We start from the raw sequence: 72,089 nt of genomic DNA on the forward strand, positions 1-72,089 counted from the left end.
GAGGAAACTATGAGTAAGTTTCTGGAAAAAAAAAGATACAGCCCTGCAAAGAAACGTTAGAAATAATGATTAATCTAAAACTAATAATGCAAAGGCGTTTCAAAATAATTAAAAGAATAAAGCAGAGGCAATGAGAATACTTAAATGATTATAGCCTGAAATGATTCCAACTCGCTATATTTAGGATTCCTAATAATTTGAAATGATTAAAAAACAACTTATAAGTGTCAAGATTTGAAGTTATAAATTAATTTTATAACTTCATTATAGAAGCACTTAATAAATTATAATTAATGAAAGATAAACTAACAAATTCGTTAATGAAGGAATTATAATGAAAGCTTATGATTTAAGTAACCAAACTTTGGACAAAACTTATAATCCTTATAAACAATCAATAATATATATAAATGTTTAATGAAAAATGTTTATTGATAAACCAAAAGAAATGATAAAATAATGTGAAAAGGCTATATAAAAACTTGATAAATAAGAGGCTATTCAAAAGCGATTAAAAAGGCATGTCAAAAGTTATTAAATAAAGGCTATTAAAAAAAAATGATTATAAAACTAAATTAGATAAAAGCTATACAAAGCTATTAAAAGTTATGAAAAGAATGCGAATCTCACACGAATATTCGCCAATACAAAGAGGAAATGATAAAAAAAAGAAATGAGAAAAATGTTATTAAAAAAAAAATGTACTCACAAGTTTTAATTAATGCGACCGCTGCAAAATGAAGGGTTTGAGCGTTAAACAAAAGGAAATAGAGGAAAAAAATCCTCGGCACGCATCACGATTGAGCGTTTAAAAAATCCCACAACTACCAAAGCAATCAAACATGATGTGGGAGGTCGCGGATTTGAATAAGAGACAAGCCAAAACAATAATGGATCTGCCAACGAAAGGAATAAAATCTACTAAATAACCATCCAGGGCAGCAAAAAAAATGTGAACAAGGGAGGAGCAGAGGAGAAAATTATGGCTCACGCTACAGATTAAGACTCATGCACAGAAACAGATGTAGCAAGAGACAGACTCAACAAACCAATGTGGAACGGCAGAAGAAAAATGTTATAAACAAAACACTCAAGCCATAGCAGGAGGAAATCGGAGCTGACCACCAAAAAAGAAACAATTATACCATGAGAGAAACGATAGAGAGTAGGTGAGCTAGGTCAAGAACGGCAGACGAAATGAAAAATAGCTGCAAGAAAACAAGCCTCCAAAGACAAAAAAACTCCCAATATCACTTGGTATAATGGTAACCCAAAAAGAACTTCGATATACAAAACCCTTAATTAAAAAAATGCAGGCAAAGGAAACCCTAGGTAAGATTCCCCGTGGCACTGTAGATCGTCACCTCTGTATGAGAAGAATATAAAGGCTGCTGAAGACAAAAGGTACCCGCAGAAAAACAAGGAAAGATGCAAAAAGGAGAGGGAATACAAAAAAGAAAGAGAATCGAAAAAGGGAAGATAGAATTGGAAATGAGATGCAAAAAAAATTATTTAAGATCTCATAAATTTAAAATATATAATTTCAAAAAATATATATATAAAAAATAGATTAAAATCTATTTTAAAGTTAAAACAAATTAGGAAGAATTTTAGATTAAAAAAATGGGGGAAAATTTAAAATTTCAAAAAGATAAATAGATTTGAAATTATTGTATGAATGATAAAAAAAAGAAAAAAACACTCTTAAGATTATTTAGGTATACCCTACAAATTTTTTAATTAAATGATGATAATTAATCTACAAGATTACACAATTAAATGCTACTCTTCCACATACACTAGAATAAATATAGAGAATATTTTAAAATTAAAAAATTGCACAATTATAATAAATGAGTGCTATGTATTTGTTTTGGCGACACGCCTTCCAAAACAAGAGCAAAAAAAAATTAAAAATTTTGATAGGAAAACTCTTTGGTAGCAAGCCTTCCAAAGAGGGTTAGAAAAAAAATGATAAAAGATGATAAAATAAAACCTACACACACAAGATGTTAGGATGAGCAAAAACAACACAAACTTCTTCTCTCAATAGCATCTCCAAATAAGGTGTGCTCCAATGAATGGCAACCTTCAACACAAAACTTAAAACAAGGATTTGTAACCAAGCTCTAATACCATGTAAGAAACGAAAAGATAGAGCAAGGAACGAAAACAATTCAAGTAAGTTAAGTGTGAAACAATGTTACCATGAGATAAGCAAAATCCAAGAGCATACACCAAGATGGTTCAACAATGGAGACAAGAATTTATAAGGGAAAAGCAAAGAAAACCCCTTGTGAGTATTATGAATGAAGGCAAATGCCTAGAGAAGAGAGAGTGTGTGTGTTGAGGCAAAATAGCTCAATACAATAACATCAAAGTGATGTGTAGAGAAGAAAGAAAGAGGAGCATCTCTTCTAAAGAGATGAGAAAGGAGTTGCATGTGTTCGCATGTGTAACTCCCATTTCTATGAATGTCACATTCATAATAGGTGTGTGCAAAGTGTCAAGATTCTCTTAAGGAGGATAAACTAAATTCTTTAATAAAGGAATTATAAAAATGAGTTGTCCTCACATGTGGAATAAAGGACAAATAATGACATGTCCTCCACATGTGTACAATAGGACAAACTACATTTAGGGATCCTTGGAATATCCCAATTAAATACATCCAAGGAAAGATTAACCTTTCTAACAGTCCACAAGTGGTGTATTCAAAGATGGAAGCTAAAAGGGAGTGTCCTATTTATATTCAAGTGGCATCTTGCTATTTAAGTTTACTACGGCTAAAGATTTGGTGATGGTCCTCTGAAGCACGTGTTCTTATGGGAAGCACAATCTATCTTTGGCTAACTGGAGGTTTGGCTTTGATCTTACCACATAATTATGTTAGTAAGATTGCTTGGTCTCCCAAGTGAATTTTGGGATGAAAAAGCTTATAAATGGATTGGTAACTCCTTTGGTCATTATGTGTCAACTAACACAATTACTCTACAAAAATCAAGACTTATATTTGCTAGATTTTGTGTTAATGTTGTTGTGAACAAGCTCCTCCCTAACTTGTTTATCCTCTACATGAAATTGGGGAAAAAGTCCTAGGTCGTTGTGTATGAAAATGCAAGTTTGCACTGCTAGAGATGCTTTAAATTTGGGCTAAAATAGATAGATTTCTTCCAATAATGAGGCAGCTATGGATAGGATTTGACATATAGTTGTTGTTAAAAATAGGGCTATATAGAAAGCAATCCTAAAGAGTCTAGGGGATCCATTCAAAAATTGTAAGGACCAGTTCATGCTAATCCTAACATTCTTGTGATGTCTATAGCCATCACCATGCATGCTTAATAACAAAGATAATATAGCAAGGCTTTGCAAGGAGCTCTAAATTGAGGAAATTTTGATAGATCCATATAGGGTCATCGTTAACATAAGGAATAACATAACTATCCCATGACCATGAAGTTATGGAGTCTTAATGATTTGAAATCACCTAGTTACTACCTATCTAATCCTTTTCTCGAAAGATATGGAGTGTTTTTGGGCGCAACGACCAGTCATTAAAAGAAACATGAAGTTCCTAATGACTTTCTTTGAGGTAATAACTCTCAATGATAAGAATTGGTTGGAGGAGTATTTTGAAGCTAAGGTTGTGGCTCAAGATGCAACCAATACTAGTGGCATTAAGGATCTTAGGGAGGTTGTTCACATACATGGCTAATGAGAGTTGGGTATCCTTTAGAAAAAATATTTTTGCAATTAAAACTGGTGGTATAATTTCTATAAGACAATGGCATTATAAATTTTAAACTTAGTTATATTTCATAGTTGTCTTGAAACTAGAACTAATGTAATATAACTTTGGTTAAGGAATTTATAAGGTAAAGGCTTACCTCTTAAAACATACAATCATTTTGCTCACTCTTCCTCTGACAAGTTTTAGGCTCCTCTTCGATGAGGCTTTAAATACTCTTAGCAGCTTAGGGTTTTTCAATTTTGTTAGCTCAAAACGACTTAGCATGGCATAGTTATATTAATTTAGACAAGTTATCGCTTTGTTTTTACCTTGTATTTTTCTCAACTAGACTTCATATTAATACATTAGCATACTTTAACATATCATGTATGGATTTGCTTCCTTTCACAAAAGTGATTAATTTGAAATCTTGCGATATCAATTCTAACAAGGGTGGGTAAATCTTTTTATGTTCTCAATAAGTGTTTATTTCAACTTCATAGCCACCTAGATCCCTCTGGAAAGGATAACTAGGGTATTGTCAATTATTAAGTTAGGATAACTAGCTAGTATAAACTCATTTTGCAAGAAAATTACTTCTATGGCTATGAAAGTTGGGTAATTTTGCATTCTATTATTTAAATATCCATCACTAAAGCTATGTTCTCATTTTACATAAGAAGTATTTGAATTTGCCAAATGTGTATATGGACACAAATGGTGTATATATAAATAGTTATATTCTAGATATTTTAATCTACCCTAGTCAATGACTTCATTTAATAAAAGGAATGGATTAATTAGAGTTTTTTTTCATCAATACATTTTGATCTTACTAATGATATTAATTAATAACAATTATTTATATATGAATTAATATGATATTTCAAGACTTTAATTCAAGAATCAAAGGTAGTAAGGTAAAAGTATATTTCTTTTTGTAATCATACCAGATTAACTTCAACATTAATCTATGGGTCAAGTGTTGTAGAGAAATTTGGATGCAAATATCTAGATAAATAAAGCTTCATTGGGAAGCAAGAGATGGATTATTTTGGTTCTAACATTGATGAAGAAATGACCTGAGAAAGGAGGCAGTGTAGCTTATCATGTTTTTAATGTTGTGTTATCAAATGGTAAACCTATAAGATGTTCCTTTGTTGTAAACATCTAGCCAAATGAAAATGGACAGCCAAGTGAGATAATTCTTCAAAATGACATGTAATTTGTAGTTGTATTACGGACTACATGAGTCCTAGACTAGACCAAAGGTTTTCTTTATTTTATTTCCCTGCCAATGCCTGCATTGAACAAAGTTTGAATTTGTATTTTCTCATTACATATTAATAAAATAATATTTGGGCATCAACCTTTTATCCTTCTTAACCTTTTGGCACAACAAATTATAATATATCTCTAGATGCAAAGAAAATGATTGTAGTTATGGAACATGACGGTTATGGATGGGTAGGTTAATATCACTTCATCTTAAAAATCCACAAGGTTTTCCATGAGATTTATTAAATTAAATATCCTAAAAAGTATCATACCAAGGTGCAATCCAAAATCAATGTCTACTATCGAAATGAAACAATAGCTTACTGCAATTCACAAATTTACAAATTTACAATATTGTTAAATCAAATTAGTGATTTAATATAAATTAATTCAAAAGAAACCATTTACACTACTCAAAATATTAATTCAAAAAAAGACATTCAAAACCATAAAGTAACATTGATCATTTTTTAAAATACCTGTCATTAAACACCACCATATTATTGGACATTTTTCATGCATCATCAAACAATTAATGGCATTGTATACTACTGTCCATCCATGTCCTTCGATTCAAGTATAACCAAGTATGGTCTGTTAAATGTCATTTTTCGATACTTTCATATCCATCCTAAATAGCTTGCCACACACCCTAAAATACAGAAGCACTTATAAAAAGTTAACAATTGAACAATTCTGCTAATCACTGCAAAGAAAAATTAAGCATTGTGTGTCAAGTGTTTTATGCATATGGTAAGAACTTAAAGACTACCATTTTGTAACTGCTATAAGAGAAAACAATAATTGAACCACGTCTGCTAATAACTTCAAAGGAAAATTGCTCATTTGTTCTCAATGTTCTAATGGTACACACTCGAGTATCATAATTGTGTCTGCAAAAGGAAATAATACAAAACCACAATAGAACAAGTCATCTAATCATTTCAAAGAGAAATTGCTCATTGGGTGTCAATGGTATTATGAATATGGTATGATGTAAAATATTCCATTTTGTGTCTGCAAAAGAAAACTCAACAAAAATTTAGCGAATCACATCACGAAAAATTGCTCCTTTATGAATATGGTACGAACTAAATTATTAACATTTTGTGTCTACAACAGAAAACATTGGCAAAACCACCGGTCACTTCAGAATGAAGTGTGCTTTGCACAATGTTTTATGGATGGAGAAATTGTCGCTATCTATCCCCAATTTTGTGTCCCTGGTCTTTGAACGTAATAGTGTTTGTTTTCCACTCCCAGTCATGATGTATTAATTTTATTATGTGCACTAGTAATGGATATGTAAACTCGTAGCAGTCAAATGACTGGATGGTAGTTGAGTAAAAGCCGTAAAATTCTGATTCAATGAAAAACACCTCACATTTTTACAATTAATTTGGAATTCAATTTTAAGTATTGAAGATGACAGTATGATGAGAGGAAAAAAAAATCTAACCTTACAAAAACAAGGTATAAATGCTCCAAAATATAATAGATTCGATCAACCTTAATCTAGAGAGACGACACTGCGAATACATATCATATTACAGAAGAGGTCTCTTCGAGAGGGAAAAGCAGAGGAAAATTAACCCAAAAATATATATTTCAATGTATGCTGCCTATATCTGAATCATGCCTATTCTACAAAAAAATTATCCGCCATAATTGCCTCAGAATTTCACTTGGCATTCACCAACCCTACATCAAAAATTGGCCATGCATAACCTCAGAATTTCACCTGACATTCACCAACTCTACATCAAAAACTAGCCAGGCATTTCCTGGTATTTCACCTGCTCCTGCTGCTCCATACCTGCATGATGCAGAAAATACTCAGACCAAGTTTCTTTACATTTCCCTATCCCAGCAAAAGTTATGCAGTATAAAATACAACAGAAAATATCCAAAGTAAATGGAGTCTTCCATACCCCATTGCTGGAGGTATAGTGAGTCTTCTTTTGTCGCCAACACGCATTCCTGCCAATGGACACAAAAATAATTTGCTTGACTGTGACAAAGTAATTTGCTAACTAGAATGAAGAAGATAAATGCAGTACTGAACTTACCCTTAACACCAACATCCCATCCACTTATCACATCTCCCACTCCTGAAAAAATATCAAAAGCAATAGTGTTACAAGAATGTAAATCCTTGAGTGCATGCACCTAAACAAGTGGATGTAAATTTTACCTTTGGCAACTGCAAAGAAAAGCCAAATTGAGGTCTCTACAAATTATCCAAGCAGGACCCACGGATTGCAAATGGGCTCCTAAAGACTTAACTCATTGGGCCAGCATATTCAGTACAGATTCCAGAAGTTACAAACACAAACATATCAAACATTCACAGGGTCACTTAATAATTGCCTTGCAATCCCGCATATTGAACCATAAATTGGATCAGCTATGCTGCTCCCCAGTGCATCAGCAAATGGATTTAAATGAGATGCTCTCAAACTGCTTCTGTGTGGCAGTTTGATCACCATAACATGTGCAATAAACAACCTATGAATCTTTCAAATTGTAAAGCTATTTTTTTTTGTTCTTATTCCTAGAATGTTGAGAAATGCAAAGTCAATCATAATTTTTTTTGTGGGGGGGTGGTGGGAGGGGGGAAATTCTAGTCAATCCCTTCATAAACATTATTTCCATTGAGCTGTGCTATCTCAAAAGCAACAAAATCCTATAAATGACTCCATAAAACTTAGCAAATGTAAGAACCATAAGTTTAGGAGAATAGATAATTGCATACTTGTTCGTATCATTTCATTAACTATCCTAAAAGAACCCCATGCAGTTAGAAGCAATGTCATATGGTTCATGAAGCGAATTTGTAGAAAACCAGAAAATTATTTTGTATTCGTCTTAAAACTTGTACAAAAATGAAAAAAGGCGTTAGGATTTTTTATTTTACTATATTTTCAGTTAGACTTTTTCAGAGTAAAAATGTATTGGAAGCTTTCTTGTTCATTCTGAAGATCTGAAGTGCAGCATGCAGGAGTGTTGGTTTAGTGTTAAGCCTTGATGTTTAATGTCCACCCTTACCAAAATTGCTTGTCCCCAAGCAATGCCAAATTTACTGAAATCGTTGAATATGAATAGCTTATGTTGTACAACTCTAATATTAACCAAAGCATTGAAAATTGAGAAGCTATGATGTCAATTCATAATTTTGGGCTCACTATACTTCGTCTCATTCTAGCTCTACCAAAATATAGAACCAAACATGGAGCATACACTTGAAAGCACCAATATGAATAGCTTATGTTGTACAACTCTAATATTAACCAAAGTATTGAAAATTGAGAAGCTATGACCTAACGCATATTTTTGGGCTCACTATACTTCGTCTTATTCTAGCTCAACCAAAATATAGAACCAAACATGGAGTATACACTTGAAAGCACGAGGTATACACATGAACATATGAAGACATAAAGCATACACAAAGTATACACATGAAAATATGTAAACACAAAGCATACACACCAATATATGCATCATTAGACTCTTCTTGATGATTAGAACGCATTTATTGATTTATCTTTACCCTACAGGTTGGCAGGATCAACACTTTGAAGTTTGAAACAACTCACAATGTCCCTTTCTGGGATCACCTTCCTTTTCACCCTAAATTCACAAATCTAAAAACAAAAAAACAGCCAAATATAGTTAAAGATATAATACCCACCAGAGAATAAGATGAGATAAGCTTCTTTTGGGGAACCAAATTAGATAATAATATGATTATAATACATGTAATACATCTATTTCTACAATTAAGAGAGAAATACACTTCTAGCACATAAATCTCGTGGGCTTAACCATAATGAGAATTGAAATAGGAGGGACTTGAGATGTCCTAAATTTCTCCAGCCCTGGGCCTAAAAGTGGAAACATTATCCCCTGTTGGCCTCATGCGGACAGCCGTGCTCATTAGGCAGCATACCTAGTGGAGCTTGTACAATCTTCCCCTTCATCATGTTGTTCTCCTCTTCTCTTTTATGGTTGAGGATCCCTTTCTTGGTCACCTCAATAACCAACCCATATAGGTTGAGAGGGAAGATTGCAATAGGGTGCCCTTAACACAACCCTAGGCCAAGAGCGGAATCCTTGTCCCCCATTGGCCTCATGCAGTCCTTAACCGATCTCATGAGGTGGTTTACCTAGTGAGGCCTCAAAAGTTACCCTCCTTGCACTTTCTTTCCTTTCCCTAATATGGTTGATTGTTGTAGGTCTATGATATTGCCAATTGTATATATATAAACATGCATTTAATTGCTTATGTTTATATAAGCATTGCTTAATATGGCTGATTATTATAAGCATAAGAAGTCGAGTTTGGATCCTAGAGCTCAGGTCCGGATTCGAACCAAGTCCACTTCAGGTCCAAGCAGGGTCCATGTAGGGGACTACCAAGCACGGACCCGGGTGGAACCACATTCCCCAACAAGGACCCTGCCCAAACCCACCGTGAACCTGAGCGAATCTGGACAGACCCAAGGGAATCCACACATACCCGCGGCCTGTGGGGCCAAAAAAGTGACTTTAAAAACATTAAAAAAAACCGTTTGACCCTTGAAGGGCATTAAACATTTGTCATATCTCATTATGTTTAAAACTTTATTTATCTATCAATCTATGAACTAGTTTATGTTTTGAAATTTCATTTTGCTATTTAGTAATTCAATGATTGATTTTCTTTACAATCATGAACATAGATTAATGAGTGAGTATTTAATGTTTATCTTTGACATTTGGCATTGATCAGTGATCAAGTACCATTGATATATTTGTACAATGAAATGAATTAGTAAGTTATTTTTACAATTATGCATGTTTCTCCTTTTTTCTTTTTTTTGCATATATATATATATATATATGGAGAGAGAGAGAGAGAGAGAGAGAGAGAGAGTCACAAACCCACCCACGAACCCAAATGGGGAAAAATATTTTGCCCGAACCTAGGAACCCAAACCCGAAACCCAAATCCGTCCCCAAATCGGCAACTTAGTTATAAGCAGTGTTACACCAGTACAGGGGTACTTCGGGATGGCAAGACGCCGGGGCGAGTTTTCGAGACGCGGGGAAAATGGGTCTCATTTTCAAGATGGTGGGGGGATGGTCAGGGGACAGCGGCAAGGGGACGACAGGCTAGAGAGGAGTGTTGTATAGTATACATATAGAACTTGAAATGCTAGTTATGAAATGAAGCTTCAGTAGTTCACTTGAACATATCAAACTAAAATACTTGAACATAGCAAAATGTCAACATGAAGTAGAACCATTGACATTCAACATAGTAACATATTACATATCCAATAATAACATTCAAAAATCAAAATTCAAATAGAAATTCAAGTACACATCCCAGCAGCAGCCTGGTTGTGGAATGGCGGAGGTGGGGGTGCTTGGGTACTCAAGTGCCCGGTGCAAGGACATCTCGAGGACGGGTACTTCAAGGTTTGGGAGGGGGGTGCGAGTCTCCGGGTTACACTGGTTATAAGCATATGATATTGTCAATTGTATAGATATAAATATGCATTTACTAGCATATAGATATATTAAAGATGATGTCTGTGAAATATATTGGCATTCACATCCCATTCAATTATGCACAAGGACTACAATTATTCCTTCATACCACTATGACTGAAGGTGTTATTACAACTTGTTCTACTGTAAATGCAATACTGTGATTTCATTATTATCTCTGCTGCTTATTTTATGTATTTCTGCTGCCTTTTCCGCTCATTGAATGAATGATTGATTGATTGAATGAATTCCTTTGATTTGATGATTCAAGGGGTTGGTGAGTTATGATTAAGTAATCACGAATAGATGACTGAGGAGTGCTGACATAATGTTCACTAGCTTGATATATTGGTGGATGATTGAAATAATGTTGATTTGATAGATAATGTCTGATAGTTGAATAGTATGTCTTCTTACTCTCAACATAGAGTAAAGATAGATGTGGATTTATGATTGTTTGTTTGACCTTGCTGTTTGATTTCCTGGGAATTTAATGATTGATGGATGAAGGATGATGATTGAAAAATCATTCAATGCTTGGAATGAAATCTCCTTTATAGTTTATCAGTGAAAGGGTCACCACGTCATAAGAAATGAGTCATCATTTTTCATTGTTGCTTTTGAGAAAAATGTATTATTCGCCAAAATTGATTGCCTTTGGTTGTGCTCAATGGAACCCTAACCTTTTTAATATCTTCCAATGTGAGGAAGAGCCACACCTCTACATTATGGCTGCACTTTGCAATGGTCACAACCTTTCCCAATTACTACTCATTGGAACAATCACAACCCTTCCTCATTTTTTAACCTTTGAAAGAGTCACAGCCCTTAATAATTGTCCCTCTCTGAACAGTCACAACCCTTCATAATTACCACCCTTTCTAAGAGTGGCAACCCTTCATAACTACAACGCTTTGCAAGACTTGCAACCTTTCATCATTGATGCACTTTGAAAGAGTCCCTTTGTTATTTTCATCCCATTCCTTTCTTCTATTTCCAATCGTTCTTTAATTTCCACACATCCCTTTTTCTTTCTCCTACATATCCAAATTCAAACAAACTATTCTCTCTTTTATATTTTATTTTGGAGGAGACACAACTCCTCATTACTAATCTCTTGATCTTTGATTAAAATTTAATTGTGATTATATTATATTATATTTTATTGAAAGCAGGAAATATTTTCCACATAAATGTGATATTAGTAATAAGATTTAACTGTGTAATTTCTGAGTCAGCTCATTGACCCACATTTCATGATAGTAATATCACAAATATTAATTATTTATGTATTTGCTTTTTAGTTTAATTTAATTTTTACTTGTTATTAAATCTTATTTCAGAAAGGGGACATTATATCTCTGCCAAACACTAACATGAATATGGTGACATAAGTTGGAAGAATAGGAAGCACGCATAGGGGATTGGCAGCAATGCAAATACAAGTTTCTGAAGTCCCCTTAACAGTGTAGTAATTTACTAATTACTAAATTTACCTAGGCCTATTCAACATATTCAAATGCACAAACTTTTCTCTATGAGTTTTCTCTAATGGTAAAACATTCACAGTAGACTAGACACCAATTAACAGCATATTAACCAAATCAAGTAAGACTTAAAAGAAAACAAATAATAGTCTTGCAACAATCAAATCTTTGATACCAATATCTACTATCAAAATTATTAATTCAGGAAAAAAAGATTACTCACCTAAGCGAAATTTAAATGGTTTCCTGCCAATATTGGAGTCAAATATTTTCCCGTTCTTCTTCAACTTCCCTGTATAATACACTGACACCTAAACATGAAAAAAAAGGCCAGTTATTGTAGTACTTTCTACAAGTTGGAACATATTGACAATGACATATTTCACAAAACTTGGATTTTATACCTTATTTCCTGGAACGGCCTTCTTGCCATCTGGCTTCCCCATTGACAGTTCCTCAATAACAAGGCCATTGGGGAAGGTCCTCACATTGTTACCACGTTCCATCTCTTCTTCCATTTTGTCTGATGGTACCGACATTTTCTCAATCTCTTCCAATAAACCATTGTTGGCATTTTCACTGATACCTTCCAGTTCACTTTTGATAGCCTTCATTTTTAACTTCTTCTTTTTCTTTTTGGACAATTTACCTTCTTCTGGAACATCTGGAGCCGTTAATTCAGAAGGATCAGTTGCGTCTACAAAATTCCTGAAATGATATCAATTCACCTATCAGGCAACTTAAATTGATTTGAAACCAACAAAAAAATCAAACTTATTATTAGCATTTGTATACCCTTCTATCACTTGAGCTTTTGGCACTGGTTCTGCCTGGCTATTTTCATTTCTCTTCCTTTTCATTCGAATGGGAAAACCGTCTCCATCTTCACTTTCAGATATGTGATTTATCTCCTCAATCAGTTTCTGATTCGATTCATTCTTGTTGACATTGCTGATGGATTTAGAGTCACCTATAGCCCCATTTACTGCATATATTGCTTTCTGCTGCTCCTCGTCTTTCTTTTTCTTTTTCATGGTATCTTTAGTGTGCTCTTTTGAAATTTCTTCATCCTCTATCTCCTCAATTCTAACTGAGACAAAATAAAATAAGGAGGTCAATAGTATGCCTGAGGGAATCGCTTTCCAGGGTAAAGGCTTATCACTCATTCTGGAAAAAGAATAGAATATTTTAAATGTATACAATATCTCATCTTTGTAGGATTGATTAAGAAAGATATGTAATATTGATAAAAGTAAAGGACCACAAAAGCAATACTGAGGTATACACAATAATGTTGATAAAAGCACCTCAGCAATAAGAAATTGCATTTCTAGCATTGCAAAACAAAAGTGAACCCACAACTGTCTTAGATGCCAATAACATTTCTCACTAAGTTTTATGATTTATCAACTTCCTAACACAAGCTTTCCATCTACCACATTTAGATCATATACACAAGCTTTTCGTCTATCACAGTTAGATCATATACACAAGCTTTTCAATTAACACAAGCTTTTGATCTTCTGTAAGGGTATAGTTAGACCGTCTTCCTCACACAACCTTTTCATCTATAACAGTTAGATCTAATACAGGCCAATTCATGCTCACATTTGGGTTGATGGTCAAATTTGATATAGGACAAAAAATATGCGTGAAATCAAGGTTGAATCAAGCACAACAAGCATGAAAATTTTGGGCACTGAAATGAGGTCTAACTAAGGTCAACAGTTGTATAGGTATACAATTTAGGACACTACAAATAGAAATCTCCAATTTAACATTTTCATTTGTCAAATTTTGTTTATTATTCAAGTACTTACAACTATAGTATTTAGCCTTGAAAATTTACTATTTTACTAATTTGCCAAAGTTTAATTTGAAATGTAATCAACATACATCTTTTTATAACTAGTTTTTCAAATACATACAAGGGTTGTCCTAAATCACTCGATACAATGGGCAATCATCAAGAGTAAGCGGCAGGAGGTAATCCAAAGGGGAGTGATAAGACATGTCTAAGTCTTGAAGGGAGGACCAAGATAAGTAGAAGGTTCCTTGCCCTCCCAAATCATCTTGTCAAGCCCTTCGACGAATGAAACTGCCTCTTTTGTAGATTTGAACCTAACAAAGGAATAATCTTGGAGGTACATGTTTTCTAAATATTTGGGTATATAGAATTTAATAATCTCACCAAATTTCCTGCAGAAATTAAAAATCTTCTTCATTTTGCTAGGTAAGAGAGGTTTTACTTTTACTTTTACATAAACATTGAATAACTTCCATTTGCAATAGCTATCTATAGGAGCTTGGAAGACAATGGGAAAGCAATCCTATAAAATATGGATGATGATTACTGCAAATTTTAGCTTCCTTCCCAAAATAGTCTGATAATGTTTTTTTGTTAACATAAGGAACAGATAAAGACTCAAGCCCTAAAATATGTTCCAAAAACCAAATCAAGAAGGCAATTTGAAATGAAGAACTGAAAGATGATTTTCTGAAGGAACATATGCAATTCTTGAAGGAGAAACCCTCCATGACTTGCCCTAAACCAAGTAATAGAACCTTGGTGTCTTTTTGGTAGCTTTTCTGTTGGTTGCTTTCAGCTTTCCCTGTGCTTTGTTTGCTAATCTACTTTGTAGCCAAATTCTACGGCATTTTTGGGATAGGAACAGAGGGATAGCCCAGGACCAGTGCACCCGAGTCAAAAACCTAAAGCACCCGGTGCGCACACGCACCCAGTGTGGGTGTGGCACACACTCGAGTACCCCCGCTGGCCGAAAATGCGCCGCCTCACTTCGGCCGCACCCGTCGAGCACCCAGGTGGTTGGTAGGTGCTCGGGTGCATCACGGGTGCTCGGGTGTGGGGATGCTCCCAGGGTGCTCGCTGGGTGCGGCTGGCTGAATGGCCCAAATAGTTTTTTAAAAAATATTCTTTTCTTTTCTTTTTTAATTTGTTTTTTATGCATGCTTAAAGAGCACTTGGGATGATTCCATTCTCATTATTGACATTTTGTCATTTTGTTGATTGTACTCACTTTGATATGGCTACGATACATTATTTCATTTCACTGTTTCATGCTACTCAGCTCATTGTCAACATGAGCATCCTTATGATATATCATATATGATGTTCATATTTGAACAATGAATTTTGAATCTTGCATCTTGAACTAAGTTAATTTGTTAAATGGTCATTGGTAATGGTTATGAAGTTTAAAGTTTGAACTTATGGTTTGTGAATCACATTTCAATTTTTTCTACTCAACTATATTTGGTATGTTATATAATATATTGAAGTATCATTTTATAATTAGCATTTTCAGTCATATATATTATATATTATGCAACCACCTCCCCCTCCTCCCCTCCCCCTTCCACCCACCATCCCCAAATTGAGGCCATTTTTTTCTTGCACCCAAAACTCATCCTGACGTCCTCCTGCACCGCCGCACCCCCACGCCGGGGTAACACTGCCCAGGACAAATCTTAGTGATGATAATTTGAGGGGTCCATATTTGGGGATGAACCCCATCCCCTTGCCATTCCCAAATATGGGCACTCAGATTCCCGTCTGCTTGCTAGCCATATTCAAAGGCATTTTTGGGATAGGAAAAGAGGGATGGCACGGGACAAATTTTAGGGACAGCAATCTGAGAGCCAATGTTTGGGGACAGCAAGAGGATGGGAATCTTATATATATATATAAACACACACAGAACAGAAAGAGTCATATTTCTACAGATTAAAGAGCACCAGTATAACAGAGCAATATAACATGACACTTTTTCTAAGATTTTGGATGATGTCTGCAAAAGCCTACATGACAACCACTTGTTTGCACTTCTTACAAAATACCACACTATACCAGACAATACTGATGCACCTGTAATCTCTTTTACAACTGACAATAATTGAGGCTAATAGCCTAATACCATTATAAAGAATTTTTAAGTATGAGAGTTTTATGAACACTGAAACCAGATATCGAAATTATTGATGTAAGAGATAGCTGTCATATAGCTTATATCATTAAGTATAAAATCTGAATATTGACATATTTATTGCTGTTTAACAGCAGTTGTTACTGTCATTGCTGACATGAGTAATCTAATTCTTGTTAGACCACTGTCATACTATATTTCTATTGCTTCTGTTATAATCAAGGTTGCACAGAGACAGGAGTACTTGGGTATGTCAAAAACGGGTGCAGGTATGGTTATTTTTTATAATGGGAGGAGGTACCTTGGGTGCGTCAATTTTTTTAATGTATAATTTAATATTTTATAGAAACTCTGAAAATATAATGACACTGAATTTTCAAAACAAGAACAGTGATAACATTTACTGTCAAACATTAACTTTGAAGATAAAGTACACAAATTGAAATGTAATACAATCATTCTATCAAAGTTTCAAACTGATTAAGGATTACAAATTGATATAAGCTTGATGTATGCAAACAAAAAACGGAAACAAAAGCAGAAATCTTAATCAAGGTCCTTAGCTATGATGCTCACCACTGAGTTCCCACCAAGTACCCAGTGCTTGGGTATGTTTACCAGTACCCAATGCATGTCCCAAGGGTATGAGTATGAGTAGCCATGCAAGATAGGTTATAATTATTACGGGGTAATTGGTAAATACTTGCTTATTAATAACAGAGACCGAAAGGTCAATTTATACAAAAGGAAAAGACGATGTTTCCTTAGGAAACGATCGTAAAGAATAGAAACATTATATTCCAGAGAAAGCAAAAAACGAAAGCAAACTAAAGCTAAAGATATTTACAAGATAACCATTAACTAATAATAGACGTCTTATCTATTATTGTAATACCCTCCCTTAATGGTTAATCTATCTAACACACCAAGCTGTCCTCTGAATTTGACAAACTTATCAGGACCAAGAGGCTTGGTGAGAATGTCTGCAGTCTGATCTTAGGTACGAACATACTGCAGATCTATAGTCCCGTCTTCAACCAGCTGTCGTATGTAATGACAATGAACATCCACATGCTTGGTTCGTTCATGGAAGATTGGATTCCGTGCTAACTTGATAACGCCTTCGTTATCAACAAACAGAGTAGTCGGTCCTATTGGTGACATCTGCATATCCCCAAGCATCCGACGAAGCCAGACAGGTTCACATCCTGCCTTAACAGTCCTTCTATATTCAGCCTCTGCAGAAGAGAGAGAAACTGCCTGCTGCTTCTTGCTGGTCCATGTGACTGCACTGGATCCCAAACTGAACACATATCCAGATGTTGACTTTTTATCATCAACAGAGCCTGCCCAATCTGTATCTTTGAACCCACTGAGTTTAGGATTAGAACTCCGAGAATACAGAAGTCCATAATCAAAAGTGCCCTTCACATAACGAAGCACACGCTTTGCTGCCATCCAATGATCAGCCTTAGGAGCTGTCATAAAGCGTGAAATATAGCTGACTACGAAGCTGATATCAGGCCTAGTAGCAGATAGGTAGATGAGGCTGCCTACTAGTTGCCTATGCGTAGTATCATCAACGGAAGGAGAATCAGACTTGGCTGATAACTTGAGACCTTTCTCCATAGGTGTAGATGCAGGTTTGCAATCCTGCATTCGGAATTTGTCTAACAAGGCTCTGGCATATTTGGACTGAGAGATGAATATACCAGAAGACTGTTGCCAAACTTCAACACCTAAGCAATAATGCATGAGCCCAAGGTCAGTCATATCAAAAGACTGGCATAAGTGTTGTTTGATTCCCTGAATCAAAGATGCCGAACTGCCAGTGATGATCAGATCATCCACATAGATAACCAGAAGGATGATGTCACTGTCAGTAGTCTTGATGTACAAATTTGAGTCTGAAGAACTCCTCTTGAAGCCTTGATCACTGAGGTACGTATCAATCTTGATGTACCATGCCCGAGGGGCCTGCTTCAAACCATAGAGAGCTTTTACCAATCTGAGAACCTGATGGTCTTTACCAACAACCTTGAAACCAGGAGGCTGCGTCATGTAGACCTCTTCATGGAGATCACCATTCAGGAAAGCACTCTTTACGTCCATCTGATGGACCTTCCAGCCAAACTGTGCTGCCATGGCTAAGACTAATCTGATGGTGCTCATCTTTGCAGTAGGAGCAAAGGTCTCCTCATAATCAATGCCCTGACGCTGAGAAAAGCCCTTTGCCACTAAACGAGCTTTGTACTTATCCAAAGTACCATCTAATTTGTATTTGATTTTGTAGACCCATTTGCAGCTAATGAGTTTCTTCCCTGGGGGAAGATCAGAAAGGACCCAAGTGTTGTTCTTCAGCAGGCTCTGGTGTTCAGATTGCATGGCCTGTTCCCACTCTGGAATTCCTTTAGCCTCGGAATATGTTTGAGGTTCAAACACACTGTGAATGTTGGCCATAAGAGCAAAGTTAACAAAATCTATAGTTTTGCTCTTTTTCCGAGTAGTTCTCCCATCAATGAGCTCATCATCATGAAGATCAGCAAGTGTCTTAGCCCACCACTTAGGCCGGAGAGGAGAATGACCAACAGTAGTACTAGGAGATGCTTGATCAGCAGGATCCTAATCAGAAGAATCTGGATCAAACTCAGGTGAAGCATCTTCAAAACGAGGTGATCCTGCAGGAGAAGCCGGAGGTGGCTGTACAGGTATCACTGGCAGGACTGGAGCTGTAGGAGCTACTGGAGCCCTCCCATCAAGTGGACCTAATGGAAGCCGAACTCCCAAATCATGAACCTGCATAGGCTGGTCTGCTGGATCAGGAACAGGAGAAACAGGCATGAATGGTCCTCACTGCTCATCAAAGACTACATCGCGGCTGTATATGAGACGAGATGTCTCAACATCAATAAGGCGGTAGGTTTTGTGAAGACTGCTATATCTAGCAAGCATCAGTTTCTGACTCTTGGCATCCAACTTGGTGCGTGAAGCATCAGGGATCCAAACAAAAGCAAGAGAGCCAAAAACCTTCAGGTGACTGATTCTGGGCTTGCGACCTGACCAGGCCTCTTTCGGAGTTTTACCTTTGACCGCCACTGTGGGTGACCGGTTCAACAGATAAACTGCAGTGTTAACTACTTCTGCCCAAAAACGCTTCGGAACATGTCTGTGTTCGAGCATGGAACGAGCCATCTCGGTGATTGTCCTGTTCCGACGTTCAACTACACTGTTCTGTTGTGGCGTGTGGGGTGTGGTGAACTGGCGTTGGATGCCATGTGTATCCAAGAAGTTGGAGAAAACATTAGAACAAAATTCCCCCCCATTGTCTGATCTAAGAGTAATAATAGATTTCCCACTCTTTTTCAACTAAGGGTTTAAACTTCTAAAATACAATAAATGCATCGGATTTCTTTTTAAGGAAATACACCCACATTTTTCTACTGAAATCATCTACAAACAACAGAAAATACCTGTACCCAAGAACAGAAGGAGTGGCCATAGGGCCGCAGATATCAGCATGAACAAGCTGAAGTACTTGAGAAGCTCGCCAAGAATCGCCACTGGGGAAAGGTGTGCGATGTTGCTTCCCAGCCTGACATGTGTCACAAACTCCAAGGTGTTGGGTTTGAATCTCTGGCAAACCAAGAACAAGCTCATCCCGAGCAAGTTGTGAGAGATAATGCACATTTAAGTGCCCATATCGCTGATGCCAAAGTGTGCTGATGGAAGATCGCCGAGCAGCCATAGCTAAGTCCTGAGAATCACCAGAATCAGTAAGTCTGAAAAGACCATGATCCTCAAGACCAACTGCAATAGTAGACTTAGTCGCCCGATCAGTGATGGTGCACTGATGTGAACTGAAGGTGACTGCCAAGTGTGGAGAATGTCGCAGCAACTGATTGACCGAGAGTAGATTTAGTTCCATCCCTGGAACGTAGTACACATCAAGGAATATGAGCTTCCTCCCAACAGACTGAATTTGAATGTTGCCTTTACCAACAACCGTGTACTCTTCTCCACCACCAAAGATAACAGAATCTATATAAGGCTGGTAGTCAATAAACCAGTCTCTGCAGTGAGTGAAATGTCGAGAGGCACCGGAATCAATGTACCAGGCAGATGACTGTACATGATCTGCGGGTCTTTTAGCCATGAAGGCATAAAAGGCAGATTCCGCCTGCTCAGTGTGCTCTGCACTGTTCGCTTTGGGTTGTGAACCTGATTGCTTAGACTGGGCAGCTAAGCGTTTCCGACATGCAACCTTCATGTGACCATACTTGTGGCAATAGTTGCATTGAATGTTCTTCTTTTTGGTACCATCGAATGCTGGAGCAGAAGACTTTTGCTGAGATGGTTGCTGAAACTTGCCCTTATCCTTCTGAAAGGATTTCGCAGCAAAGGCTTGCTCAGTGGAGGTGGAACTGGAGCTGCTACCGAACTGTTGTTTCCACCGATCTTGCTGAAGTAGCAGGGTGCAGAGATCAGTGAACTTTAGATCAACACCAGTAGATGTGATGTTGAGAGTCTCGATAAAATGCTCATAGGAATTTGGTAAACTCCGAAGAGTGATTACCACAATATCCTCTTCCTCCATCTTGCGACCGATGGCAAGTAACTGATCACGGATTTCCTGAATCCGATTCAGGTGTGCCTGGAGCGAGGTGCGCTCATCCATGACAATAGAAAACAGAGTGTTTTTCAGAAAGAAGGCTCTGCTCTTGTCGGAAGTCTCATGAAGACCTTTTAGATGTGTCCAGATTTCGGCCGCTGTCTTGCCGGATGGAATTTGAGAAAGCTGGTCATCAGCTACGGATAGTTTGAGAAGCATTACTGCCTCTCGATTATTCAAATCCCATGTATCTTGATCAGGACCCAGAGAAGTCGGACGCTACGTAACACCCAGAACAAGTTGATCAGTGTTTCGATATTCGAAGATTGCAATGATGCGTTGCTTCCAGGTTCCATAATTGTGACCATTGAATTTGGAATTATGCTCGAGCAAAATATTTGTCAGAGATGCCATGGCACGTTTTTCAATGAAAAACTGTGAAAATCTGTGAAGGCACGTTCTTCGAGGCAAAAATACAGAAGACCCAAAAGAATCAGAGAATGACCCAAAAGAGAGCTCGAAAAACCCAGAAGGAATCTTCTGTCATTTTTTGAATCTGCTGGCTCGAAAATTGAGGCACCCAAAAAAAACGGACAACAACCCAGTTGAGCTCTCGAAAAACCCACCAAGAATCTGCAAACAAAATTTTTTTTTGACCCCAAAAATTAGGGTTTCGAAAAAAACGGCCCTAGCTAAAAAAAACTTGAAAAAACTTCAGATTTCTTGATAAAAAAAGGTTGAATCTGCTTCCCAGCAAATGATTAGAGACTGAAACGTTGCAAGACAGAGTGTGACCTCCAAATGATGGCGGATTTGCAAAGGTTTGTAAAAAAAAAACGCAGAGCCGCGACTGATACCACGTGAGCTTGCTGAAGAGAGAAGCCACGATTTTCACCAAACACAGAGCCGTGAGTCTGAAGGACCAGACAATCCGTGGTAAAAAATACCAATAAAAAAACGCGATTTGCAGAAGATGTTAGGCAAAAGAAATCGCGATTTTTAGATACCAGCTAAGAATGGTACAAAACGACCACGATTTTCATGCAATTTGTAGACCTGTAATTCGGGAATTTCTCCAAGCAGAAAACCCTAGGTGGGTTTTGGAGAATTTAACTGAAATAATTTTGGAAAAATTTTAAAAAATAATTTCAAGAAGAAATTATTATTTTCTCCGAAAAAATTTAAGTATTTAGATATGATACCATATTACGAGGTAATTGGTAAATACTTGCTTATTAATAACAGAGACTGAAAGGTCAATTTATACAAAAGGAAGAGACGATGTTTCCTTAGGAAACGATCGTAAAGAATAGAAACATTCTATTCCAGAGAAAGCAAAAAACGAAAGCAAACTAAAGCTAAAGATATTTACAAGATGACCATTAACTAATAATAGACGTCTTATCTATTATTGTAATAATAATGCTGTCATGATTTATTTAAGAGTCTTCTAATTCTATAGACAATTTTATCAAAAGAAAATTACTTTTTCTGTAGGGAACTCCTGGCCACCCACTGGCCAGGTGTCAATTAATTGTTTCCTAATGCTGCTATTTAACTGCAGTTGTTGATGTCATGCAGTCAATATCAATTTTATTGTTTTTAGACTACTTCACATTAATTTTTTGTGATACATTTAACAAATAAACAGTATGTTCTTGTTTTGTGAACAATTTTTTTGGAAACAATATAAAAATTGATTTGATGTAAGTGATGCCCGGCCATTCATGGGAGGGTTGATGGTCAGGTGTCCCTAAACTGTTTCCTAACATCCCCTAAATTGGGGATACATTACTGAGACATTTCCAGAACTTGTTTGTGGGGGAAGTATCAGGGGATGTCCCCCCATCCCCAAAATGCCTAAGGGGTCAGGGATGCGGATTTGAGGTGGGGGGGGCAACATGTCCCAGCCTAACAAAGTTCAGGCATCACTTCATTTTGGTCTCCCACCTTGCATCACTCTCTTGAAAACGACTTTGGACTTTGGACCCTTCCAAAAATTCAAACTTTCCCAGCTAATTTATAAATAAACACAAGTCTTTTTGTTGAGATTGAGTAATATTATTAAAAATGTTTACAATTATAAGGTCACGTTTGGGAATAGTATTACATTATGAAATAGTTTACTAAAGGCTAATATAGTAAATAGAAAATCCAATTAGTTATTTATATAAACATAAAGAAAGATTTGTATTTAATATTTATTTATAAATTTACAAATTGATATTTGTATTTACCATTTAATATTTATTATTTGTATTTACAATTTAATATTTATTATTTGTATTTATCAACTGTGATTCTTATTTGAAATTTACATTTGTAAATTAAGATTTATCTTTTTTTTTAAAACACAAAACATCGTATGTGTATTTAATAAATTTTCATAATTTTTATAGTTAAGCAATTATTAATTATAGTTAGATATTTAATTTTTATTTTGAAAATTTAAAAATATATTCATTCAATGATATTACCAAAAAAATAGATTTATGAACTCTCAAACTTGATCCAAAATTTAGCCTCATTGAAAATAAACATGGACACAAACCTTTTAACTAGATCCCAAACAAGAGTTACCATCTAAGTTAAGAAAATTAGTGTAGTGGGAGAAAAACCTATTGCAATACTAGATTGTTTCTAATATTGAAAGAGCTTTCTTTCTTAAACTATTCTTTCCTAAACTATTATTTCCTTTCTTGTAGCTTTCTTATAGCTGTTTCCTTTCCTGTAGCTTTATGTATTTGACACACAACTATATGTAACTGTACAGTTTTATGTGAAAATAATGAATGGAAAATATTCTTCTGTATTTCTGATTTTCAAGTTGGTGTCAGAGCTTTGAAGCTTGAATTATTTGTATCCCTTCATTGAACTATGGCCGATTTAGATTCGGAAGTATTTGAGAGCAAATCTGCTCCCATTATTAATTATTCAATCCAAAGGTTCATCGTTCAAGGCAGGGATCACACTTGATGAAGCAAACTATGATTTGTGGTCTCAAATCATGGAGATGCATATTGTTGAGAAGGAGAAACTCTCTTTCATTCGTGGTAACTCACAGCCACCTACCGAGAAGGATGATGGATATGAGAAGTGGTCTGCAGACAATCAAAAGGTCAAAAGATGGTTGTTGATATCTATGTCCCCAAAAATTATGAAGCGATGCATTCGCTTACCCACTGCTTGAGATATTTGGAAAGCTCTTTCTAAGGCTTTTTATGATGGAGCAAATGAATTACAGGTGTTTGTCTTGAATCAGAGGGCTTTCTCTGCCAAACAAAATGGTAGAACACTCTCTGTGTATTATGGAGAATTAACTAAGATTTTTGGTGAGTTGGATCATCATGATGAAGTGATCATGGAAAGTGAGAACGACGTTGAATTTTACCAAAAATCAGTTCAGCGACAAAGGGTGCATATTTTTCTTGCTCGATTAGATGGTGACTTCAAACAAGTTCGTGGCGAAATTTTGAGAAAGGATCCTATTCCCAAATTAGAAGCATGTTATGCATTGGTCCACCATGAATCTGTTCGATGCACAACAATGATTGGAGAACCAGAAAAGACTGAAGCTTCAGCCATGGTGACTCGAAACCGATCTAATTAGAATGGACCTTCTCAAAATCTGCCTAAGATCACTAATGGTGCTGATAAATCCACCTACAAATGCACCCATTGCAATCAAACTGGTCATACCAAAAGTCACTGCTTTGAACTTGTTGGGTATCCAGAATGGTGGGATCGTAGCCGCGATTCACGGAAGAATAATTCCAAGAAGACCTCTAATGCAGCGTTTGTTGAAACAAAGACAAAGGATAATGTTGTTGGACAGATCTCAGCATTAGCAGCAGCGGCAGGTAATGGCGGTAAGTCTTTAAATATGTCTACACTTGTTTCTAATAGTGCATGGATAATTGATTCCAGTGCTACGGATCATATGACATTTGATTCTAGACAAGTCTCATCCCTTAAACCGTCCTCACAAAAATTTGTTTCCACTGCCAACGGCTCTCCGGCCCCAATTATTGGAGAAGGATCCTTACCTCTCACTGATACTTTGAATCTAGATTCTGTTTTAGTGGTTCCATCTTTCGATTACAATTTGTTGTCAATTTTCCAAATAACCACTACTTTACTTTGTGTTGTAATTTTTTGGTCTGATTTCTGTGTATTTAAGGACATCCAAACGAGGCAAACGATTGGTTGTGGTGTTAGGCGAGGAAAGTTGTATTACTTGGACTTGGTGTCAAAGAGTTTAGACAAGCTACATCAAGCTCTGGCAATGGATGGCTCTGAAGGGGACAAGCAGAAATCTGAAATCTGGTTATGGCATCAACGTCTGGGACATGCTTCCTTTGGTTGCCTGAAGAAATTATTTCCTAATTTATTTGCAAAATTTGATGTTTCTAGCTTCCGGTGTGAAGTTTGTGAATTTGCAAAAAGCCATTGTGCTTCTTTTCCATTAACTTTGAATAAAAGACCAGTTCCATTTATGATCATACATTCTAATGTTTGGGGTCCTGTCATGAGCCCAAATTTTAGGATATATGAATATTTGAATAACATATTATACAATGATAATAATTAAGAATAATAAAGAATAAATAATAATATATTATTCATATAATAATAATATGTTACTAAGGTAATAAGGTAATATAAAAGGTCAAATCATTATTAATAAATGAAATAATAATGTTATTATCATACACTACGATATTATATTATAATTATAATATGATAATAACTTATTAAAATATAATAAATTAAAGATTAATAATATTAGTAAAGTAATCAAGATTTGTGAATATCACACACACACAGATATATATATGATTTAATAATAATAAAAACAATGTTATTAATGAATTATGTGCACTATTATTAAATATTGGACATATAAATATATACTAATTATATTATTGTACATTATGGATTGAACAAATATATGGTACAATATAATACAATATACATTATGATATTAAGCTTGATGGTATAAATATATAAGTTATATTACCATTAATATTAATGAAACTACAATAACATACGATTATTCGTAACAGTCATATTGTTTATCCATTCACAAATAGTGGTTAATGATATTGAAGTGGCACCTTCTCATTGTGGCTCTTCGGCACATATATTTACTAAGCTGATTGGCTATCCAAAATATAGATTTGGAGAAATACATTACATCAAGCAAGATCTACTCTAGAACAAGGTAAGCCAACATTCAAAAATAAATAATCAATTGATATCTTCAGTGGTAATAAGGAGAGACCATAGCATTAGTGCAGAGATAAATGGAAACTTCAAGCGGAGGAAGATACCTCACATTCATAGACAATGCGAACATATATTGTTTGAGACCAATTGAACTATATTAGAGGAGGTGATTGGGATTCAGAAATACGGAAAATGTATAGTTCAAGAGGCAACTCCGATCAATGAGAAGAAGATTATCAAAATCATCATGAGAATAATATAAATAGAAGGAAAGTCGTAGAAAATGATGGACCTCCAATTTGGGTTCATTACAGGTCCATCCAAAGTCACTACCTTGGGTGGATCACGTTGGTTTGTTACTTTTATTGATGATTGTACTAGGATGACTTGGGTATGCTTAATGAAATCTAAAAGTAATGTAAACTTGTTATTTCAAAAAATTTATAACATGATTCTTACTCAATACAATGCACAAGTTCAAGTTCTTCATAGTGACAATGGAGGCGAATATTTGAGTTCTGAACTTCAGCAGTATCTGGAAGCACATGGAACTATTCATCAAACTACTTGTTCCAATACACCTCAACAAAATGGGGTAGCCGAGAGGAAAAATCGTCACTTATTGGAGGTTGTCTGTGCTTCTCTGATAGAAGCCCACATGCCATTATCCTATTGGGAGGAAGCACTTACCTCTGCAACATATTTGATCAACCGAGTACCCTCCAGCACTGTTGATTTCCAAACACCATCCCAGGCTCTCGCTGAGGCAATTGTTGCTCCTGCTGTCCCAAATTTACCTCCTCACGTCTTTGGTTGTGTAGCTTTCATACACCTCCATAAGCATCAACGCAACAAGTTATCTCCTCGAGCACTACGATGTGTCTTTCTAAGATACGCTGCTTATCAAAAGGGGTACCGATGCTATCATCCTCCAATTCAACAAATGTTTATTACATTGGATGTAGTTTTTCATGAAGACTCGATGTATTTTTCCTCTAATTCTGAACTTCAAGGGGAGTACCAAAAGGAAATTCAGACTTTAGACTATGATGGTCACATCTTTGAAGATGTAGGTAGTTTGAAGTTGAACATCTCTAAAGATGTGGATGTTCACATAACTGAAGATGTGGGTAGCTTGGAAATCTCTAAAGAAGGGGAACTCTCTGAAACTATTAATCAAGAAGTAGGTGAAACTTTGGATCAAAGCAGTGATGAACACCCAGAAACTGAAGTTGTGGGTCTACCTCCGTCTGAGTCCCTCACACCACACCAATCGCTTACCAAGGATGTTCCTGAACCATCTAGAAAACTACTAACTCAACGTCTCACCAGAGGTATCCCTAAATCCACACATGAACCCGAACTTGCTAGTAAAGTTAAATATCCTATGAGTCATTATGTGTCTAACCATTGTTTGTCAGAATCAAATCAGTCATTTGTAAATCAATTATCTACTGTATCTATTCCTAACAATGTGCAGGAAGCCTTAGCTAATCCAAGGTGGAAAACTGCGATGAATGAGGAGATGAAATCATTACAAGAAAATAATAACTGGGAACTTGTTGACCGTCCACTAGGAAAGAAACCAGTTGGATATCGGTGGGTTTATACTATTAAGTACAAAACAGATGGTACAATTGAACGCTTTAAGGCGAGAATGGTGGCAAAAGGGTACACCCAAACCTATGAGATTGATTATACAGAGACATTTGCACCTATAGCTAAAATTAATACAATACGAGTCTTGTTGTCTCTAACTGCAAACTTGGATTGGCCATTACAACAATTTGATGTGAAGAACGCCTTTCTACATGGAGAGTTGTCCGAAGAAGTCTACACGGAACTCCCACTCGGCTGCATGATACCAAAAATACATAGTCTGAAGGTGTGCAGATTAAAGAAGTCACTATATGGGTTGAAACAATCTCCAAGGGCATGGTTTGGAAGATTCACAAAGTCAATGAAAGCTTTGGGTTACCATCAAAGCAATTCAAACCATACTTTATTCATAAAGAATCAGCAGGGTAAGATCATTGCACTTATTGTGTATGTGGATGACATGATAGTTACAAGAAATGATCCTGAAGAAAGGAAGGCTCTCAAGGATTACTTGTTCAGAGAATTCGAAATGGAAGATCTCGGTCCCCTAAAATATTTCCTTGGGATCGAACTGTCTCGATCTGATAAAGGGATCTTTCTGTCTCAAAAAAGTATGCCTTAGACTTGTTACAAGAAACCGGTATGTCAGCATGTCAAGCCACTGATTACACCCATGGAAGAAGGATTGAAGTTATGTATTGAGTCTAATCAAGTACCAATTGATAAAGGAAGACACCAGAGACTCGTAGGAAGATTGATGTATTTAGCACACACAAGGCCAGACCTTGCCTATGCATTAAGTATTGTTAGCCAGTTTATGCATAATCCTGGAGAGCAACATATGAATGCAGTTATGCACATTTTGAGGTATCTGAAGTCTACTCATAGAAAAGGAATTTTATTCACTAAAAATGAGAATTATCAAAGTGTGGATGCATATACTGATGCTGACTGGGGCTGGAGCAGCAGATGATAGGCGTTCTACTTCGGGATATTTCACCTTTGTAGGAGGTAATCTTGTTACATGGAGAAGCAAAAAACAGAATGTTGTTGCACAATCAAGTGCAGAGGCAGAATTTCGAGGTATGGCACTTGGAGTATGTGAAAAGTTGTGGCTAAGACTTCTCCTAAGAGATTTGGGCTGTCCGCCTAGGTGGCCAATTCAACTACATTGTGGCAATAAAGCAGAAGCAGCCTATCTCATAATCTGGTTCAGCATGATCGTACAAAGCATGTGGAGGTAGACAGATTCTTTATTAAGGAGAAGTTGGATGAGAAGATTGTGCTGCCTAAGGTTTGATCAGAAGATCAGCTGGTCGATATTCTTACCAAAGCGGTTTCAAGTCGAGTGTTCTCGAAATTTTTGGGCAAGTTGGGCTTGTGGGATATCTATGCACCAACTTGAGGGGGAGTGTTGCAATATTACATTGTTTCTAATATTGAAGGAGCTTTCTTTCCTAAACTATTCTTTCCTTTCTTGTAGCTTTCCTGTAGCTGTTTCCTTTCTTGTAGCTTTATGTATTTGACACACAACTATATGTACCTGTACAGTTTTATGTGAATATAATGAATGGAAAATATTCTTCTGTATTTCTGATTTTCAAGTAAACCTTCCCCCAATAATTAACAAGTGCATTAAATTATACTGAAAAAATAATGTTCAACGTGACTTTTCAAAACCTAATAGAGGTGTAAAGAGTGAATCAGCATTCACAGCTAAAGGAACCCTCTCCCTAAAAATCAATAATCTCATTCACCCATATCAAAAGAATCTGTACAAGGGACTGCCAGAAGATGAGCATAAGACCGCCCAAGAAAACTTAGTAAACCATGAAATATATAACGTGCACCAAATTTATTTCAATAAAACCACCATTATTGCGAAGTAACACATATATAATAAATTTTGCCAGCATAAATATATATATAAGCTGTCAATTCTAAAAGTAGGCAAACAACATACCTCCACTATTGTGTGCTCCTGAAGAAACTACCATATCATCATCAATGAAATCTTCTTCATATTCATCATCATTACTGAAGTCATCTGAATCCTCACTATCACCAGTTATATCTTCGCCAGATGTATCCCTGTTTTTGTTTAAGGAAAGAGCCGTGATATATATCTTGAGAAAAATCAAAATGCCATCTACTAATAGTCTAATACCAATATTCTGAAAGGCATATATAATCCAATAATTATATATTAAGGATACGAATCATCACATCTTTCCCTATTTGCAGGCATGTAGTACCCAGCAAGGTGTACACTACGAGGACCCAAAACAGAAAATGTGACCTCTTCTTCCTCCTCGAACTGGAGATTTAAGGAACATGCCTCTGTTTTTCCAGGCAGCAAGGAACACAGAAGAACCCCAGGTCCATCACCAACATTACATTGCACTACACTCTTCAGCTCTGAAGGACCAAGCCCTAAGGTGGCCTGCCAAGGAACAGAACATATTTCATAGACTTCACAGGCTAGAAATCCAGACACAGAAACATAATCTAACAAATAAAGTTCAACATCGTGTACAGTCTGATAAGATGTAAAACATGAGCAATTAGTGATGATATTAAAAATTTGATTTGGACTTGTGCCCTTAAACTTTACACCAACCTGGGTAAGATGAAGTCTCCCTCTCTCCAAGTCACAATTAAGAGTCACTGGTTTACCACTTTTAATTTCTACACCTATCAACCAAATACACGCAAGACAAATTAGATGAAGCAGGAAATATCTGGAATTAGATATCGAATATTGAAAGGCCTGGTGGTTTTATCTTTGACAAACCAAAACAATTCACAAAAAATATTATTGACTTGCAGACTCGTAATGGAAAAGGGAAAGACCCAAATTACATCCATATGCCACAACGATATGATTAAGCACAATGACCATCCATCGCGAATGCAGAATTAGTTCCATCAATAACACTATTATGATGGCTTATAATGGTGAGCATATATAAAAGCAAGAATTCCTTCCATCAAAGTCTATGATATAAATGTACCTGTGCATAATTAGCTACTTACTTTCACATTACTGTTAAAAACTTATATGTACACAGCAATATACAATTGCCCTAACACAAATGGGGTCTACATGCTATGCACTGTCAACTTATTCTCGACCATGGAAAATACTGCCTATAGTGTTATTAGTAATCACTTCCGCAATATGACACAATGAAGTTTGAAAATTTCAACTATATAAGTTTACTTTTCATTGAGATTTTCAATTTAAAATGTAATAGCAAGCATTCAGGAATCAGCCCAACATTCCTAAGTACAGCTATCAATACACTTGAAGATGCCATGCCAAATTTCTGAATATATCCTGCCATAAAATCAATAGATGATTCCTATATCTGGAACAATTCTTTGCTCTGTGAGAAATACAATATTAAGGTCCTAATCAGAGACTTAACATTATTGTTTATTTTCAAAGTATTTCAAATTTCTGAATATATCTTGCCATAAAAATCAATAGATGATCCCTATATCTGGGACAATTCTTTGCTCCGTAAGAAAAACAATATTAAGGTCCTACGTGTCAACAGGGATTTAACATTATCATTTATTTTCAAAATATTTTGTTTGTGTACCTCATAGATATTGTCATTTTACTCTTAACCATGGAAATGCTTCCATGGTGTTTATTTGTAACTTCATCCACTAAACAAGAATAATAAAGCTTAAAATTTTCAACTAAATTATTTTCCTTTATTATTAAGATTCAAATTCAAAAGAGCAATGAAGGGATGCAGGAACCAGCCATTTCCAAATATGATTATCAACACACAGTGTCACAGCATATCTCTCAGTATATACTACAATAAAAAGCAATCTAATCCTATATCTGCAAAACATCTTTGCTTAATGTGAATAACAATGTCAAGGTACTACATATGAGCTGGGACCTACATATGAGCTGGGATTAAAATGTTCATGTTGATATGTATCGTAATCCTCCATGTACTGAGTTGGCAAGTGTCCAGGGTGGAATCAGGTGATACCCATTAAATTATCAATTTCAAACACACCTAACTTATTGTGCAGATTAAAATAGTGTAACTTCGTTTCTGTCATATGTGAAACATTTTCACCACAATAGGTATAATGAGATGGTATAAACATGAAAAGATATGCTCTAATCAGCCCATACTAAAAATATTTGGTCAGCCTATCATGCCTAGCAATAGTAGAATATTTTTTGTTGGTATGCCAAGAGGTATGTCCACAAATTTGGCTTTCTCAGGAGTGTCAGACACGAGGAGTTCCCCTACAGTAGGTGGAACACATTCAACACTGTAACTGAAGGAATTCTGTTACTAAATGGGTAAGGGAGTGCATATTCCTAGTTTTGTACAAGTACCATATGATGTGCAACCTGGATTTAGTGTGCACATAAGTTGCTGGATCATCAGGAGCTGTACAGGCATATGCAATTGTTAGATTAACTTGCAGTACAACTGGTGCTAAGCATTTACAAATGGCCATGAGTCTATTCTGCATAGCCAAACATTGTCACAAATCTCACACAAGTTATCCAAAGTAATGTTCTAGCAGAGAACATTCCACCACAGAATGTTGCTGCCGCTGCTGCACAGGGCCTAAATTTGACAGACAACCCTGCCCGTCAAGCAATTTTCTTTTGTCACTTATCTATTCAATGTTGTCTTCCAAACATGAGTTACCTTATTTTAAATTTAAATTTATCTACAAGGATACTTCTATCTAATTTTCATATAAGGAGCTTGGTAGTAATGAGTGCACCGTGCTATGGCAATGGACCCTAAAAGAGAGATAAGAACATAATGAGATGCTTGGTACAATTAGGGCTTTTTCAATACCCATAAAGCAATTTTGGGAAAAAAGCCCGTTGGTGCTAGTTGAACACCCCTGTTTCACAGATTACACAAAGATCTTCCAGCAGGGCACCAGTGACATATGAGTCAAGATGCACCTTTGTTTAATGTCTCATTGCTCCAATCTGAAGGTGGGCCAGAGCTTAGAGCAGGTGCGGCACAAAAGCAAGTGCAATGTGAACCATCATTCTGGTCACTGCTATAGAGCAGCGACGGGAGGAAGCAAGGATAAGGTTGATGTTTCAGATGAAGATAAATAAGAACCTCAGGATAAATAATAATGACAATAGAACATATCCTGCTAATGAAGATGGATGGAAAAGTAAGAAAGAAAGCAGACATTGACCAAGACCTGGTGCTTATATGCAGGTACAGCCTTGTGGCGGAAGCTGTAGGAGTTGAACTTGTAGATAATAAAACTTAGAAAACCTTAATATGTTGAGATAAAGATTCTCCCTGGTGCTTACAATTTTTTCTATAACTGTTTGTGCTTCAAAAGAAGAAAGCGATGGGATCTTGGATAAGGGGTTATGGACTTAAGGTAAAGCCTCCCTATTCAAAAAACCCTGGTTTAAAGATTTCTTAATCCATCAAAAGTTTACTTTCGAGTCCTACTAGTTTGGGTAAAGACAACCCAATTTCTCTTACATATTTTAATTATCTGCTTCCGAAAGAAAAGGAAATTCCTTCCAGTAAGATTGTGCCCATCTCTTCTGAGACTGAAAAGCTTAGACATTGTACTTTTGCAAAGATCTTGGTAGAGATGGATTTGTCTGTATGGTGGCCACTGAAAATCTGGTTGAAAGTAGATACAAGAAACCATGGAAGAAGACTCTGACCAGATCAAGATGTTGAAAGTCATTTCTGAAATCGGTATTTGTCTGTTCAACTCTTCAATCACTGCTCGAGTCATTCTATGGGCTGCCTTATTTGGCAAACTGGCTCCAAGAATCAAGTCCATATGGTGAAATAATTAAAATGGAAAACCTTAATATTTTGGGATAAAGATTCTCCCTAGTGCTTATAACTTTTTCTGTGGTTGTTTGTGCTTCAAAAGAGAATAGAGACGGAATCTTGGGTAAGGGCTTATGGACTTAGGGCAAAACCTCCCTATTCACAAAATCCTAGTTTAAAGATTTTTTAATCCATCAAAAGTTTACTTTCAAGTCCTACTAGTTTGGGTAAGACAACCCAATTTCTCTTAGGGTCCATTTGGTTCGTGGAAGATTTCTACAATTCTCGATTTAGCCAAATCAAGGTTTTGCAAATCTTCATTCCTATTTTTGGAATTTTACTTGAACCATTTGTTTCACTCAGAAGATGAGTGGGACGACACATTTTATGCATAAGCTTGAAGTTGCTGGCAGACTCAAAAAACAGTCCAATCTATTGTTTTTACACTCCTCAAAAGTGTAAGCAGGTTTTGATTTCCAATCACTAGATGCTAGTGGGAAGTCTGATAACCTGGTTTTGAGACAAAATTAGAAGTCTGGTATTCTAATTCCATTTTTCCAATTTTGAAACAAACACAAAAAAATTTAAATTTGGATCATGAAAAAGCCAATTCCCATCATCTTCCACGAACCAAATGGGCCCTTACAGTTATTATTTAAATCTACTTTTGAAAGTATAGGAAATTATTTCAGTAGATTTATGTCCATCTCTTCTGAGACTGAAAAGCTTAGACATTGTACTTTTGCAAAGATCTTGGTAGAGATGGATTTGTCGTATGGTTGCCACTGAAAATCTGGTTGAAAATAGAAAATAGAAACCATGGAAGAAGAGTCCGACCAAATCAAGATATTGGAAAGCTATTTTCAAAATTTGCACTTGTCTGTTCAACTCTTCAAAGAGTCCAGTCATTCTACGGGCTGCCTTATTTGGCAAACTGGTCCATATGATGATTAATCTTTCTTATTGGTGGCTCCTAAAACTTAAATTTCTAATTATGCTTGGAAATTTGAATCCTATGGAATTGATTGAGTGGATAAATGATAATGTATGAGGAAATTTAAGATCCAGAATGGGTCAGCTTCTCTGAAAATGAGTTGAATGGTCATGCTTCAATTTGGCAGAGATAAGAGATAAATCCAATAAGATAGAAATAGAAGAGGAAAAGAAAAAATCACAAAGTGGAATACGTTGGTGACAAAGTCAAAGGAACCTACAGGTTATGAGCTATAAATGTTGAGGAGATTGTAAACTTTAGGCAAAATGAGAAAACAATGAATGAGTACACTAAGGAATTCAATAAGGAGTTATCAGGACAATGTGATTGTAGTGCATAAATGACAAAATGATCATCCAAGACGAATTGAGTTGGCAAACATGACAAAAGTACAAGAAGCCTATCAATTTGTCAGAGATAAGAGATAAGTCCAATAAGATAGAAATAGAAGAAGAAAAGAAAAAATTACAAAGTGGAATAGGTTGGTGACAAAGTTAAAGAACCTAGTGGTTATGAGTTATAAGTGTTGAGGAGATCGCAAACTTTAGGCAAAATGAGTACACCAAGGAATTCCATAAGGAGCTATCACAACAAAGTGATTGTAGTACATAAATGACAAAATGAACATCCAAGAAGAATTGAGTGTGGTAAAGATGACAAAAGTACAAGAAGCCTATCAATTTGCATTGAAAGTTCAGGAAAAATTGAACAAAAAAGAGGCAAAAAGGTAGAGGAGAAAGATTCCATGCAGATCAACCACAACGTGATGAAAAGAGAACATATGCAAAGCAAAACCAGGAGGGAAGTCCATGCCATGGAGAAGAGTTGAACCAGATCAAATGTTGAAAGCTGTTACCAAAATCAATAAGAATCTAGAACTGAAATTTCTTTTTTAAATCTTGATAAATTGATTAACTAGAGAAATAATATGTAACAATATTTTGAGTACGAGGAAATTGAAGATCAAGAAAGGATCAAATTTGTAAAAACTAAGTCCAATCAGAAAGAAATAGAAGAACAGAAAGAATCACGAAGTGTGAAATGGTGGTGACAAAGTTGAAGAATCAATTCATTCTTGTTAATTATGAGCTAGAACAGTTGAAGATATTACAAAACATAGGGAAAAACAAGAAGATGGAGTACACTGAGGAGCTCCATAGGATGATCATTAAAACTAGACATAGTGAAGTCAGCAACAAGAAAGTGGTGCAGCATGTAAATGGCCTGAAAACTAACATCCAAAAAAGTACCGAGTTTGTCAAGGATGACAACAGTCGAAGAAGCACCGAAAGTTGAGGGAAAGTTGAACAAAATATTTGACCAGTAGCAGAAAGGTGGGAGGAAGATCACAATAAGATAGACTACAACACATTGAAAGGAAATCATATGTAGAATAACAAAAAGTGAAGTCCACACATTAGAGATGAGAGAAGCCAAAATATTCAAGGAGTCACAGAAGTTCCTAACACAATAAGAGAGGAAGTAATAGTCCCTACTGCAATGATGGTTATTAAAAGAATATCAGGAAAAAACCCTTTCAAAGTAACATGTTTCATATGTGGAGGACATCAAGCATTTGCATGTCATCAAAGGAGTGGTAGCAAAAGAATTGAGAACAATGCAAGAGCAGAATACTCAGTGGAATAACATATTGGATCACCAAGAATTGGATGAAAACCTGAGAAAGGTGAATCATAGGTCATGAGGAGCACCCTATTGCCAAAATACTACAAATCAAGACGTTGGTGTTGTAAAATTAAAAAAGATAGTGGTAGTACAAATAAATTTGATTTGAAGAGATGGTGCGAAAGCTTTAAATGAAGAGAATAAAATATTCAAACCAATATAGGATTGCATGGATTCAAGATTATCACAAGATATTGGTAAGCAAGCAATATTACGTGAAACTCCACATAGAGTCATATAATGATGAGGTATTGTACGTTGTTATGGCAATAGATGCATGTGATATGTCACTGTGGCAATATGATCGGAAAGAAATTCATTGTTGAAGTTTAGAGCTCTTTATTTCTGCTCTTACAAAATGGATATATGTTTGTTATGACTGTTATGGTCACTTTCAGCTGAAACAGATATTTGTGATTAAATTTTAGTTAATATTATGCAGAACGACATTTGTCATACATCATGCGAAGAGGCATGCATATGGAAATGTGAAATGTTAAATATGTGGAAATATTAAGGGTCTCACTTTTGGGACTCAAAAAGACCTTCGTATGTAAAGATGAAGAGTCTTATGCAATCTATTTTTATGATTGCTTGGTATATTGTAAATCAATCAAGTGAAAAGCCTTCTACTCAATCATTTTATCTTCAATGTAAGAGTTGTTTTGCTGGTGTGGCTGGGTTTTTCCCTTCAAGTGGAAGGGTTTTCCCAGGATAAATCTTGTGTCTTTTGTGCATTTTTTACTTACGTTGTTTATCTAATTTCTGGGCATAAAATATTAACATTAACATTAACATGGTATCCAAAATTATGTTTGTTATTGTAGTTGTGTGAGGATTTATTCTCGTCTCTTGTGATTTGGTTTCCTTCTATGCTCGAAAGGAGCTTTCTCGTGGTATATGCATGTGCAATCCTTATTATGCATTGATAATTGTTTATGGAACTGGTTGGTTAAAGGATATCATTGTTCAATGGATAATCGGGTATTTGGGTCAAGTGTCTATGGAATTATTTGCTTATTTTCAGTGGTGTCTGTGAGAAATTTAATCATGATAATCCTTATTATGCCTTGATAATTGTTTATAGAACTGGTTGGTTAAAGGATATCATTGTTCAATGGATAATCAGGTATTTGGGTCAAGTGTCTATGGAATTATTTGCTTATTTTCAGTGGTTTCTATGAGAAATTTTATCATGATGCCATGGAATTCTGATCTTCCATCTCCGTGTCTTGACAGAGATTGTGGTTTTATTATGTCGCAGCATTGCTGTTGTCACATTCTGACAAGGCTATTGTTTGCATTTTGCTGGACAGTATTCTCTTCTGTCAACCTGGGAGATGTCTTGTCGAGTTTGTTAGTAGACATCTTCTCTAGTATCCTCAAGTTTGATACGAAACATCTGTTAAATTCTGTTAGCCTTTGATTGTGTCTGGTTCTCTTTATCTCTCTTTCATGATTCATTATGGTGTTCCTGTTTACCACCTATGCAGGTGCTCCTTCCAAGTCTTTCAGTTATTCAGCATGTGATTTTTCAGTTGCATCTTCTAAGTATTGTCTCTGCTGTCGTGTGTGCAACTCTCTGGTTGGCATTCGATATATGTTTCTCGTACCTTATCATTTTCGTTTTTTTGTAACGGAACGTCCTTTCCTCTTCATGCAAGGACCACTCATTTTAATAGGGACACACGCAGCAGTAGAATATCGGAACTTCTTCTTCTTGCATTCAAAAGTTGGGGTGTGTGGTTTTACGTTGCTTAGTCTTCCAGTAATCGATGGCAATTAATATTTTTGTTCTTGCTAAGGCCTGTTTTGATCTCTCAGCATCATTGTTTTTGTATACAACTGTTTTCAGAAGTTTGTGCGCGATCAGTATATGCAGAGAGTAGTTTGTGTGCTATCAGTATATACAGAGAGAGTTCATTTTTTTCAACAACACTTGCAGAAGAGTTTGTGGGTTATCCAAACATTTGCAGAGATTCTTGCAGAAGAACTTGTGCATTTTATATATTCTGTAGAGTCTTGTGCATTAGATTGTATTACTTATGTGTTTCTGGTAGAAATGTGAATCAGTTGTGCTGAAGATGTTGGTGAGACAGGAGTTGCAGAGTAATGGTCGATGGAAGATTTTAGGACATGACATACTACAGAACAATATGTTTCAGGTGATGTGAAGGGACTCTCAACAGGTCAGAGAAATAAGATATCACGGTCTCTACAAAACTTATTGGACTTCTTTGTCGGGTATGAAGGTAGTCGCGATGGCTTGCCTAGCCACACAAACGGTCTCTGGAGTTGTGTAATATTCTTCTTAAGCACTGAATGTTCACTGGAAATCATTTGGAACCAGCTGGAGACTTGTTCAAAGCCCCGTATTGCCTCAAGGATATCGGGATGCATTCTTTCCTGACAGAGCTTCTTACGCAAAGGGTGTTCTATGCAGAAACAAATCTATGACAGAAACTTGTAGTCTTTTCTAGGGACTTTGGAGAGCCAGGCATCCAAAATGAAGTTTTCAAAGAAGTAGATCACATTGAATCAGGTGTAGATACTCTCAAACAATTTCCAATCCCTCCGGCATTTAAAAGGAAAATTTCATGCAAAATGATAACTATCCGGCACTGCAAACAACGTTATTCATCCTGATACAAACATGGTATTGAACAAGAATTAGAGCAAAATTTTGAATGAAACTGGTTCGTGATATGCACAATATCAGTTATGTTTTCTTCTTCTCCTTGATCTGAAAACAGCGGATTGGATAAGCATGTATCATGGAGGTTCACAATATTTAATATGCAAGAATGTAATAGTTTGAAAACTCATCTTTGCTAATAGTTGCTTTTAAGGGAGGTGGTTGTTTGTCTGACAAAATTTTATAACCTTGCGCGTTAAAAGGAAAACGTTTGGAAGGTGGTAGACCTATAGAATAATATATCCTTGTGCCATGTTTGATGATTATAGCTAGCACTCAACTCCAGCGTGTTGTGTTCATTAAAATTGTATTTTAAAAAAAAATCTTGTTCAAATGGACTCACAATTTTCCTTTATGTTTTTGAAAATCAGCTTGTGAACAGTAGTCACATCCATTTTTTATTTGGAAATTTTCACATTGGTGAAAAAAAAAATTGTCCCATTTTTCATTTATAAAGGTAGGTGCCCCAAGCGGAACATGAGTTTCCCTATCCGACACAATGTTTCAAAGAAGTCAGCTTCATCAGATTACAGAGATCAATTACAACATTGGAGGCTTGAGGTGTTCCTTCAGAAGCTACACAGAGGTGTTGTGAACCAGCCAACAGGTGGATTATGAGGAAGATTAGATGATAAGTAGATATGTATAATTGTTCTAACTTTATGATCAGATTTTTATGCCATGAGCATTGCATTTTGCTGTAGAGGCACAATACACAATATCTTTTGTATCTATATTTGTGTGCATGTTGAGATTAGATCTCAAAGAGATAATAAGTATTTATGATTATTGATCATAATGATTGTTTTTAGCATTAATAGTTATGAGTTATTAATATCCCTCGTGGTTGCGGGATGCAATTGGATGGTGAGAGATTATGCAACATTGTTTGCAGTCTTGATACTAAACTGGTGGCACTTGATTGAAAGGGGAAGATCATATTTAGAGAGAGACTATTCAGCTTTAGAGGAAGATTATGTGACAGAGGGAGATGTCCAACCCTTCGCAAGTTTATGCAATAGTCGGCCCTTATTGTGATGATTAAAAGTTGTCCCTGCTGAGAGGGAATCTCTGTTAAGAGAAAAATCTCAGTTATTAAAAGTTGTCCCTGCTGAGAATGAGCCTTTGTTAAGAGAAAATCTCAGTTATTAATGCATTCTTCTTTGAGGGAAGTTTGAGGTGAAAGCCCTCGCTCCACCCTTTGCAAGTAGGCATGCTAGACCACCATATGCGAGTAGGCATGGTGGAAATGCATTCTTCTGAGAGAAATCTGAGGTGCAAGCCCTCGTTCCACCCTCTGCGAGTAGGCATGGTGGAAGTGTTTCCTTCTCTGGGAGAAGTTGAGATAAAAGCCCTTGTTCTACTCTCCACGAGTAGGTATGATGGACCACCCTTTGCGAGTAGGTGCGTTGAAAGTCATGCGTGTGACTTCGTGACTCTAGTTTTATGTGCTTATGAAGTAATTATGGTGAATTATGCTATGCCTGTTATGTGATGAGAATATATCATTGACATCTTTGGTTGCAGCTATGTGTGCCTGCCTCATCAAATGTCTCTCTCTTGCTAAGAGGGAGTGTTGAAGTTTGTAGCTACGATAGAGATCTTTATCTCTGCTCTTATAAAATGGAAATATGAAGGGTCTTACTTTTGGGACTCAACGAGACCTTCGTGTGTAAGAGGAAGAGTTTTATGCAATCTATTTATATGATTGCTTGGTATATTGTAAACCAATCAAGTGAAAAACTTTCTACTCAATCATTTTATCTTCAATAAAAGAGTTGTTTTGCTGGTGTGGCTGGGTTTTTTCCTTCAAGTGGAAGGGTTTTCCTAGGATAATTCTTTTTTGTCTTTATGTGCATATTATTTACTTTTCTTATGTTGTTTCTAATTTTTGGGTATAAAACATAAAACATTAACATTCACGACATACAAAAGAACACCTATGTCATGACCTTGAATGGGAAAAAGCATAACTTGATCACTTTGGAAGAAGATTGTAAAAGTGAACTATGCAGTAAAGACAAATCTATTTGCTAGATGAAAGGAAATTTTTGGAGAAACAAAGACATGAAAATATGTGTTTGAAATTAATTTCAAGGAAGTGCAGCAAACAAAATACAAAGAACACTACCACAAAAGGAAGTCTATGAATTATTATCTTACTACCAAGACATTGAATCAAAGAACAAACCAAAGAATTACCACCAATCTAGAGTATCAGTCACCATACAAAACTCATACTTGGAGTGAGTTGGCCAAACAAACTAGCACATAGGATGTGCACCAACTACGGAGAATGTGCATAGCAAGAGTTGTCAACAAGATCATTATCATGTATATATTCCCATTTATACATGACTACATTAGTACACGTCTCAAAGGTAAAATTGGAGAACACTGCACAAATAAATGGGGTCATAGTGCACACGATGGCCTAGGAATCCAAGAAAATATAGGTGAACCATGAAATGATACAAAATAGGGTGTGATGAGTCAAGAAAGCATTCAAGCAAAAGCATACAAAGAACATGACCTTTTAAAAAAGATGCATGTGCGAAACCAAGACTATAAAGAAAATGGGCCTACGCAAAGCTCAAAAACATGCACAGATATAACTAAAAATTAAAAAGAACATAAGGGAAAAAATGGAAAAAAACAGATATGTAGACAAGGGTGGTGTAGAAAACAATTAAAGTTCTACTTGCAATGGAAGGAAAAGAACTGATACGTAAGAAAATAATGGGAATTTGAGCATGGATTTACACCACAATCAAAGATCCAATACAAGAAGAGTTATAAATAATCCTTATAGAATCTAGGTTGGAATGGAAAGAGAGCTAAGAGGAATTTCCCAATGGGAATATAGTGGATTTTTGTGTCTTTCCATATATATTTAGTCAAATGGTATGCAATGGGGAGCACAGTGTGAGTTGAAGAGGCTAGCAACTAGGCTCAATATAAAACTAAGCAACAACAACAGAAAATTGTGCTCATTGCTATGAGAAAATTGATAAGTTATAATTTAAGACAATTTAAAATCTTTATAATATTTACTTTACCCACTTGTTGGGGCTCTACAAATTGTGAGAGGGTTTTTTAGAAAGAATTTATGCTACAAGCCTCCCTAGTAGATTGAAACCTATCAAAGCTAAAACTTTGGCACACATTGAATAATTGAAAACTACAACAATACATTACTTCCCATAAGTGTGAGAGGACACCAATGATGAATCAAGCCACAAATGAGTGATCCCTAGAAAAGGAAACAAGTAGATAGGATATTTGATCTAAGAGAATGTTGCATGAAAACAATGGTGAAGGCAAGTTGACAATTAATTTATCACAGAGTTATTCATGTAGGTCCTAATGAAATGTAAATACTTTGCAACTTTGGTTGGCAAAAGTGCAAGAATACCGACAAGCAACAAAATGACAACACACAAAAGGCCCAATATAACCCTGAGGAGAAAATGTTCTTTGCAAATAGCAAAGAGGCAAAACAACTTAGTGCAAGTTCAAATCATCATATCCAACAACATTAAGGACATATCACATTTATTGTACCAAGAATGAGACTTGCTTGTGTAATATAAGGCCAATGATCTATGAGAGGAATTCAAACCTTGAGGCTTATTGGGATGAAAAAGGAAACAAAATAGAGATACAAGAATACAAGTTCAATTGATACAGGTTACCAATGGAGAAAATAAAGCATACATAGAAATAAAAGAGGAAGTAGCTAAGCATGTTCTACATGAAGGTACCATATGCAAATGACCTTGTAACTATGAAGATCAATCGAGTTGATTTAAGTTGTATACAATAGAACCTAAACAATAATGAATTTTTCTCATGCTGCCACCTATTGTTATGGACGAACAAGTACATGTTGGAAATATTCAAGACTAGCTAGGTTACTGAGAGGGGAGGGGTGAATCAATAACCTCGAAAGCTTTTAACAAATTCAGACCTTAATAGCATAATCCAATTACCATTAATAAATCTAATCTACTGCATGCATGAGAAACTGAAAGCATAAAACACTTTGAACACAATATTTGGTGACCCAAAAACCTTCCAAATAGAAAGTAAAACGGGGGTGGGGATGATACCCACAAAACTTCAATACTGCAGCATAAAGTTGGTCAGTTAAGGCTTACATTGATCACTTCTGATGATCTGCCCTATTAGGAGCAATTAGGACTGCTAGATCCACCTTGTTAGAGGTTTTACAAACATACAATGAAGTATGCACTTGATAAAGAGATTTAAGAAAAGACTCTTAAGTCTACCTTGTGAAAGGATTTGAAGTTGATTCACCTATTAGGATGAAACAGTAGATCTCTGACTTACAACTGAATTGTTGATTGAGATCCTTGAAGTATTGATCACCTCTATGTGATAAATATAACTTTGTTGCTCTTGAGATGGCCTTCTAATACACTTTACTCTGTTGCTGATTCACATTCACGTGCTTACATTCCATTCACATTATCTCATCTCATTACATTTCACACTTGGACATGATACAATACATTACATATATATCAATCAAATTCACATAATTACAAAGTCGGCCATTACACAAGTTAACACCAATATCACAAAGTCGGCCCAAATGTAGATACTCAAGTTCTGAAAACTAACTTGGTGAGGTTCTGATACGCGGCGTCCACTGTCATTACTCGGCATCGTCATGCACTCGATGGAAGTAGAAGCTCAGTCCATACTAATCACTTCAACGTAGATTCGAACTTGGTATACACTGGTGATTCAGTAGATACTGTGTAACTCGATATAAACTGCATTCCCTGTTTACCACAACTATACTCGATAGACACTATTTTCATTCAACTCAATTAACACTGGCTTCACTTGGCTTAAGCTGTTAACTCGGTAGAAACTGTAAAGCTCGACAAACACTGAATTGTTCAATTTGAACTGTAAACCAGTGTAACGGGACTCTACGAGTCTGAGGCAGAGGCAACCTTTCCGAGGCAAATGGCCTCTAGACTCTGACTTGGCCGAGTCTTGGCAGAGTCCACGTGAACTCACCAAGTCCAGGGACTCTGCCGAGTCCTGAGCCGAGGTGTTAGATCCCAATTTTTGCCCTAAAATTTTTTTTGCTAAATTTAGCCGTTGAACCAAAATAATTTTTCATGTTCAAGTGAAATTAGCCGTTGTTTTATTTATTCATGTTCATGTGAAATTGAAACAATTATCTTAAGCCGTTGCATCGATCTAATTACCATATGAAATTGAGTTAGTTAAATTTAGCCCTTGTGTTCATGTGAAATGAAGACAATTTTTAGCCGTTGTACATTTATGATGAATCAATTAGTATTTATGATGAAATTTCCTAACAATATTATCTAACAAATTATGAATCATGAATTGATGTTTTGGTGAGAAAGTTGTTTTAAAGGTTGTAGGATAAAGACTGGAGAAAGAGGGGAAGCATTACGAAACGAGGTCATCGGAATGGAATGGTCATAAGATCCAATCGTCAGAAATGACAAGTTTGACCTTAAAAAATCGCCTTAGCAAGTTATTTTGGATTTGACAACAAATTTCTTAGTGGAATCCACATGAGCTAAAAATTAAAGTTAAAATAAAATAATAATAATATAAACAATAAATATAAACAAAATTCTTACCTTAGTTTAATTTATCAAATAATAATATCACCTTACATTATTTTACTTTCTTAATTAAAATCATAAATATATAAACACAAGATGGCATTTTTACATTAAAAATTATAACTCAATAATACCACCTTGTGCATACATACTTATAACCTTAATAAAGATAATAAAATAATATGGAATAATATTATTAATTTGACCCATTCATCTTTCCACCTCTTTTCATTTTATTTTTCCTCATTCCGTATTCTTTCTTTTCAAATCGGGAAGTCGAAATGAGTCTTGTAATGGCTAGGAGCCATAAGGTCATATGTGATTCAATAAATACGTTGGCCTTGACATCTTTTGGACACTATGAATTTCAATCTGCCTCTTTCATTCTGAGAAACATTACCACCCTGCTCTACCACGAAATCCAAAACACCATTATACCTTCATCTTTGCATTGCCAGTTGACGTCTATACCTGCGGAAATTTGAAGGGAGCAACCAAGTATAGAAATAGATAACTGACTGAGTAGCCGTGGGTCAAGTAAGGACGTGTTGAGTTTTGCTTTCCATATTTCATTTACAAATTTTGTTAATTGTGAGTCGGGTTTTGGTTTAAAGCCTTATGTAATACTTCAAACTGTAACTATCATGTAGCTTATTTTGAATTCTTGTAAATGTCTCATAGCCTGCATTCTTGATTTGCCAAATGAACAATAGGGTTATTAATAAAGGAAGCCGACTGTAACAGAATTAAAGCTTGATTATTTATTTTTTCCTTCTCAAAGTAATATTGTATACATCACTTGTAAATTTTCTTTTGTTAATTTCATCATCAAATCATGATAAACTCTGCATTTATTCTTGAAAGAATATGTTCCAGACATATATGTTTAATATTATAAGAATAATGTTCAAAATTCTAAATATCTTAGGTTGTAGAGTCAAGATATAACGGTTCAGGCACTGAGGATACACCGGTCTGATGACTTGTTGATGGTATAGAAGTGTGGATGAACCCGATAAAAGAAAAAAAAAAGAATGATATCAGTAATTGAAAAATGCACAAATTAATCTAATGCATTTAGCTCATGCAATTCCACTTTGATAATTAGTTGTCAAGCTGAGTGGTGGAGATCGGGTTATAAAACTCACCTCTGAAATCCCTGGCCAAGGCAATAATAGACAGACTTGCCACAACAATGTGATCGCGTTGTTGTTCTAATGCTTCAGTTATTCAATCGAATAGCTATTGGGACCTCGACCCACCTGAGTACTCCGATGACTGGATCAATGAACGTCTCAAGCTCAACCTCAGGGTAAGGAGGGCCGTTCTAGTAAATTAAAACCTGTGGGGATAAGTAAAAAAGTTCGCGGTTGGGAGGTTAGGCCTATGATAATGCTTCTCCTCTCACCAAAGTCAGAGCTTGGACAACCAATTGGAAAAGTCTCTCAAGTAAATCAATACGTTTCTTTTTCTTTTAAGTTAGTATTCTTTCTTTTTTGCTGAAAGATTTTTCTTGGGAAAAGATAATTGTTATCAAAAAAATCTAGTTAGTTATTCGTAGCATGTTAAGTGCATCTTTTCATTTCAGCAATTTAGTCTAGAATTAAATTTTTCAACATTTAGTTTGGAATCAAATTCAGTTTTTAGATTAGATTTAATTTTCAGTATTTAGATTAGATTTAATTTCAGTGAATAGATTAGACTTAATTTTCAGCTTTTAGATTAGATTTAATTTTCAGTATTTAGATTAGATTAGATTTAATTTCAGTGAATAGATTAGACTTAGTTTCAGTAATTCGATTAGATTTAATTTCAGATTTAATCTCAGCAATATAATTTCAGCTGATTATGTAATTTGATCAAATATGAAATGAATTAAGTTAGTTGAATGTTGAAGGAAGTTATAGAAAATCCAATTTTTACACCAAGACTCTCCAAAAAAAAAATTTTTTTTTTTTTTTTTCAAAATTTATAAAGACAAAGATTTCTGGAAGGTGTTTTTTTTCAGTGTATATTAATTTTGAAAATCGTTAAATCCTTTAAAATCTTTGAATTCCATGGGTTTTTCAATTTTCCGAGTCCTTGCCGAGTCCTAGCCGAGTTTGGTTGCCCAAGTCCGAGTCCAAGTCGGATTTTAACTTTCCGAGTCAAAGGCGAGTCTAAGTCCTGTAACTATGCTATAAACACTGAACTGCTCGGTTTGAACTGTAGCGCATGGCAAACACTGTATACAGAATCTAAATAAGTGTTGTCACTAATAACAAACTTGACTTAATGTCAACAATCTCCCCCTTTGGCATTAGTGACAAAAACACTTATCAGCCAAAACTTATGTACAACATAGTGTGATACTTAGCTTGGTATGGCATGCTGATTTTTGAAATTTTTCAAAATTTGTCTTTGTAACTTTGTTATATATACTTTTTCTTTACATGATTCTCCCCCATACAATGTACATATCATGTCAAGCATATTGACATATAAGTGTATTTCCCAGTATGGTATCTTTCTCTCTTGGTATTTACAAATATCTCTCCCCCTTTTTGACAATAATGCCAAAGATTTATACACAATCTATTTATATGAAGACACCAAAATGTGAGAAAAAATCAGAATGTACCTTAAGAATGAGAGTTAAGGTCATATCCCAATTATCTTGCAAAACTTTGCACATTTGTAGAGCAACTTGTACTTCTGCAAAGAGCTCGATCATGTGATCTACAATTGAGAAATTATTGTCATCGATCAATGTTTTGGAATAGGCAATGTGCTTCTGCATTGTATCCATGATGGGAAGGATCATATTCTGAATATCTATGAGTGTAGACCGGATCCTTGCTTCCTCTCTCAACAATTCTGCTTGCATATCTGATAAGAATCTGATCTTCATATGATGTGCAGAGCTTGAACTGGGGTCAAGTTGCAACTACTTTGCACTAGCCATCAGATCTTCATCAATTTTATTCAATTTGCTCTTTATATCCTTAGTATATTCACTAATATCACATAACTTTGCAAAAAGTGATGTTACATTTGTGCAAGAGGTTTCAAGACTTGTCAAAATTGAAGAAAGCTCTACCCATTGGATAGCTATTTGTTGAGCAATGTGCTCAAGCACTTTGTTATCAAATTTCTTTTCGGCTTTCTCAATTAATTTATCTTGACCACTGGAATCTTCATTGAATTTACTCACTGCCTCTTCTAATTGTAACAAAATGTGTTGAGAAGTATCAACTTCAGCACCTATAGCTTCACTCAAAATGTTCTTTGCATCCTCAATAATCTTATATTCTTTGTCTCTCTTCTCTGATTTTATTCTGCTTTGCCTTCTTTTGGAGAAGTTGGCCAGCTATATGCATTTGATCCACAAAGATATTATCAATGTCCCATTTGGGAATTTCAATTTCCTCATCCAGATCTATATCTTCATCTATTTCCTTTCCACTAATCACTAGTCTTGGTTGAATCTTTGTTTCAACTATCTTTGAAGTTAATGCTTTAGAATTCGGAATAGAAACAATAGTGGAAATAGTAGGACTAGTAGTGAACATTTGTACAATGCCTATTGGTGGAATACTGACTGGAATACTTGCAAAATCCAAAACTGATGTTTTTACCAAACTTTTCAAAACTGAAGTATTCGCAAGTGAAGTACGGACAGAAGTATTTACAACTGAAGCACTTATAGTAGTATGCACAACTGAGGTACTTACAAGAGTATGCACAACTGAGGTACTTACAGGAGTATGCACAAGTAAAGTTGCCAAAACTGTAGAATCCAAAACTGTACTTACTGCTAAGAAGCTTAAAATTGTAGAACATTCTGTATCCATTGCTGAAGCTGACCCGGTAACTGAGGAAGTGAGGCTATGACAACTGCAGCTATCTTGACTGGGTCGATCTCTTCTTCTTCTTGCGTGGCTTCTTCTGTAGCTTCTTCCTCTTTTTCCTCTTCATCATCCTTCATTAGCTCCTGATATTCTTCTACATCAATTGTGACAAATTGAGTAGAGTCTTCATCATTGTCTTCATCCTTGTCACTGTCATCACCATCATCTTTGATTTCAACAGGATGATCACTCGATTTGTGAAGATGGAATACATTTTTCCATAGGGTTGTAGCATTCTTCACAACATACTCTATATCTTTCATCAAAACTAGACAATTGTTGAACTTTAAAGTCATTTTGTTCTCATTGTCTTTTAATGCCTTATTTACCTCTGCATCAATCAAGTTGGGTACCAACTGTTTTAATGTTTGTGCAAAAATGTCTTTGACAGTCTGCTTGGTGTTCTCCCATCTAACCTTGATCTTATCCAACAAAACTGCAAGGACCTGTGATGCTAGTTGGTCTAGAGAGAATTTCCATCTGCCCAACTTGTCCATAACCAGATCTTCAACTTCTTTCTGCTCTGCTGGAGCCCTTGTCTCATACTTGAGTGCTTCAAAATTGTTTATTCCAACACCTTCTCTTAGTATCTTTAGCCTTTCTTGAAATGTAAAAGGACGTCGGTTGAAGATTACATCATTGCTTTCTTTTCTTGCTTTCTTCCTGGATCTTGTAAATACTACAGTGGATGGCTTTGGTGGCTTGGTGATGATCACCTTGCCTTTCTTCCTTACTGGCTCTTCTTCCTTTTCGGATTCCTCTTCATTCTTTGATTCTTCCACATCTTCTCCTTCACCTTCGGTTAACATAAGAGGGGTGTTGCTTGTTCTCAATTTTGTTATCCTCCTCTTGCCTTTGTTTACCACCTGTGGAAGCTTGATTTCAAGTTCAATTCTTGCTTTTGCCTCATCATAAGTTCCAAAGTAAGGTGCCTTTGGATCTCCAGGCTCATTTACCAAGGCTTCAATAATTTCCTTAGCCTCATCAATGTTAACTTCATATGGAAGAGGTTTTATCCACACAACTCTGGGCCTTACTACCTGGATGTAGACTCTGTCACTATCTACCATAAAGCAAACATCATCCTTATAGTCTTCAACTAACTTCTTTGGTATTATGAATTTGTTATTCATCTTTTCTTTGAAGGCTTCAAAATAGTTATCCATGATACTAACTAAATTTTAACCCATTTCAGCGATATATTCATTAATCTAATATAAGACTGGCATATCTTTTCTCCATACAATCGTGTCTTTAGAAGGGAAAAACTTTTGAACATAGAAAACAAACATGTCAACAATGAACCAAATTTGTATGGGTTCTTCTTTGATGTTCTAATGCTTTCCATGTTTTTGTTCAACTGCTTCAACAACAAATCTGCTAAGTCATATGACAGATTCTTCTTCACGACCTTAAAAGCTAAGTCAACTGCTTCGCATGACACACTATTGAGTTGGCTCAAACTATAAATCTTGTGTGCTATCACATGAATGCCAAATTTCAGTTATGTATTAGTTACATTACTGATTTTCATTCCTCTGTCGTCCCATTCAGCTAGGGTTTTCTTTTGTAACTCATCTCGACCTAGGGTTTTAGTGGTTTTAGCTTTAGTGAGCATGGGGAGACCAGTAATGTGATGTATCATTTTCTTGGTGATCAAAACTAGTTGCTCTAACCACAGTTGGTCGTTATGAACTCGACTTAGGATATACCTAATCCACTTGATTTGAAAGTTTCAAGGCAGGTGAGGAATATGAGTTAAACCTTTCTCTTCCAAATGTTTGTGCTCAAGGTTGAGAATTCCGTTCACACAAAATTCACTTAGGGCATTATCCATTTCAAGGGTTCCTATCTCCTGAATTGCACATTTAAAATGAGTTTGAATATCATTTATGAGAAGTGCCTTAGGTGGGATCTGCGACTGAGCTCCATTTGGGTTGAGGGTTTCAGCGATCGCTGGCACAAGTTTAAAGTTAGGGGCTTTCCATTCAACACCTCGCACCATTAGTTCAAATCCTTTCTTTGCCTTGCTGCTACCACTAGATGCCATGATAACTCGATAAGCTGAGAAAAATTTTGAAAGAACTTCGCTGCAAATTCTACTCAAAGTCACTTGGATGCTTTGCAAATCACTCTGTTCGCAATATTTTGAATTCTCGGTGAAAATGAAGTCAGTTTCTTGCCTTTTTGATAAAACTTCCCATTAATGCTCAGTACGATGGGAGTCATGATGACATTGTGCGTGACAGCCTATCATCCACTATTTGTACGGATTGCTCGATGAAAGCTTGTAACTCAGCAACCAAACATAACCATGTTACTCCAAACTTCGCTTGGTAGAGTTCATGACCCAACCTTGCTCGATAGAGAAGTCAATTCGGTGATAACTATTACTGATCTTACTAATGATCCTTCTGTATCTTGAATACAAATATGAATCTTTACTTCCTTTCAATTGGAACTGTTTAAGATGTGACCTTGAAAACATAGTTCCAGTGCTTCCTTAAGAACTTAATTGGAAATGGTGGAGTCACCCACTTCTTGAGTAACATGACTATCGTTGCTTGAACTAGCTTGCTCAGTAGATTTAGGAATCCATTGCTGTCTCATCTACTTCTTGATGCTATCTGCTTTTGCTTTCTTTTCATCTTCAATTCTACTTGTATTCATGCAATTCTTAGCTATATGACCAAGTTCGGTGCATGTGTAACATCTTATGGTGGTATCCTTTCTTCTCATTTGATGTTTAACACAATTCATGCCAATGTGTCCATATTCTCCATAGTAATGACATCTACACCAAGTGTTGTAGTCCCAACCAAATATTCCCTTTACAAATTGCTCAGCTGGATTGAATGACTTAGATCTGCATTCAGATGCCTTGTGGCCTTGTTTCTTACATTTGTGACACTTATCCTCAAACTTTGGTTTTTCTTTGCATTCATTAGCTTTATGACCATGTTGACTGCAATTGTAGCATTTTCCATTGAATTTCACTTTTCCATTACTCCAACATTTGTTTGATGTATGATCTATCTTACCACAGTGATTGTAGGTAGGTTTTTTCTTTTCTTTTGTGCACCTTGTTTGGAGGACTCGCCTTCTTCTTTGTATCCAATTCCTGCCTTACCCTTTTGCCTATAGAGATTTTGCTCATTTTGCTAATTCAGTTGATCCATGTCTGCTTGGGATTTCATTATTCTTTCATTGAGTTGCTTTTCAGAATTTAGATCAATTTTCATCCTTTCATTGATTTGCCTTTCAGAGTTTAAGTCATTCCTTAACCTTTCATTGATTTGTCTTTCGGAGTTCAGATCATTCCTTATTCTTTCATTTTCAGATCTCAGACTCATGATTTCTTCATTTGCATTGGAAAGTTGATCAATAAGATTTTCTTGCTGAAGAGATTGATTTTGAATTTCATTGTTCTTTACATCCAAGTCTTCTTTTGCCTTATTTCTCTGTTCTAAAATTTCACACAATCTTATTGACTGAATTTCTTGTTCTCTTTCCAATTTTCTTACTTCTTCTTGCAGGGAACCATTCTTTTCTAGGAGTTCTTTGATTACATCATTTGCTTCATTTGAACTGCTTGAGGGGAGAAAATCTTCAATCTTTTCTTCAACATACTGGTGGTCATTCATCTGATTTGCAAGTTCCTTCCTTCTTTTTAGGGATTGGGAAAGATGCTCTTTTGCTTTCTTCAGTTGAGCTATGGCCATCTCTAGATCTAACTTTTCATTGTCAATAGCTTTGTCAACTCTAAATATCTCCATTGTCCTTGATCTTTGCTCAAGCTGCCAAACTTTATCCTGAGAACCAAAGAGCTCTAATACCAATTGTTGGAAATATTCAAGACTAGCTAGGTTACTGAAAGGGGCGGGGCGAATCAGTAACCTCGAAAGCTTTTAACAAATTCAAACCTTAATTGCATAATCCAATTACCATTAATAAATCTAATCTACTGCATGCGTGAGAAACTGAAAGCATAAAACACTTTGAACACAATATTTGGTGACCCAGAAACCTTCCAAATAGAAAGTAAAACTAGGGTGGGGATGATACCCACAAAACTTCAATACTGCAGCATAAAGTTGGCCGGTTAAGGCTTACATTGATCACTTCTGATGATCTACCCTGTTAGGAGCAATTAAGACTGTTAGGCCCACCTTATTAGAGGTTTTACAAACATACAATGAAGTATGCACTCGGTAAAGAGATTTAAGAAAAGACTCTTAAGTCTACCTTGTGAAAGGATTTCACGCTAATTCACCTGTTAGTATGAAACAATGGATATTTGACTTACAACTAAATTGCTCATTGAGATCCTTGAAGTACTGATCACCTCTATGTGATAGATATAACTCTGCTACTACTGATATGGCCTTATAATACACTTTACTCTGTTGTTGATTCACATTCGCATGCTTTACATTCCATTCACATTATCTCATCTCATTACATTTCACACTTGGATATGATACAATACATTACATATATATCAAAATCCAATTCACATAATTATAAAGTCGGCCATTACACAAGTTAACACCAATATCCCAAAGTTGGCCCAAATGTAGATACTGGGGTTCTGAAAACTGACTTGGTGAGGTTCTGATACACAGCGTCCACTGTCATTACTCGGCATCGTCATGCACTTGGTAGAAGTAGAAGCTCGGTCCATACTAATCACTTCAACATAGATTCGAACTCGGTATACACTAGTGATTTGATAGATACTGTGTAAATCGATATAAAATTCATTCCCTATTTACCACGACTGTACTCGATAGACACTATTTTCATTCAACTCGGTTAACACTGGCTTCGCTTAGCTTAAGCTGTTAACTCAGTAGAAACTGTAAAGCTCGACAAACACTGAATTGCTTGGTCTGAACTGTAAACACTGAACTGCTCGGTCTGAACTGTAATGCATGGCAAACACTGTATACAGAATCTGAGTACGTTTTGTCACTAATAACAAACTTGACTTAATGTCAATAGTACTTATCTATTGTGATAAGTAAACTTTAATATGTTAAGAGTGCAATTGCAATGCCCAATAAATTGAAACAAAAGTAGGATCTTGGGAATTGTTTCACCTCAAGCAAGCTTTTAGGTTTTTTGAAGCCTCAATGATAGGGTATTGTCATACTCTTTTGTTAATTGGTTATCAATCAATGCAACACCAAGGAATGGCCACAAGCACCCTCTACACTCCTAACTAGGGTTCGGCCCACAAGGCTTATTATAGATGTTTTTAATGATGTTTATCAATCTTCCACCAAATTTTTCACCCATCCAAGTTTTTGTTATTTTGTCAAATAGAAAATTGATGAAATCCGCAACGTAAGGGTTCCAAAAACAAGTAGGTTGCTTCTACTCAAGATCTCATTATGTTCCTACTTACATTGTTGCATGAGTGGTGACAACATAAATGACATTCTCTGTGCCCACTTCCACAACCACCTCATCCAACAAATTATTCAAGAACTTTTCACTTCACAAGAGGAATTGATTAACTTCAACAACACCAACCACTTGAAATCAAAACAAAGTTGACTACCAAGTGCAACCTAACATATGCTCATTCATCAAGAAAACAATGCAACCTTTTTCGTGACAAATCACATTTATTCTTCTACTATGGCCTTAGTGTTTTCCAAAGCTTCATACAACAAGAGCCCACTCAAATGATATGGACAAGATGACTTGAACACTTTATCTTGTTTATGTATTTTCACATATAAACTTTAAAATTCATCAATTCTAAAATAAGGATGAAAACAAGAAAAGAAACAAAACATAAGATATTAAAAGTAAAACTTTAAGTGTGTTCGAACAAAAGAAAAAAATGCAACAAAAATAAAGTTGCATACATTCCAAAGCCACCCAATAAATGCAAGAGTCTAGGGAATTGGATACACTTGGAGAAACATAATCCAAAGATTGTCTGACTTCAAACAACAAAGTTTACAACACTTGTCATTCTCCTTTCTTTCTTGGGAAGGGACAAAACGTTAATCAGTTACGTTTTTCATGGCTAGGAGCAAGTTGATATTATGCTCGATCGTACGTAAATGTAACTTGCCATTCAAATGATTGTTCAGAGTTCCTAGAGCTATTTGGACAGCTTGGCGAGAAATTTGTTGTCGAACCTATTGAATTACTCTTTGTTGTTCCAAGGGAACGGTTTCATTCTTTAAATGTTCTAATTGTTTCAAATTAACAAAAGCAGCATTGATAAGATTCTCTTTTTCTTGTTCTATTTGAGAGTATCCATTTTCCCGAATTTCATGCGCTCGCATTTCTACTTCGCGTAAGCGAGCCTGGGCTTGCTCAAGCTGATTAGCAGCTCCTTTACATAATTCTTCAGAACTCTGAATAGTACTCACTATTTTTTGTTTACGGTTATCTAATAAATTACTTATTTAAGTAGAATACCTATGAAAGGCAACAACTTATTAGTAGTTTCATTTATTTTAGCATAGAATTTCACATTATGTTTTGAATCTACTTCCATATACACTCTTAAAGCATGTTCCAGGTCCACTTAAGGACATGTTGGCCTATTACCTTAGACTATGGGTTGCCCAAATTTTGGACTACAATCTCTCTCTAGCCTCTAGTATGGACATGAACACAATGCATAGGCATCCACACAACACACTAACATCTTGAAAGTTTTAAAATGTGGATTTTCTACTTAGCTAATATGTCACACTTGTTGTAATGTTCAACTGAGAAAGTATCACTCCATGTTTTCATACCCATCCAAACATATACCCCATTATTTGTTGTAAACCAAAACCTTTTTCATTTTAGCTCTATCACTCTCCCATTTGCCTCCTAGGTGAATCTTTATCGATATATCCATTAGAAGATAGAGGATTAGTACATTATTTTGCTCTCGACCAACTAAAGCTCTCAAAAGAAATATTCAACTTTTACATCTTTCAAATCCATTAAAGGGGTCTCATTATTTGTAATAATATTTTTCTCTGCTTGTTTGAGTGATATTATTCATTTCTCAATATTATCGCTCTATTATTGGGGCAAACTTATATAGTGGAAATCATCACCTTACTTGTCAAGGCCATTTACAAAGGTGTTGCTCCCCATAAATCAAGGTTGACAACATTAGTATTTAATTAATTTCATTTTAGTACTCAAATTCCTAGATGCCAAAGCATTGATTTAGCTAGAGTAGGCCCCTAAAAACTCCAATAATTCTCTCTTTTATATGCTCACAAATTTCACAAAACATACTCAACCACACAAAGGATTGAAAGTAATTTTATGTTTCATTTTGCAATTTTCTCTTTGATTCTATGTAATATAAATTAGTTTATATAGTAGATTTGATAATCATTCTATCACCTAGTAGTCTCTAGCATGTTCCTCTAGCTATTTAAACAAATGTGATAGATTATTGGTATGGAACATTGCATTCAAAAACATTCTAGCACCTAAGTCATACAAACGACAACTTGACACAAAACCAATTGCATGTCATGTTAGCATCCTAGAAAACTAGCTATGGCAATTAGTGCCAAGCTGCATACCATATCTCTTTCTAGTTTTGAAGTAAATATTTGTGAATAATTTTTTCAATTTTCTAAAGAATATCATTTTCTTTATTTATTTCCATGCTTTATTTAAACAAGATTTATTTATTTCAAATATACAAATATTTTTGTAACTCTCAACTTACACTTTCTATTGAATACAACAAACTTGCCTTTTATCAAGCCTATTAAGGGGCTTAACTGGGTGAATCCAATGTCTTTTATCTCTAAGTTAGTGATATGGTAAAGATTGGATGAGGGATGGATTAATATTTTTTTGGTGGGGTTGCTAAAGGCAACTTGGAACCATTTTGTGCAGGTGTTATTGTTTGCAATCAAAATGGAGACATTTTGGCTTTCGGGGCAAAAAGATTAGTGGAAGGGACAAACAATAAAATAGAAGCTAAAGTTGTTTTGCTAGTTTAAAGATTAGAAAGTTAAAAGGTAAAGAACATTTGGAAGGTGAACCCCTAATAATTGTGCAAGTTATTGTGGGTACTTCAATAGCTTAGCATCTACATATGTCTATTATGGCAATTGTAGAGGAAATGGAAAAGTTTAAAGACTTTAAGGTAAGCCATGTGCATAGATCAGGTAACAAGGAAGTGGATTCTTTATCATAGTGGACCTTATCTTTTAAAGAACTTAATGAATTTAGATTAGAAGATCTTCATTTTCTTCCTATAGATGGAGATACACGCAATTGAGAATGTGAATGGAGTTGGCTCATTGAAAGAAATCTTGCATGTTGGAAGGGCAGAGTTTTGTGCCACCGAGAAAGATTGAAATATATGCTAATGTAAGGTCCATTCATCTAAGTTATGTAACACAGTACAAATGAGGACTTAAAATTTTGCCTTTAAAGGGGATCCTTGTAATGATGTGGTATTCAAAGTGCATTTTTTGTAGAGTGGTACTAAGTACAAGTAACAAGATTGCTAATGTAAGGTTCGTTCATCTAAGTTATGCAGCACATTCGAAATGAAGACTTAAATTTTTGCCTTTAAAGGGGGATATCGTAATGATGTGGCATTCAAACTGCACTTTTGTAGAGTGGTACTAAGTACAAGAACAAGATTGCCGTTTGCCCTTCACATGCGACATCGGATGATTTGTCCAAAAATGTAATGATTTTTTGATTGAGAATGACAAATTAGCATCACTCCATACAAGCTAACAAAAAATAATTGCAAGGCATAATTTATTTGTGCAAATACATCTGTCCTACAGTTAGAGACATTTGAACGCAGAAAAATGACAGGTTAACGAATATTCTAGTTAGGACAAAAATGCAGCAAATAAATATATCCTGCAGCATACCAAAGGAACAAGAGCATGTCACATCCTATAACCATATACGCTATGTGCTCATTTATTAATAATGCTCTGATAGCAAACAATAGAACAACCATACTTTCTTCGTCATTGCAAATATTAGAAAATATAAAATCTAACACCAACTTGCACTGATTTTTTGAGAATATGATGAAAAACTGTTTAAGCATCTAACAGACATCAGAGCCGAACCATTTAGTAATCTAATCACACGAACTCATGCCCTATTTTTATTATGAAATTGAACTTCTAACAACCGATTCCACCTAATGGCAAATGTTTCGTGCGAATAACAAATACAGCACGAGAAAAAGGCCTTTACCCCAAAACGCCATTTCGATGAGAGTAACCACCTCTGAAGCCTCTCCTCTGCGGACAAAGAAACAACGCCTCTGTAATGATTTTGAAACAATAAAAATTAATAGTCGCGAGGCTGCTGCCGCCAATCTACCTCGCTTCCATCCCAACCCTAATTTCGAACACAAATGGTAATTCGGGATTTTAAATTATTTCCGGCAACATTTAAAAATATATTTTCCTACTACAACTTGATTTACGGAATTATTTTAAATTTCATAGAAATTTTATATAAATGGATCAACATGGGTGTCCACTTCATTCATCATGGTTAAAATGTGGCACTCTATATGAACCTCTCTCCTCACACAACTTCCCATTCCTCAACTTTCCTCAAACTATTAACATGAAATTAATAGGAATAGAGATAGAAGGTTAAAAGGACCCCTTTTATGGTCTATAATTTTATGGTGGGGGCCTAGCCTAAAATTTTATGGCCTACAATTTTTTGGTGGTGGGTATGGACTATAATTCTAGGTATGGTATGGTATGGGCCCTACTATTCTAAAGGGTAGGGCCCGCTCCTATAATTTTATGGGCGCATATTATTGTAGCCTATAGAAACAATGGGGGCAGACCCTAGAATTTTATAGGTCGGATCAAATTTGAGTAAACAGGGTCCTACAATTCTATGAAGTTGAAACCCTTTGCACCCTTAGTCGCCTTATAAATATAGGGGTAGGTATATGCAGGGGGTATGCATGTGAATGCACAGGGGCGAGCCCCTATGGCGGCTTGAATTGGATATGAGTAAACTTCTAAAGAACTAAGGGACATGTTGATTTCATACTAAAACATTTTATTATAGATCAAGATGTTACATTTAAATTTTTGGTTGGTTACCTTTAAATTTTTTGTTGGAAAAATATGAAATATTTAGGGATGATGAGTTTTTTTTTTTTTTTAATAGCCTTTAAAAAGGCTTTGACATAGTGTACTATAACGCAAACTTTAGAAGAGAATGGAAAAATTGGAAATTCTTAATGCACTTAGGGTGGTTGTACATAAACTTTATGAGCAGGTCAAAGCCAAAATCAAATTCATATATGGGTTTTCAAAACTTGGCAGTGAGATTGTTGTCAAACAAAAGGTTCCCAATCTCTACAACTCTATTTGGAATATAGATTGACAAGCTTGAAAAATGGCTAAACAAGACTAATGAAGGAGTTCAACTAGCCAAATATATTGTAAAATTATTTCTTTGTGCAAATGATGTCATCCTAATTGCTCAAAAAGTTGATGGATTAAATGAAGACTTTAAAGCATTTGAAACATTTTTCCATGAGGTTGGGATGCAAGTGAATACTAAAAAAACCAAAGTAATGATCTTCTCTCTAAAAAGAAACAAGAAGACACGAAACACTTTTTTGTTTTAAGGCAATCCTTTAGAGATAGTGCATGAGTACAAATTTGAGGGGATTGATTTCCACAGAAAACTTTGTTGGGAATTTTATAGAGAAAAAAGAATTTAAGGGGACTAGAAAGCACTATATTCCTTACAAAAGTATGTAGGAATGCAAAGCTATGGGATTGGAAAACCATAAAGATACTTTTTGGTTTGTTGGTCACCTCGTTGATCCTTTACGAATGTGAGAATTGGGGAATTAGCATGTTGAATTAAGAATGGAGGCAGCTCGAAAGAAGCCAAAAACACTATCATCAGTATCCTTGAAATTAAAATTGGTGTCCCTTACAATATCTTATTAGCATAAACAAGTATTTTCCCATTAGAGGGTTTGACAATGGCTTGGTTATTAAGCTACTTAAAGAAAACACAAATAATGGAAAAGGATCGCTAGCCTAAGTTGTTTGTGGAGGAAAAACTATATAGATGAAATAACAAATGGATGAATCAAAACAACAAATAGATGGAAAAATGTGATGTTGATATACAAGAATGTCCAAATAATGATGAAGAAATAAAAAATCTGATGGTGGAAAAATTTAGGAATGTCATAGGGTCAAAGAAAAAAGGGTGAGAAAAAGCCTATTGTATCGCATAGTTTAACACCACATGATAGGACGAGGAAAAAGCATACATCAGAACAATTATCAAATGGAGAGCAAAAGTGCTTATAGCTCAAGATGGACTAGTTTTCACCATTTGAGGTTTAAATGGGTAGAAAGATGGTGCCTAAGTAAGGATGGGGAAAATGGAAATACTTATTCTACTATAAGGGTGCGGTAGAGACAAAGCAACATTTAATCATAGAGTGCCAATAAACAATGACATTCTTTCCAAGTATATATTTTTTTTTAGAAGCGAACAATTTAAGTACTCTATTTGAAGAAATATAGGTAGACATAACATATGATCAAAATTCATTATCAAATAACGCATTTAAAAAAGTTGCATGTTGCTTAAGGTCTCAACACTCTATTCTAGGGTGTGTGCTACTTAAGGGATCTTATAGGCTACTTTTCTATTGTGGACAATATTGAAATCTTTCATTCATTCATTCATTTTAGGAGCAAGCAAAGGCAAGCGAAAAGGAGGCTAATGAAACTTAATTTGTTTCTTTTTTTAGTTTGTTTTTTAAGTACTTTGCACTTACTTTATTATAATAAGGGAAGAGTTGTAGTATGTAAAAATGTAAATCAAGGACAATCATAAGTAACTATACTAAATCCTACATTATCACATACACCTCAAAGATATGGAAGTAAGCATGTAAATATCATTAAAGAATAAAACTAAGAATCTAACTTAATCTATTGAGCATAAAAGAAATGCAAACCTCCAAAAATACTAAGTGTGGATATTATTGTTACTAATGGAACGTGGTTGCTCACAAGACCAATAGCATAACAATGGATTAAAGATTGATATGAGGATGAGGAGAGAGATCTCATTTTTAGGAATTTTAAGAAAATGGATGATTGAGATTCAAATTTGGATGAAAATATAGGATTTGTTAGGATTGATGATGTAATCATGAGGTGGAGTGAAGTGGATTAAGATTTTGATCGTTTAAAGGGGAAAGATGCTCACACGTGTGAGTAACCTTTGATGGGGATGGGTCAATGATAATGTGTAAGAGGGTTGGAAGACCAAGGTTGCTCACACGTGTATGTGACTTTGATCCACATGAAATGGGGGGCATATGTGTCTATATGTGTAAGAAAGTATTAGAATCACATGTAAGGGGACAAGGATGTACACTTTGTAAATGGGTGTAAGAGTTAGATGTGGCTTGGGTTTGTTAATCCTTTGATTGGGATTGTGCAAATGATTAGAATATGATTAATTAGTGAGCAAGTGGGTTGCCTTGGGTTAGAAGGATGGATTAAGTTAAGGAAGTTGGGCAAGTGTGGGTTAAAGTTTTCATATGCTTCAATAGAATTAAATATAACATTTAATTCCAAGTGGGATAAAAGATATTAATTAAGTATATAAGGTCATCTACTTAATTAAAAGGGGGTTAAGATACAAGTGGGTTGAATTGAAATAGGCTCGATTAATTCTTAATTAATTACCCTAGGGATAGGAGATGGGCTAATATTAATTAAATGTTTCACTCGCATTGTTATAGTATAAAAATTAAATTAAATTTATGTAAATTTATTTAATCAAGGATAGAGGATAAAGAGGATTATAATTAAATAAATGTGAATTTATTTAACTAAAGGCAGAGTAAGGCTTATTATTGAATAAATAATGAATATATATTTAATTGGATAGGATAAGGGTAATTGTGCTCAATTGGCTATATTTTGGTGTTTACATTTTGCATATCTTTGATGTAGAATCATGAAGTGATCTTATACCAAAGAAGATTGTGTCATGCCCTGCGAAGGAACTCAGAAGGAAGAGACAAAATTAAAGAAAGAGGTGTAAAAAAAATAGCTTTCATAAGCTCAACTATGCAATTTAAGTCCTGGCAATTTCCCTTATAGGATTACTCCTTAAAGCTATATTTATAAAAAAAAAAATAGAACATTAAGATTGAACATGGTCTATGAATAGGATTCATTTAACTTTTGAGAGAGAGAGAGAGAGAGAGAGAGCTATAACTGCAACAACAAAAATTCCTTTTATTTACAACATGAAATAACATTAACACATTTGAATTCCTAATCTTTCAACAAAAACATTTTCCATAGTCATAACTGAAATTTTTCTTTTAAAATTACATCTTGATTTATTTTTCTACTATTTGCTTGAAGATACTCTTTCTAATTACATGATTGTTTACAACATATCCTTTACAATACAAGGTCTTATAGGCTTACATGAACATGAATAACACTTCACAATTTGAATATTTTTACAATTTTCTTTACATAATACACTATGCAAAATAGAGAAAATTATTTTCAACAACTTCAGATGCTCTATGAATAGAACACTAGCTCAAAAATATTCACCACCCAACCACATGGATTCACAAAGGTACACTTACCCATACTAAGAGATGGCACCATTGTTCACACAAGGAACTAGGATAGTGTAAGATTGAGGAACAAACAACTTGAACCAGAAATCAACACTCAAGGAGCAACAAAGCAATGGAAATAAAACCACAAGAGAGGAGTTCTCTAGAATGTTGACTAGGTGAATTTCATCTCATAGTCCTATGTGTTGGGATACTCCATGTCAGTCATGTACCCTGGCTCCCACATTTTGAGTACATGGTTACAAATACATTCTCCACATTTACATCTGACCAAGGCATGCTTTTGATGTAAATGACAGGAATTTTCTTCCCTTGTTTAAACAATAGCACAATTTTATAGCTACAACGGGCACAAGCATAAAAGAATTGATTTAATTGGAATCATAATTCATTGCATATAATGGGGAATTATCAAGTGCTTAGGCTTGACAATTGTGAGCACAAACTATTATCATTGCATGCATGTGGCTAAGAGGTGGTCTCGTACCATATATTTTACAAAAATAATGCACCTATTGTTGTCATTGGCACCTAAAGTATAGAAATTCCTATTGATATTGTTTTTCCTAGAGAATAGTCAGCACCTTGAAGAATGCACTAGCATAAAATATAACAACATTGACTCTGCAAGTTTGTTGACATGCCACTAGGCCAACACCAACAATGATAGTAGGAGCATAGTTTATGTGAAACAAAATAGATATTCTAGTCTTAGATAGACTTTCCAATTCCTCTACATATTTATGTACAGCATATTCAATACATAGACAACCAAATATCAATGATAATCAACTATTTTGTTGTAGTCATTGTTGGCATAATTGTCAATAGACAAAGGAACAAGACTGGTTGATCTTATCATTGTAACCAATTATGAGTTAGTTGTCTTGATGTCAAAATATAAGACATAATATCAAGGGGTACAAGGTTTTTTTCTAATGATGTAGTTGTTGACATCATGGTCAAGTTTAATTATTAGTGACTCACACTTAGTCAAAATGGTCAGTAGCTACCGAGCTTATCTTGTAGATTATAGTGTTAACCAAGTAATTCAGGTTATACCAAGTTCTACAGTTGCTACTGAATTCTAGAATTAGTATTCAATTTGCACCGAGCTTCATAGTATTTACCAAGTTGCACAGTGCAAACTATGGTCTCCAATATTTACTAAGTTTGCAACATTAGTGATGTGAATCAAGTGTTGACCGAGCTAGGAAGCATCAACCAAGTGATTCAATTTATATGTCGAGTTTCGCAGTATTCACCTAGTCACTAGTGTTGACCGAGTTCAAACTACTTGGAAGTGATTAGTATGAACTAAGCTTCTACGTCTACCGAGAGCATGATGATATTGAGTGTTGATAATGGTTGTTGAGTATTAGAACCCCACTGAGTTTGTCCTCAGAACCCAAGTACCAGCAATTAAGTTGACTTTGTGTATTTTGGTGAAACTTGTATTGTAGCCAACTTTGATGTATTATAATTTGGATTGATATATATGTAATGTATTTTATCACATCAAAAGGAGAATAAAAAATGTAGAACACATGATGCAAATATAATAAGAATAAAAGTACACATTAAGAAGGCTAGAAGCGGTATAATGAGCATCAAATATTTATCTATCACAACAAGGTGATCATTACACTCCAAAAGGATCTCAGCCAACAAATCAAAGTTGCAGATCATAGATCAGCCACTAGTTCATCCTAACAGGTGGAACGGTTAAATCCTTTCACAAGGTAGACTTAACAATCTTTTATAAATCTCTTTATCAAGTGCATACTTCATTTTATGTTTTCTAAATCCTTTAGCAAGGTGGACCTAGCAATCCTTATTGCTCTTAATAGGGTAGATCATCACAATTGATCAATTGTAAGCCTTAACTAGCCAACTTTATACTATAGTACTAAAGCTTGTGGGTATCATCCCCACCCCAGTTTTACTTGCTATTTGGAAGGTTTCTAGGTCACCATATCTTGTGTCAAAGTGTTATGAGTGTTTTAATACTTTTAGTTGTTCGTGCATGTAATTAGCTCAGAAAATATATAAAAGATTAATTGGTGAAATAAGATTAAGTTTTATTGGTTCCTGATTCACCCCTCCCCTCTCAGTAACCTAGTCCATCCTATATTTCCAACAATTAGTATCAGAGCTTTGTGGTTCTCAAAGAAGAATTTTAATAGCTTGAGCCAAGATCAGAAGCAATGGAGGTATTTAGGCTAGATAAGGCTATTGACAATGAAAAGTTGGATTTGGAATTAGCTATTGAGTAACTTAAGGAAGCAAAGAGAAACTCTCTCAATCCTTGAAAAGAAGAAAAGAACTTAAAGTACAAATAAATGAAAAACTCTACACTGAAGAAAGAATTAAAGATATCTATCCAAAAACAAATTAGATGAAGCAAATGAGGCAATCAGAGACCTATTAGAAAAGAGTGGTAATCTTCAAGAAGAAATTAGAAAACTGAAAAGAGAACAAGAAATTTAGTCAGTAAGATTGTGTGAAGTCATGGAAGAAAAAGACAAAGCCAAAGAAGAGATAGAAGGAAAGAACAATGAAATTCAGCATCTATCCCTTCAACAGGCAGACTTCATTGATCAACTCACAAATGCAAATGAAGAAATCATGAATCTTAGATCAAAAAATAAAAGATTGCAAAATGATCTAAATGCTAAAAAGCAAACCAATGAGAGGATGATGAAATCTCAAACAAACACGAATCAGTTGAATGAACAAAGTCAATACAAAAAAAAGGGAAAAGTAAGAATAGGATACACAAAAGAAGGTGAATCATCCAAGCAAGGAGCTCAAAAGAATCAAAGACCTAGTTGCAGTCATTGCGGTAAGTTAGGTCATGCATCAAACAAGTGTTGGAGTAACGATAAAACAAAATTCAATGGAAAGTGTTACAATTGCAATAAGCATGGTCATAGAGCTAATGAATGCAAAGAGAAACCTAAGTTTGAAGGCAAATGTCACAAATGCAAGAAGCATGGGCACAAATCTTCTAAATGCAAAACCAAGGTATTGAATCCAATAGAATAGATTGTGAAAGTTATATTTGGTTGGGACTACAACACATGGTGTAGATGCCACTAATGTAGAGAATTTGGGCACACTGGAGCAAATTGTGTGAAACATCACGTGAGGACAAGAGACACCACTAGAAGATGTTTTATTTGTACAAAACTTGGACATCTTGCCAAGAACTATATGAACACTAGAAGGATTGAAGATGAAAAGAAAGCCAAAGCTGACAACATCAGAAAGTAGATGAGGCAGCAATGGATTCTGAAATCCTCTGAGAATGCAAGTCCAAGCCACGAAGAACATGTCACTCAAGAATTGGGTGACTTGAGCATTTCTACTTGATATCCCACAAGGATGACCATAACTAAGACTTTGAAGTAGACATTCTACATTAGTTCTAGCTTGCTAAAAGGAAAGATCCATATTAGCATTCAAGATGCAAAGGGATCATCGAGTGTCTAAGGAAAATCTAGACCTTATCAAGCTAGGTCGGGTTGCAAGATTGTGCTAAGCAAAGTCAAGATACACTAAAACATTGTGTGGACACCAAGTTATGAATGACTCTACCGAGCACTAAGGTTAAACCAAGTGGAAGATAGTCTGTCGCTAAACAAGTGATCGTACCAAGTATCTATGGCGATTGGAAAGTGAAATTTTTTTAAAAGGAAGGGAATCAAATTCATTTATCACCATGAAATTTTCAAAGAGCGATTTCTATGTGTTTTTTGTTGAAAGATTTTCATGTTTTCATAAACCCTGGCATCCTCCAATGGCAAAAATAATAAAGGATCTAAGATGTTGGTTTGAGGAGTTGATTGGAAGACACTAGACTTCAATTGAGTCTGAAAATTACATAAGCACTTGATCCAATTGGACCTTAGTCAGAGATTCCATCAAAGTTATTACTTGTCAATGATATTTGTTCACATTTTTGTTGTTTGATTGAAGATATTAGAACCCTAGAGATAAATGAAACTAGAAAAATTATGTGTGAATGGTGCATTGAAACCCAAGCATCAACATTTGGAGACCAAGGATTTAACACACATAACGCATATACCCTGAGACTTTAAGATAAAAAGGATAAGGTTCATCCTTAGCCATGTACACAAAAAGAAGCTATGGTTGGAGCAACCTATTCAAATAACAAAGAAAATGATTCATCGAATCACAGGGCTCCCAATGTTGAACAAGGCAAAGTTTACCAAAACCCTAAGTCAGGTAGAACTGGAAAGAAAAACTCTTGCCGAGTGATATGGAAGAGGCATGAAGATCAACAGTGTGACTAACATGGAGCTGAAATTTGGAATTCATATAATAGCTCATAAAATCTATAGCTCAAGTCGTCTCAACAACGTGTCATGTGAGGCAATTGATTTGGCTCTTAAGGTGGTAAAGAAGAACATGTCCTTTGACCTTTATGAGCTAATGTTGAATCAATTCAACATGAACATGGAGAGCATCGAGACTTCAAAGAATAACGTGCATAAGTTTGGTTCACTCTTAACTTGTTTAGTCTTCTTTGTGCAAAAGTTTTTCCCTTCAAAAGGTTCAATCATATGGAGAAAAGATGTACCACTACTTTATCAGATTAATGAATATATAGCAGAAATGGATGAGAACTTTGTCAGTATCATGGACAATAATTTTGATTCATTCAAGGAAAAGATGAATAATAGATTCATAGTTCCTAAGAAACTTGTAGAAGATTACAAGAATGGTGTTTGTTTCATGGTAGATTGTGATAAAGTTTACATTCAAGCAGTCAAACCTAGAGTGGTGTAGGTTAAGCCTCTAAGCTATGAGGTTAACATTGATGACACTAAGGATATCATTGAAGCAATATTGAATGAACCTGTGGATCCCAAGGCCACATATTTTGGTACTTTCAATGAAGCCAAAGCTGGAATAGAACTTGAAATTAAGCTTCCTCAAGTAGTCAGCAAAGGAAAGAAGAGGATATCAAAACTGAGGCAAGCAAGTTCTACTCTCCTATTGATAGAAGGAAAAGGACATGATGTGGAAATAGTCAATGCAGAAGATGAGACAAAAGAAACAAAATTTTAAGAAGAAGAGCAAATTAGGAACAAGGGTAAGGTTATCATAACCAAACCTACCAAGTCATCTACTGCAGTATCTACAAGAAGAGCATCCAAATCTAGAAAGAAAATGAAATTAGGTGAAGAAGATGCAGAGGATATTATTTTTAGAAGATCTCCACCTACATTTTAGGAAAAATTAAAAGAGATTGATGCAAGAGCTGACATGGTAAACTTCAAATATCTTAGATACGAGACTAGGAATGCATATGAGAAGAAGCAAGTTGAAGACATGATAGTGTCAAAACTAGATAAATGGAAATACTCACCTAATCAACTTGTACAACAAATTCCCAATGAGCTTATGGAAAGAATCAAGCCTAGATGGCAAAATGCTAGGAAAACTACAAAAGATATATTTGAATAGACTCTGAGGAAGCTCATGCCGAGTCTTAGTGATAAAGAGGTGATAGAATCCTTGAAGAAAAATGAAGAAAAACTCACTCTAAGATTCAACACTTGCATGATATTGGTCAATGACATTGAGCATGTGGTGAAGATAGCTACAACTACATGGAAGAATATCTACAAATTTCATCAACAAATTGATTTTGTTATTCATGTTAGTGACATAGATGATGAAGATGACAAGGATGAAGATGACAATAACGATGAAGAAGGTATAGAAGTAGGTGATGTAATCTAGATGATGAGGAACAAGAACAAGAAGCTACTGAGGATAATCTCCCTAATATTCAAAGTATCAAGGAAATCGACCCAGAGAAAATTGCAACAACAATTATGGCCTTATTTCCTCACTCTTTGAGCAAAGCTTTAATGCCATCAAGCTCAGAGAAAGCTTTTGCCAAGTTGGTTGTGGCAACCACTACAACACCATGCACCCAACCAATCTCTGCACCTATTCAGCTGAGTACTCTATTGACTGAAATGATCAACACTTCATCTACCAAGCAGCTAGTACTTCCTCCATCATCAGATTTGGCTACATGACAACTAGGTATTTCCACTATCAGTGCAATATCCACTTTTGTTGTTAGTCCTTCTATAATTGTTGTTGTTACAATTCCCAGTATGCAAATAGTAAGTACAAAGACAGTTGAGAGCAAGCCTCAACCAAGCACTAAAGTTTGAAGCAAAGATAAAGGTAAATAAGAAGACATTGATCTTGATGAGGATCTAGTTATCCTTAATTGAGATATCTCTTCTCCGAATCCTAATCAATTGAACATCATAGGCGAACTATTACAGAAGAAAGCTAAGCAACAAAAGCTCAAAGAAGAGAAAAGTAGAGAAAATCAAGTGCTTGAAGATGTAAAGAACATACATGTAGATGTACTAAGTACCGAGGTTAATAGTACTTAACTTACTTTGGTTCAGTTAGCATAAATTGTTTAGAAATTCAATGAAGATCTGAATGGGCAAGAAAAGTTGTTACAAAGAGTAGAGAAGAAATTTGAAAACAAAGTATTGGAACATGTTGCATAGAAAATCTATAATGAACTGCTAAGGGATCCAAAAGAACTAACCTAAAGTTTTACTAAGTTTGCCAAACATTTTTTTTTTAATATAAAGAATAACATGTACAACAATCATATAGTAGCGGAAGCAATAACATACAATCATACATAAGCAAACATAACAAATTACATTTCTTAAGGATCTCAAGATGTTGAGTCACATTTATATTTAATTAATACTAAGTCAAATAAATAACACATCCACATGAAAGAATAACTACAAGTCCAGTCCATTTAAATAATATGCATTTGTTCTGAATGCCACTTGGCAATAAATTTAGAATGCAAAATCATTCACTGTACATGTCACAGGGTATGAAAGGCTGAAAGAATGTACATTTATAAAATAGATTATGTCATCCCTTTCAAATCCATGAAACAAAGTATAATACAATAAATAAAACCATCCATCATAATACACAAAGATAGAATGAAAGGAAATGTAGAACAAGGAACTCTAGCCACAACATCTACAGATGGATCTCAATGGTAAAAGTAAAAAGCACTACCACCCGACCTCATGGTAACCCGAAAAGGTCCACTCCCACTGTGCTGAGGAGATAGTCTCAAGTCCCACACAGGATAACAATCCCAAAAATCAAAAGTAAAATATCTAAGTCAAGGAAAACCCTAAAATTAATCTAACTCAAAGGTTCCAAGATAAGTTGACATCTAAACCCAGAGGCAAACAAAGACACATAGGAAATCTATACTACTAGTGGGCAAGTATCATTGCGCGAACATACTTTAGGGTTACTTGGTTAGTCTTTTAATCCTTCGGCCCCTAGTGACTCTACATGACACTAGTACGCTTTCGTATTGACAAGGCATACTAATGATGCAAGGTCACAACCAAACATCCTCTCTACTCCCATCCTAGTCTGCACTAGCACTTGAGGCATGGACGAGGAAAGACAAGACTCTTATTAGGTTCATTTTACTCTCATCTAGTGTAGTGTTTTCACTTATTAACTACTTACAATGGGTTACATTGGCAACCACTTTGAGCCCCGGTCTCCATTGCAAGCCACTTCCCAACTTAACATACATATTACCTACCCTAGACACATAAAAGTACAAATCAAAGAATCATAGTTTTCACCTCAATCCTACACAAGTGACTGTAAAGCATCAAAAGAAAACTCACAAAAACACCTAAGTTCTTTACAAGCAACTGAAAAGAATCCCAAAAAATAACTGATAAAAGACTCAAAGGTTAAGTCAAATAAGTCATACCATTCACCTCAGTTTCCCACAGGAACATTGAAAATAATAAAAAACAATAACTCCAAACTCATCATAGAGCATACTACACACATTACCATGGTTGAGTATAAAAGATCAAAGATCAAATCATCATCAAGACATCACAAACACAAAACTATTGAGCCTCTGGCACATCCTAAAATTGGTCAACACTCTAGTCAACCCAAACCCAAAACATAAGACAACATATAGATAACAGTGTAGTTTCACAGTTTAGTTTGAGTTTGAAAACACATAGTTTGAGTTTATTGTTAGATTTAAGTTTTCGTTTCAATGTAATTTTTCAAACACATGAAATTTACATTACACCCTGACAACTTAACCCATTCTCGTATTTGAACAAATTATTCAATTACCCTCCCAAGTTCACAATTTAATATCATAAGATAACTTAAAATAATTATCTCTAATAAATAATAATAATAATAATTGTTCATTTATTAAAATTCAGTACGATTTTATTGACAATTAAAATTATTAAATAATAATTCTCATAGATAACTAAATTGTTATTAAATAATATTTATTATTAATTAAAAACTTAATTAAACTAAATTAATTAATTAATAATAAAATGTATTAATAAAACTCATTAATAAAATTAACAAAGTTTAAAAATTATTATTAATTAATAATTTAATTTAATAACAAATTTTAATTAAAGGCTGGCTACTACCGCAGTCGTGTTGTGGCCGCAACAGCAGTATAAGGTACTGTTACTTTTGTCGCAATACTACTACGAGCAGTCGCAATAGAATTCATCACTGGGAAAGTAAAAAGGGGAGGTGGGGGTTTGGTGGCCCCGCCTCCTCCAAATTTTATATTTATATATATATATAAACATTTGCAAATTTAGCCTGATAAGGGAAACCTAGATAATCCAGTCAAATTTTCAATTTAAAATTGATGTCTTTTCAAAACTAATTCTGATTAAATGATGATTATTCAATTAATAGAATGAGGATTCCTAAATTTCAATCCTCCAATACAGATAGAGATTCGATATGAATAACAGTAATTCACAATAAGAGATTGAAAGATTCATCACAACGAAATTTGGAAACACAAATTAACAAACACGATGTAGATAGGAATATTAAATTACATACTTCACTGGGTGAACAAAACACAAGGCTCTAGCTGGTTCTGATGCTAACACGCAATCACTCGAAGTTTCTAAGAGAATTCTCTTCTCTCAAAACCTTCTCTCTGAAATTTCCCTTCTCCAAAAATCTCAGTCCCTGCAAAATGAACTCACAATCTCTGATATGGAGTTCTTCCCTAAAATCGAGGCATTGATTGTGCGATTACGTGAGGGAACTCATTGATCACAATCTTTTAACTCTTTATTTTCTTATCTTTTACGTTATCATGAACACTTTTTGCAATATAAAAATATCTTTATTAAATTTATTTGCTTTCTCTTTTTAATTAATTTATTATATTTTAATCTCATGCATAAGCTTTATGCAATTTAATTAAAATAAACTTTATTAAATAATTGCTTACTCTCTCTTATTAATTTTCGAAGCATTTTTAATATAATATTTATTAACTTGATTTTAATTTCTCTGCTCTACTTTTTCGAAAAATGCCGAATTTCCAAAAACTAGCGAAGATTCGTGGGAATAAATCTCTGCAAAAACAATGGATAAAAAGTGTATTGAGTCAGGGGAAGCATTGGCAAGGATCGCATCATACCGAGGGCAGAAAATGGCTTCAAAGAACACCCCAAAACAACCAAGCTGAACAATTCAAAATCAAAACAAGAAACAGGTCTGAAGCCCTAAATAAACACGATGATGAGCCTCCTAAACAAACAGATTATAGAGGAAAGTAGACCACTCAATGCATAGATTCAGGGCTGATAACATCCTTCAAAGACTCAGAGGCACACTATTCCAACAATAGACACAGGTTTTTTACACTTGAGTATTTGGACAACCAATTACGGATCTTTAATTTAACAAAATACGCTCGCATGGAGACTGTTACTAAACCTTTCAGCTAGCACTATTTGGCAACACCCCAGATGGAGAGGAGATCCACCGAACCTGATTCACCTACAACCTACATCCCCCCACATCGGCAAATTCATCATCAAAAAATGACATCAAACCCTAAATCGCCCGATGGATCATGCAAAAATAGGGAATATTTAACAAGGATATCGATAAAAGAAATTGATAATACGTGGGATAAATGTCTTAAGGGAGGAGTATTCACAGTTTGGAATGGCCCACAGCTTGATCTACCTCTTTTATCTAACTGGCTGGAGGATATTTGGGAGGAGTAGGTAAGTGTATCACGTTTTTCGGATAAGGTTCTATATGTTCAATGTATAGATGAAGCTGTTAAAAGGGAATTTATTTTAGTTTCCAAATGCTTTTTTAATGGTCATTGTGTT

The 72,089-nt window shown here is 35.3% G+C and overlaps 1 protein-coding gene across 1 annotated transcript; it reads right to left on the bottom strand.

The window, feature by feature from the left end:
* Nucleotides 1-6,350: 6,350 nt before the first annotated feature.
* Nucleotides 6,351-57,446, bottom strand: LOC149578505 (peptidyl-prolyl cis-trans isomerase FKBP53-like). The gene is made up of 10 exons (XM_089829528.1): nucleotides 57,375-57,446; nucleotides 30,038-30,111; nucleotides 29,634-29,860; nucleotides 29,381-29,508; nucleotides 12,832-13,126; nucleotides 12,441-12,744; nucleotides 12,260-12,347; nucleotides 7,081-7,122; nucleotides 6,943-6,991; nucleotides 6,351-6,827 (listed from the first exon to the last, which is right to left on the bottom strand). The coding sequence occupies exons 1-10, from the start codon at nucleotides 57,385-57,387 to the stop codon at nucleotides 6,749-6,751; spliced, it is 1,299 nt and encodes a 432-aa protein (XP_089685654.1). The 5' UTR covers nucleotides 57,388-57,446; the 3' UTR covers nucleotides 6,351-6,748.
* Nucleotides 57,447-72,089: the final 14,643 nt, after the last annotated feature.

The sequence above is a fragment of the Cupressus sempervirens genome, chromosome 1, assembly GCF_028749045.1.
Source record: "Cupressus sempervirens isolate cs-2001-9-10 chromosome 1, ASM2874904v1, whole genome shotgun sequence".
In the NCBI taxonomy this organism is placed as follows: Eukaryota; Viridiplantae; Streptophyta; class Pinopsida; order Cupressales; family Cupressaceae; genus Cupressus; species Cupressus sempervirens.

Bases quoted from the DNA above. Each gene is read 5' to 3' on its own strand.
- LOC149578505 (XM_089829528.1), bottom strand. The intron at 29,509-29,633 runs GTATCCTTAATA...AAACAAAAACAG, and splicing joins AGGGAAAGATGTGATGATTC to GGATACATCTGGCGAAGATA. The intron at 12,745-12,831 runs GTATACAAATGC...ATATCATTTCAG, and splicing joins AAAGCTCAAGTGATAGAAGG to GAATTTTGTAGACGCAACTG.